The sequence below is a fragment of the Phodopus roborovskii genome, unplaced genomic scaffold (assembly GCF_943737965.1).
Source record: "Phodopus roborovskii unplaced genomic scaffold, PHOROB, whole genome shotgun sequence".
Lineage (NCBI taxonomy): Eukaryota > Metazoa > Chordata > Mammalia > Rodentia > Cricetidae > Phodopus > Phodopus roborovskii.
The window spans coordinates 8468205-8529152 of NW_026126407.1; the positions used below are offsets into that span (position 1 = coordinate 8468205).

The 60948-nt window shown below is 38.4% G+C and overlaps 4 protein-coding genes and 1 pseudogene across 4 annotated transcripts; all 5 read left to right on the forward strand.

The window, feature by feature from the left end:
* The first annotated feature begins 7601 nt into the window (after nt 1–7601).
* LOC127219726 (olfactory receptor 1468) lies at nt 7602–8546 on the forward strand. The gene has a single exon (XM_051181495.1). The coding sequence runs from the start codon at nt 7602–7604 to the stop codon at nt 8544–8546; it is 945 nt and encodes a 314-aa protein (XP_051037452.1).
* Nucleotides 8547–14860: 6314 nt separating this feature from the next.
* LOC127219727 (olfactory receptor 1468) lies at nt 14861–15799 on the forward strand. The gene has a single exon (XM_051181496.1). It carries the CDS (start codon nt 14861–14863, stop codon nt 15797–15799), a length of 939 nt encoding a protein of 312 aa, XP_051037453.1.
* Nucleotides 15800–33734: 17935 nt separating this feature from the next.
* LOC127219728 (olfactory receptor-like protein I9) lies at nt 33735–34679 on the forward strand. The gene has a single exon (XM_051181497.1). The coding sequence runs from the start codon at nt 33735–33737 to the stop codon at nt 34677–34679; it is 945 nt and encodes a 314-aa protein (XP_051037454.1).
* Nucleotides 34680–50237: 15558 nt separating this feature from the next.
* Nucleotides 50238–51267, forward strand: LOC127219826 (olfactory receptor 1496-like; annotated as a pseudogene).
* Nucleotides 51268–56289: 5022 nt separating this feature from the next.
* On the forward strand, nt 56290–57225 carry LOC127219729 (olfactory receptor 1468). The gene has a single exon (XM_051181498.1). The coding sequence runs from the start codon at nt 56290–56292 to the stop codon at nt 57223–57225; it is 936 nt and encodes a 311-aa protein (XP_051037455.1).
* The last annotated feature ends 3723 nt before the right edge of the window (nt 57226–60948 follow it).

Here is a 60948-nt window from a genome sequence, read left to right on the forward strand (position 1 = left end):
ATATGCTATCAGTTTCAAAATTCCATATCATTATAAAACAATTAAGACTAGTAATTCCTTTTATGGTTTACAAGTTAATTCAATAATCTATCTTTTTATCCTATCATATCTATAGCTCCCCTTTTTCTTTTCAGAACAAGATCCCTGAATCTAATCTCCTTTGTTCAGCATTTTTCCTGACCATTACCAATAAAATCTTTTAACCAAGCCCCCTAAATGACCACAAATATCTGTAACCCACTGAATGACCAAAAACCACCCACCACACCTCTTGGGAATAAGGATGTCATATTCTTAAAATTACTTTCTGCTCTGGGAGTGATGGCATCCTTAGGGGATCATTTCCATCTTTTCTTCTCTCTGAACAACTCCTCACACTTTCCCCACTTCCCTCCCAAATTCATGATCTCCTTTTTAATACATATACATATTTATATATGTATATATATGTAATACACATATTTATAGAGTCTGCTGAGTCCATTTAGAGTTGCTCATATTGTATTTGTGTAGGGCTGACCACTGTGGATTGGATAATCAACCTATCAGGGGATCGTTCCTGGTGAAGAACAATCCTCCCTCTCTCAGCAATCAATTAATTGCCCATAGCTTTCTGCCTAGAGGTGGTACCCCATTCTGTAGACTATCTCTTGATCTTGTGTGTTGAGAAATTGCTTTTGAATTTCCTATATCCCATTTCTCAATTCTAGGGATTATTTTCTGTATTATGGGAGTCCTTTTCAGAAAGTCCTAGCCTGTGCTTATTCACACTTTGAAGTTTTTTGCTTACTTTTCTATTGCTGTTTCAAAGTTTAGGGTCAGATAGATAGATAGATAGATAGATAGATAGATAGATAGATATACAGACAAACAGAAAGATGAACAGACAGATAATCTAAGATCAAGGTCAGAGAGATGACTCAGAAGCTGAAATTATGTAATCTCTTGGTGAGTGCCACAGTTTGGTCCCAGGCATCCACACAAAGTTGCTCAAAAACCGCAGCTCCAGGGACAATTGATGCCTCTGATCTTTGAAGGTGCGTGTGCACTCACACATAGTTAAAATAATATAATAAATTTTTAAAATATAAGATCCACAAATGAAAGAAAACATGCAATTTTTAAGTTACTGAGTCTTACTTCACTCTTGTAACTTTACTTTTTATTAAATATTTCTTTTTATTAGTTTAAAGTATTTAGTGACATTTTCACACACTGATATTGTATTTACATCATTTCTAGCCTTTCTTTTCTCTTCACAACTCCCCCACTTTCCCAATTTCCCTCCCAAATTAGTGGCTTTATTATTGTTGTATGTATAATTATGTAAGTATATATGCACATCAATGTCGTCTATCAAATCCACTTAGAGTTGCTCATACATATATGTGTGTAGGGATGTCCACTGAGGACTGGATAACCAACCTATCATAGGCTCATTCCTGGTGAAAAAATGATCCTCCCTCTCTCAGCCGTCATCTAGATATGGGACCTTATGATATTCCCCCATTCGTGCTAGCGTGTCAGCAAGTGCTATCATTTTGATGACTTTATTTGTTGAGATTTCCTAGGTGCAGCATCTCTGTCATGTGTGGAAAACACTATTTTATGGCAGACATCTTGGTCCTCTTCCACAATGACCCTGAATCTAAGATGTAGGAATTGTGTTATAGATGTATCTGTATTGTTTGGGTATGCCATAGTCAGTTGTTCTCTGCATTTTGACAAGTTATGGATTTCTGTAATAGTCTCCGTCTTCCTCATTTTTGAAGCTTCTTTGATAAGGTCCAAAGATACACTTACCTGTGGTATAAAGATATTCATATGAATGCATTTAGAAATCACACTAGTTTAGTAAATAGTAGTATTAGGTTCTCCTGTAAGATCCATGACCTCACCAGCCGTTTTAAAATACCAGACATGAATTCCTTCCTGTCAAGCAGGACTTACGTCCAATTGATGTTGGTTACCCAAGCTTTCTTTCTCCAGTGTTTCTAAACTTTTCATTTTTAAGAACTTTCCCCACCTAGTTAATTTTTGAGCTGCTGTAAAATGAGATTTTATTTCCTGATTTCCTGTTCTATATATTAATTACTAGTATGCAAGAAAGCTACTTGGTTTTGTGCCTTGATTTTTTTTTTTCCAATCTTCTTTGTGGGATGTATCCATGAAATCTTAGAGATCTGGGGTACAGTCTTAAGGTCTTGTAAATTTATGTTTATGTTTGGATGATTTAAGCTTTGTGGGATCCTTTATACAAAATTAGATTTGCATATCCAAAAATAAACATCACTAACATATCTAACAATCAGTAAATGTGCAAGACCAGTGAGAAAGAATTCAGACCCCCTCAGATGAACATCTGCAATGCACAAAAACCTAGTCTAGCTGATAATACCACATACATGGAGCTGGTCAAGAAGTAAGAAACTACAAGTTGCCTACGGCTTCAGGGCAATCGACATGGGTATAAGACATGGAATTAGGACATAAAGTGAATCCTACAGAGAATGGTTGGGAGGATGGTGATACGGTGTTGTCAACATTTTCTTAAACAAGTAAGGATAAAAGTGAGTAACCAAATGGGGGTGGGAATTTGGTTTTTCTTTTATATCTTAATTAGACATGGTCTGTCTTATTGCTGCCTTTAACATGTTGGCAAAGAGCAAAACTTGATCACAGAAGTCTGATCCACCCTAGCAACATGACTATTCCTCCTATAGCCTGATTCACAGGAGGCCAAAAAACACTGATGGACTGCTGGCTACCTGGGAACATTTCCAAACTGTGTGTCTTTAATAGCCAGTTTGACTTTTTTTTTTATAAATTATGATATCTAATGTACATTCTATTAATCAGTTTTTGTCTCTGATTACTTCTAGGTAGTTTTTACAAACTCTTTTCCTAATGCCCCTCCCTACTCCACAAAGAATAGTCCACACGAACAAGTAAACAAATAAGCATCCATTCATGAGTTTCTCTCCAAGTCCACCATCCCTTAAGTATAGTAAGTATCCCTTACTGGTGATAATCACTCACCACTGTAGGACTCTGGGGGAACTGGTCCTACAGAAGTCCTGGGTAATTATTGTCTTTAATGAGTTACTGGACTCCTCTGGGATGCAGAGCCTCTCAGGCCCAGGATGACTAGAAGGGGATATGAGAGATGCAGAGGTGCAGACTTTGGGGATGACTATGACTATGTTATAACCTTTGTCTAAAGTGAGGGAAGGAGACCGGTAACTTTTATTATAGCTTGTTCAACATCCTGTGCACTCTCGGTAGGAATGAGCTATTTCCTCCAGCCTTGGGATATTGATTTATGATGTTTTGCAGCACAAGTTTTCAGATATGCTAAAAGTATTTGTTATTTCTTGCCTGTATAGACTTAGCTATTGTTGAAGTATTTTGTTTCATGGACACTATTTATTTATTTTGGAGGTGGGGTTGATTAGGGGTTCTATGGGGGCACAATTGTGTGTTTAGGTTTTCTGAGACAGGGACTCACATTGTAGCCTTATAATTCAAAGTGATCTTATAGTCTTAGTCTTGCAAGTTTCGTGATTATTTTTGAATCACTATGACAAGCCTAATGGGTCTTATATCAGCTTAGGCATACCTTCTGTGGTTCTTAACTCTTCTTTAACATATGGAGCTTTAATAAACAATGAACAAGTTTAAATACCCAAAATCATAATAAAATTTATATGACAGAGCTCAAAATCTATGTTTAATAGTAATGGATATAGTTGTTCCTAAATACCAGCCACTGACATCACATGTGTGCTCATTTGTCATGTAGAATCAGAACTTCAGAGGCATAATCAGTATCCGAGATCAATTTCAAGCAGGAAATTTTGGATTTATGAAAAATATGCAAGTGGGTCTGGTGTACAGATTTCTGTATTGTTGATGAAAAAAATAATTTCCTCATGCTTCTGTTCAGTGAGTGTCATTGAAGTTGATATGGGAAAATAAATATGATTATTAATATTTTCTACATTATTATAAATATGAAAAGAAGCACATAGTTGTTTCAGAAGGTCTGGGCTATTCCTTCCATGCCTATACTATTAAGTGAACATTTACTTGCATATTTAATGTTATAAACACTTCCACTAAAACTTTCATATGCTGTACAGATCTAAAATTGTATGTCTCACAGCTGAAGAAGATACAGATCATCAGGGGCAACAACTCCAGGTGAGGTCTCTGGTTTCTGATTACTCCATATGCTCCTACACAAGACACAGGTCCCAATCATTCACAGAAAAAAAAAGAATTCAGAACAGGTGTGATTTTTTCCTATATGTTTCTTCCCTTTGTAAGACTCCCATATGCAAACAGTAAATTCCATAAACACCACCACCAAGATTAAGATCCCAACCTTTGATTTTGACTCATATAATCTCTGTTCTGTCTCTTTGTCTGTGTCCATGTATCTGTGTCTCTGTCTCTGTCTCTCTTTCTCTTTTTCTTTCTCTATCTGTGTGTGTCTCTCTCTTTCTCTAGCCTCACTTTCATTTTTGTTTGCTGGTTTGGGGATTTTTTTTTCTTTGATTCTTTACTACTAGACATCAAAAGCAGAACTGTAGACATATGCTAGCCAAGAGTTGTACCATTGAGTTACATTCCCAACCCTCCTACATCTCTTAAGACTCCTCTTATGTTTCCTTTTTCAGAATTGAGGCAGGCAAGTATTATTATAGAGTTGTCCAGAAGAAGTATAACAGGAAAGTATTTTTAATTTTATAAACCCATTATCTGTGGGACAGTCAGAAGAGTGGATCTATAGTGATGATATAAGTGCTGCCTCCTCCAGCACTCAGGTATCATCAGCTGATGTTTCATTTATAATGTAGAATCAGAGCTCCAGAACCACAATCCACATTTTCACTGAGTTCTAGGTAATTTGTATTTAATATGAATCATACTATCTTCTAGGGGATTCCTATGCATTGTCCTGGTTGAGAATTACTGATTTAATGGCTGAAGAAGATATGAAGCTCTCTGGATACCTAGAGACAGCATCCGCAGGTGAGGTCTCTGATATGTGACCTCCACATATATTCCTGTTCTACATGGGTCACCCTCATTTAAAAGGGTAGTGTTATTTTAAAGAACTACAATTACTTTACTTAGAGTCTGCTGTTCTAAATGACATTGAAAACCACATTCATAACACCATTAGAATTATTATTTCACCAAAACCAGTACCAGAGCCTGATCTGTACATACATAAGTTAATCACATGACATGAAAGCTTATGTAATGAAGCAAGATTTTTCTCTACATGTTTCTTCTCTTTTTGATGTCACCATGCAAAGTCCATGTGTACAATCAGTGGACACTGCTTCATTAAATACTGTCTGCAGGGTAAAGACCTCAGCAGTTGGCTCAGTGAAAGCACTTAAAGAAAAGCCTTCCAACATTCCCTAATGATTTCTCTGTTTTACAGCTGCAAAACATAATGGAGTTTGTTGGTGTTGAAAAGAAGAAAGTCTGTGTGTGTGTGTGTGGGGGGGTGTTTCTTGGTCTGGATATATTTTGTAAGCCCACTGGATACTGAGAAATCATTAATGTCTCTCTTTGAGACCAGTGAGCAGTGAATTCCTAGGCTAGAGGTTGCACACCTGAGCACAAGGCAGTCTGGAGGCAGAGTTCTTACTCAGGAGGCTACACTTATTCTCTGACTGAATGAAGTTCATCACATCGAAGAGGGTACTTTTCCTTTCCTGCAAGTCTGCAGATCTAAATGCTAATGACACCAAAAACTGCATTCTTAGCAACATTAGGGTTTGTGTTTCACCAAAATCAGTGCCAGAGACTAGTCCAACTCACAAATAAGTTAGTCATGACATGAATTTCTATAGATGGAACATACAAATTTATTTTGAGTAATCACAATTACTGAACAGAGCAGCATATCATATCTATCCCTATAATCTTTAAAAATACAAAAAGCATTAGTCTCATTGAAAAGTGATAAAAATTAGTGCTAAATGATCAAGTCTAGTGATTAAGAATGTGGAAAGTATGTTTCAAGACAAGGTTTCACTGTGTTGCCCTGGCTGACCTGGGACTCTATGTCAAGCAGACAGGCCTCAAACTCAGAAAGTTCTGCCTGCCTCTGCTTACAGAATACTGGGGCTAAAAGCATGTGCTGACATAAGATATTGTATGGATATTGACTCTAATTCAGTGGGGACCTGTAGCTTTTAACATCTAATGAGTCTGTCTCACTGAAACAAACAACAAAATTTTTAATACTGGTCACACATAAGTACCATGCCATGAGCTGGCCCTGCTGCAACATGAAGGAGGACATGGCCTCTCCTGCATGTAGTGCACTCTGGTGGGAAGTCTACATGAGTCAGTGAGAAGGATCATTTAGCCAAGTGATGGGAACAAGGATGCTGTGATCTCAATATGATATGGAAATTCTTGATTAGCAAGTGGCATATAATACTTATGAATGATAAATGGGGATAACAGGTGAAGGGGTTAAGAGGAGAGAAAATTATAGGCAATTGAAACAGCAAGTGTAAAATGCTGGAAGCAAGAAAACGTGACTTTTAAGACTAGCATTGGAGAAGAGCAGCACACAGGTGTGTCACAGCTCAGATAATAAATCATCATTTGTGAACACGATGAGTGACTTGAACATTATTGAAACTTGGCTTGCACAAAAGAAATGATAAGTATGTTGAGTCCTTTAACTGATTGCCTGAGGTTCATCACATATGTACTCAAGGTCTAATGACTTAAACATTGGTGATCCTGTAAACACATTCTTGCCAACATCTAGTTGTAATTCTGGTCTTGGAGTGTTGTGTTGAATCGATGAGTGGATGAAGAGGAGCTACAAGATTGCTAGATTGATAGTGCTAGGAAGAGGAATAAAACTGGCACAATTCTTATTTGATCCAGGGCTGTAGGCACTGGATTTATCAGTTCTCCAATTCCATCTTTACAGAAGTCAGTCAGCTGTGTCCCTTTTACAGAACTGAGAACAGAGCATGGACAAGCTGGGAAAGAGCCAAGTGGCACCATGGGCTTCATTTGGACCTGGTGCCCTTAGCATGCCTGTGACATATCCAAGAAACTGTAACTACTAAGCAATAAGGTAGCATTCTGAAGGTGACACAGACTTCACAGCCTAGTTTAAGATGTCAATTTAAGACACTGGTATAGACAAATACATACATGCATGCATCATACATACATACATACATGGAATTATTAAAAAATAAAGTTTCAAAATCCTGTGGGCCACCAATGTGTAAGAGATACAAAAAGAATAGTGACAATTACAGCTGCCTAAGATGAACATTCAGACAGGTAAGATAAAAAAAATAACATGTTTTGTGTCACAGAAGCTAATGGCTGAAAGTGTTTAGGAAATGGTAAAATATTGAAACACACAAGGAGGCTTTTAAAAACAAGATCATCAATGATTAAAGATATTATAAGTTTATAATTATGGTTATTACAGTAATTGTTTTAAAATAAATAGTCAAAAATATCCCAGAAATCTGTTTATGTTTATTTGTATTTTGAGGATATATGTCTTTTCTTCTTAAATATCTGTGAGAAAGAATATGACAGAAGGAAATCAAACTGTCATTTCTGAGTTCCTCCTGCTGGGCCTGCCCATCCCCCAACAGCACCAGCACCTGTTCTATGCCCTGTTCCTGGCCATGTACCTCACCACTGTCCTGGGGAACCTCATCATCTTCATCCTTATTCTACTGGACTCCCATCTCCACAAACCCATGTACTTCTTTCTCAGCAACTTGTCCTTCTCTGACCTCTGCTTCTCCTCTGTCACAATGCCCAAATTGCTGCAGAACATGAAACGCCAAATTCCATCCATCCCTTATGCAGGCTGCCTGGCACAACTGTACTTTTACCTGTATTTTGCAGACCTTGAGAGCTTCCTCCTCGTGGTCATGGCCTATGACCGCTATGTGGCCATCTGCTTCCCTCTTCATTACACCAGCATCATGAGTCCTAAGCTCTGTGTGAGTCTGGTGGTGCTGTCCTGGGTGCTGACCACATTCCATGCTATGTTGCACACCCTGCTTGTGACCAGATTATCTTTCTGTAAGGACAATGTGATCCCCCATTTTTTCTGTGACATATCTCCTCTGCTGAAGCTGTCTTGCTCTAACACACATGTTAATGAGTTGGTGATATTTATCATGGGAGGACTTGTTATTGTCATTCCATTCCTTCTCATTGTTGTGTCCTATGCACAAATTGTCTCCTCCATTCTTAAAGTATCTTCCGTTCAAGGCATCCATAAGGTCTTTTCCACATGTGGATCCCATCTGGCTGTAGTGTCGCTGTTTTATGGGACAATTATTGGTCTCTACTTATGTCCATCAGCTAATAATTCCACTGTGAAGGAGACTGTCATGGCTATGATGTACACAGTGGTAACTCCCATGCTGAATCCGTTCATCTACAGCCTGAGGAACAGGGATATAAAGGGAGCCCTGGCCAGATTACTTTGTAAGAAGAAAATCCCCATCTGTCTTTGATAGCTGCTCTTGATAATTTTTGAAAATTGTACCCAATGAGTAAACTGCATGAATGTGAGGATGTTTTTCCAGTTTTCTTCATTGCCACCCAAGATTATGTTAAAAGAACTGTTTCCAGTATAATAAATACATTTTCCATTAAAATCAACCAATCAATCTCTTTTCAGCCAACAAAGATAAAATTATCTCAAAATAAAGTGTTGAATATTTAAAGCTTCTCACCCACTAGTAATAGAATTGTCTTATCTCAAAGTAGAAAAACATAGCTTCCATTCATGAAAAATACAAAAAATGAAAGCACAGACCAGCAATTGCCCAGCATTTAAAGAAGAGACATCTAAGTGAGAAGTTGAGGACAGAAACTATTTTTGTAAACCTGACTGGTTTTCTATTTGGCTTTAGAGGGGTGATTCTGGAAAGGCATATATTAGAGCTACTATTTCAGTGACCTCCTTTCCTTACATCTTAAGTCACTCCAGAATTGTATAAATGTACCTGAGTTTCTCTTTAATTGTAGTCTCATTTTTAAATTGCATTCTGGAATCCTAATGTCATGATAGCTTCCCAGTATCTCAGCCCCCCCATCTCCAAATGTCTTCTAAGTGCTGCTGCTGAACAAATCTTGGCTTTTATTCATTCTTAATTTTTTAACCTTTAATATTATATCATGTATATCAGCATTTGTCTGAACACTGTGCATGAATTGCAGGTGGAGGACAGAAGAGGGCATCCAATCTCCTGAAACTGGAGTTACAGATGGGTATCCATTGCCCCTTTACTACTGGGATATTTTCCCATTTGAATTTGTGAAGGTATTGTGTGTGCTGGCACTGTCTCTGTGAGTTCATGTGTTTATCAGTACTGTTTTGTCTGGAAGATGCTGTTTCCTTGGAGTCCCCCACATCCTCTAGCTCTTACAATCCTTCCCCTTCCAAGTAGGTTCCTGAAACTTTCTGACATTTTTTAAAACAACAGTGTCATTTTTACAGTTCTGCCTTTGCCTAGAATTAACTAATAGCCAGAGGCCCTAGATTGATTGCATTGGGATGATGGAAATAAGTTAAAGGCTGAAAGAAGTTCTATTTTTAAAGATACTACTCACCTGTTTCACTTTTGCTCTTAAATTGAGGTTTTTGATACACTTGTAATATTTATGCAGATTGAGATAAGAGGCTAGTTTTATTCTTCTACATGTAGCTATCCAGTTTGATAGCACCATTTGCTGGAGATGCTGTCTTTTCTTAGGTGTGCATTATTGGCCTCTTCATAAAATAACCAGGTGTCTGTAGGAGTGAATGTCCTCAATTGTATTTTATTAATCTGTATATGTGATCTTTTGCAAGTAATGTACTGGCTTTTATTACTGTAGTTTTACAAAATAACTTTAAATCTGGGATAGTGAAAACTTCAGCACTCCTTTATTGTTTGGGATAATATTAACTTTTGAGTTTCTATATAAAATTTAATATTTTTTTAATTTCTGTGAAGAATTTTGTTAGTATTTTATGCATATTGCATTGAGTCAATATATTGTTTTGATAAGATAGCTATGCTTGTAATACTAATCCTACCACTCCATGAGCATTGACTGTCTTTCTGTCTTTTGGTATTGTCAGGTTTTTCTTTTTTTCATGCCTTAATATTTTCTTTATGTAAGTGTTTCTGAGATATTATTCCATTGATCTGTATTTCATACATCAAATGTTCCCATAACTCACTTTATTTTTCTAACTACATTAGCATATCAATATTGTCTGTTAATATGCCCTTACTCTAAAAGAATCAATTTTTAAATAGCCACAGACTAAATTCACAGTGTTGGGGCAGAGCATGAGATTTCAGTACAAGCATAAACTGGATAATAATCAAGTCAGCACAGCTGATGTATCCTTTATCTCAGGTGTTTAGTATCTTTGTATAGATAATCAAATACATCACTCCACACATCTCTGCAGAAATGAATTGCTACCAACTATGCTATACAGCATCTGAATGGCTTTCTCCTACCCCCGTATACATCTGTAACTATTTGACATCTCCTCCTATCCCCTCTTTCACATATCTTCCCTGACATCTGGCAACCACTATGCTAATCTACTTCTATGAGGCCACCTTTTAGCTCCTTTATTATAATTCATATTGGAAGTTTCCGTTACTCTCCTTAAATTCAACTTTGTTTTTAACGATATGGAATCCTCTTTGTATTTATAACTCATTTTCATTTATTAGCATAACATTTTTAGTATTTCTTGAAGCAAAAAAAATTGTTTTTACACCATTCCTTTAACATGACTTCCTAGTGTTTGAGGGTTTTTGTTGTTGTTGTTGTTGTTTTGTTTTGTTTTTTTCTTATTACTTCCTTGGTTAGTTATGTGAAATCCAGTTATCATTTTTTGCATGTCTTTTTTACTTAAACTAGAAACAATCTTATTTTACCTATCAATCCCAACTCCCTCTCCCTCTTATACCCCCACCAACCCCCCATTCCATGCCCCTTCTGCTCTCCATTGATGGTGAGGCCTTCCATTTGGGATCGTAAAAGTCTGTCACATCATTTGGAGCAGGGGCTAGACCCTCCCCAATGTGACTAGGCTGAGAGAGTAACCCTCTATGGGGAATGAGCTCCCAAAGTCCATTGGAACACTAGGGATAAATACTGTTCCACTATCAAAGGACCTATAGCCTGCCCAGGCCTCCTAACTGACACCCACGTTTAAGGGGTCTGGTTCGGTACAATGTTGGTTTCCTACCAGCATAGAACCAGCTCAGAGCCCCTGAACATGAGTGTCAGTTATGAGGACTGACAGTCTATGGGGCATCTGGTAGTATATCAGTATTTATTCCTAGTGCACAAATGAATTTTGGGAGCCCATTCCACATAGAAGGTACTCTCTTAGACTACACTCATGGGGAGGGCCTAGACCCTGCTCCAAATGATTTGACAGACTTTGAAGAACCTCATGGAAGGCTTCACCCTATCTGGGGAGCAGAAAAGGGATGAAGTAGGGGGTTAGTGTGGGGCAGGGCAAGAGAGGAGGGAAAGGGAGCTTGGATTGACATGTAAAACAAGATTGTAATATAAATAAAAAGAAAGAATGTAAAAGCTGATTGTAAAACTGTTCATGCAAACCAATGAAATGTATAAATAAATACTGCCCAAGCTATCTGGGCTCCACTTCTTTTAACAACAACAAAAGTAGAGTTTGAAGTCAGGGATGGTGATGCCTCTGCAAGTTCCTTTATTGTACAAGGTTGTTTTGGCTATCCTGGGATTTTGTTTTTCATGTAAAGTTGAGCATTGTCCTTTCAAGGTCTGCAAATAATCGTGCTGGTTTTTTAAATGGGGTTTGCATTGAATCTGTAGATTGCTTTTGGCAAGATTGCCATTATTACTATGTTGATCCTACCTATCTGAGAGCATGGGAGATCTTTCCATTTTCTACTATTTTCTTTAATTTCTTTCTTTAAAACTGAAAGTTCTTGTTATACAGGTTTTTCACTTGTTTAGTTAGAGATACCCCAAGATATTTTATGTTGTTTGTGGCTATTGTAAAGGGTAGGCTCAAAACCAAAAATACAAAAACTTCTGGTATAACGTTTTGTTGTATGAGACACATTAATCATTAACAATGAGAATAAGGCCTAATAATTTGGGTTGATTTTCAAGTCACCTATATTCCTTCTCCCCTTAAGAAAGTGGGATTCAGTGAAGAAGAAATACTGATCATTACCTAAACAGTCAATGAGTATGAATCTTTCCATTCTTTTTTGTCTTTGTCTTTCCAGTTACTGTTATTTATTTATTTGTTTTGGTTGTTGGTGTTTAAAATCTACCTTCCCTATATGTATGAAGGACTGATTAGTGACTGTATTTGGTCTCCACTAGAAATCCCTCAGGTCAATTGGTCCTAGAAAGGTCCTGGGTAATTACTATGTCTTTAATGAGGTATACAAGATCTGGGCTCCTCTGGGATGTGAAGCCTGTAAGGCCAAAGGATGTCATCAAGAGGATGTGACTAGGAATGGTGTAGATAGGTGAGGAGTACAGAGGCCACTAATTCCTGTGACTGCAAATGAATGAAGGTGAGCAGGATAGTGAGCCAGAAGCTTTGACTCAGCCTCAGCAAATCTGGGTAAATTCAGGAATAAAATGCAAGTGTCTTGCAGTCAATCCACTTGAATTTCCAGTGTGATGCAGTACATTTTTCCAGGTATGATTTTCTTTATTTCTCTGTCTCCCAAGACTCCACCACACTGGAAAGTATTTGTTTCATGACCATCATATAACTGCTTTCATATGAATGAGTTCATTACTTTTACTCATTATGTAATTTTCTCTCAAGATCACACCATTTCAACACAAGAGCAGCACTGTGAGCTGGAGTTCACTGCTGTAGTGCTGAAGAGTTGTTTACTATACTTTCCCTCTGTGGGGTCTTAATGAACTCTGAGAAATGTCCTATCCAAGATGATGATAGATTTTATCTGTACAAGTTCACAAATCTCTGTTTTAGTGTTAATGTCTGTGATTGCCCCTAAGCACACTCCATCAAGGATGACATTAATATCATCTGTGTGTTCATGTAAAACAATGAAAGCTACTCAACCAAAAATCAGTACTGATATGGAATCCTAAATGTCCAAAACATAAGAAACATATTCTTTGGGATTTTTACATGCCTTTTAATTTGAGAATGGCAGACTTAACAGCTATAGAAGGGAAGAAGCATATTGGCCCTTCAGTAGTAACAGTTGATATTAGTCTGGATACAATCTTTACACACATGCCTGCCTAACACAAAGGTACAGTTCATTTAATGGAGAAGGAGAAACTGAGCACAATGACACATTCCTATAACTCCAGTGTTTGAGAAGCAGAGACAGGAGTGCTTCATGTTTGAGGTCAGAATCAGATGCTCAGCAGTTTTAAATGTTCCATGATATTTTTCCTGCTTGTCTTCCTCCACTGCCATGCTAATCTACAATTTCTAAATGTGCAAACTCTTAATTCAGCTGTATTAAACCTAGTTGGTCTGTGAAGATACAATCAGTCAGACTTGGTTGTTCTGTATAAGAGAAAGTGTCTCATATCCCTTTATGTTTCTCCTCCTTCCTAAGCTTTGGAACTTGTGATAGATACATTAACCAGGGTTGTCAATAATAAGAGATTAACATGTATATGTTTGTGTTGGGCATATGTGTATGTATATGTGTATGTGTGTGTGTGTGTGCATGCATGTGACTTAGTACACAGACTGCCCAGTGTTAGAGGCTGATAAAGTTAACATGTGAAGAACTGTCTACACATTGGATTCCTTGAGAAGAAGGTTACAGATTTTTATCTCAGGCAGAATATGCAAACTCTTCTGCAATGGACAGTCCTTTTCCTAGTTCCTTCATCTGATTGCTTGAAGTTCATCATCATATGAAGTTCTAGTTACTTTGCTCAAAGTCTACAGATTAAATGATTGTTGGAATGCCCCAGTGTAAATGAAGCAGATTGAAGGAGAAGAGAAACGTCAGGAAACATGAGAACAAGGACATGAACTGAGTCTGCTTATGTATTCCTGTAATAAAAAGATGTGATCCAGATATATGGATATAATCTCACAAAGTAATGGATGAGATAGGTGCAGAATGAAGGGAGATTCTGTATAATGTGTGACAGTAGTTCAAGATAAGGAAAAATGAATGGATCAAAATTCACAGATTTATGACTCAAACATGAATTTCGTTTACTATACTATAGGATACTGGAGAAGAAAGAGAATGAGGAATGCTTTGGGAGACAACAAAATGAAGACATGAATTTCACTTGGGGACTTTGAGCTCCTGATGCCTGTCATACATGCAGTGGAGGGGAGATGATTGGTGAACAGTAGAGCAAAAATCTATATGTTACAGAGACATTCATGCCTGAGTTTGAAATGGTAATCTAAGGCATCGGAGTGTATGAGATTTTCTTGAAATTTATATAAAATTATGATGCTAAAACTCATGCTATTTTTTAAGAACATCATTATACGAAATTTCATAACGCAAAGTACAAATGCACATACAACAGTTACCAAGGATAAGCAGACAGAAAGAGAGAGAAGCACTTGGTATCTCAGTAGAAATGCATAGAAATATCTAGGAAGGATCAGAGATAGAATCCTACTAAAGAGATGTTGAAAAAAAAATCCTTAATGATTACAGACATTTGGAATTTAAGGTTATAATTATAATGATTGCTGTCCTAGATGTATGTCCACTTTTACTTTGAATTTTAAGGGACCCAGATATTTTCTCATTTGGATACTAGAGATGAAGAAATGATAATGAACAACCAAACTGTCATCTCCCAGTTCCTCCTCCTGGGCCTGCCCATCCCTCCAGAGCACCAGCACCTGTTCTATGCCCTGTTCCTGGCCATGTACCTCACCACTGTCCTGGGGAACCTCATCATCATCATTCTCATCCTACTGGACTCCCATCTCCACACACCCATGTACTTCTTTCTCAGCAACTTGTCCTTCTCTGACCTCTGCTTCTCCTCTGTCACAATGCCCAAATTGCTGCAGAACATGCAGAGCCAAGTACCCTCCATTCCCTATGCAGGCTGTCTGACACAAATGTACTTTTTAATAGTTTTTGCAGCCATGGAGAGCTTCCTTCTTGTAGTCATGGCCTATGACCGCTATGTAGCCATTTGCTTTCCCCTTCATTACACCACCATCATGAACCCCAAGCTCTGTATGTGTCTGATGGTACTATGCTGGGTACTTACCATGCTGTATTCCATGTTGCACACTTTACTTTTAGCTAGATTGTCATTCTGTAAGAACAGCATGATCCCACATTTTTTCTGTGACATATCTGCCCTACTCAAGTTGGCCTGTTCTGACATCCATATTAATGAATTGATGATATTTACCATTGGAGGGCTTGTTACTGTTGTCCCATTCTTACTCATCATTGTGTCCTATGTACATATTGTCTGCTCCATCCTAAAGGTTTCATCTACTCGGGTTATCCACAAGGTCTTCTCCACCTGTGGCTCCCACCTTTCTGTGGTCTCACTGTTCTATGGGACAATTATTGGTCTCTACATATTTCCATCAACTAATAATTCTACTGTGAAGGAAACTGCCATGGCCATGATGTACACAGTAGTGACTCCCATGCTGAATCCCTTCATCTACAGCCTGAGGAACAGAGATATAAAAGAGGCCCTAATTAGAGTCTTTTGCAAGAAGAAAATCTCTTTATAATGGCAACACAGATTTTATTTTAATTTATCTATTGAGGGCCATCTAGGTCCCTTCCAAGTTCTGGCTATTACAAATAATACTGCTATGTACACAGTTGAACAGATGTGATTGTTGTATGAATGTGCATCTTTTGGGTATATGCCTAAGAGTGGAATTGCTGGATCTTGTGGTAGACTGATTCCCATTTTCCTGAGGAACTTCCATACTGATTTCCAAAATGGCTGTGCAAGTTTGCATTCCCAGCAGTGGAGGAGTCTTCCCCTTTCCTCACTTCCTCTCCAGCATAATCTATCATTGGTGATTTTTCTCCATTCCCTAATTCACCCTATAATAACCACCACTCAACAGTCTGCTCTTCAGAGCTCACATTTTTAGATGTTCCATATAAATAAGAAAGAACATGAGTCATTTGTCTCTTTGGGCTGCCTTATTGTACTCTGTGTTCATCTATGCCATGAAAGGATTTCCTTTCCTTGGGTGGGGGTGGGGAGTAGGCTGAATAACATTTCATTATATATGCATAAGTGCAAATATGATTCTACCAGATTTTAAATTTATCCATCATATCTTCTCTTTATAAAAGAAAACAACACAAAAAGATTTTTTTTCTGTTTCTTATCCTCAGTATTAATCTGTTATTTAACATTCCATTATATTAAATACATTTCTGGTCACAGTTTATGCTTATATTATAAAATGAGTTGTGTAACTCGATGTTAGAATACATGATTAATATGAGTGAGGCCTTAGATATGATTCCTAGAATAAAAAGAAATGAGTAAAATATTCACTGATATAGAAAAAAAATTTAAAAACAAATTTAAAAACTGTCATTGGTGGTTTTTTTTTTTTTTTTTTTTTTTTTTTTTTTTTTGCCATTCAGCCAGGAGTAAGATGGTATCTCAGCGTTATTTTGATTTGCATAGATGCCCCTCAACTGAAGAATGAATAAAGAAAATGTGGTACATTTATACAGAGGAGAACTACCCTGTTGGGGGTGGGGGAGGAACAATGGAATATTGAAATTTGCAGGTAAATGGATGGAACTGGAAGAACCCATCCTGAGCGAGGTAACCCAGTCACAAAAAGATGAACATGGTATATACTCATTCATATGGATTTTAGACATAGAGCAAGGGATCACCATCCTCCAATCCACACCATGAGAGAAGCTAAGAAACAAGGAGGACCATAAGAGAGACATACATAGTCCCCCACAGAGGGAGAAAGGCACAAGATCTCCTGAGCAAATTGGGAGCAGTAGAGAGGGAGTTACGAGAAAGAGAGGAGGGGAGAGGAGAATAGGAGGGAGCAGGAAGAATAGAGAACAGTAGAAGAGATACTGTAATAGAGGGAGCCATTACACATTTTTTCTCTCAAGATCCTCCTGCCTCCCTCAGACTCTGGAGTGCTAGGATAATAGGTGTGCACCACTGTATCTGGCAAAGATGCCAGCTTTGTTTTGTTTTAGATGCAGAGTCTGACTACAGCTTTTTTTTTTTTTTATTTTACATATCAATCCCAGTTACTTCTCCCTCCCTTTCTCCCACCCTAGCAGTCCCCCGACCACCCTCCCATCCCATTTCCCTTCCCCAATTCATATGTAAAATGATGCCTTCCAGGAGGGGTCATCTAAATCTGTCAAGTCATTTGGAATTGGGACTAGCCCCCACTCCTGCCTCTAGGTTAAGAGAGTATCCCTCCACGGGGAATGTGCTCACAAAGTCCTTTTGTGCACCAGGAATACATCCTGGTTCCACTGCCAGAGGTCCCTTAGACTGCCCAGGCCTTCTGTCTGAGACCCATATTCAGGGGGTCTGAATCAGTCCCATGCTGGAAGCCCAGCTATCAGTCTGGGGCCCATTAGCTCCTCCTTGTTCAGTCAGCTGTCTCTGTGGGTTTCTGTAGCCTGATCTTGACCCCATTTTCTTATCCTCCCTCTCTGCATCTGGATTCTACTTAGGCTCAGTGTTTAGTTGTGGGTGTCTGCTTCTGTTTCCATCAGCTACTAGATGAGGGCTCTATGATGGTGTATAAGTTAGTCATCAATCTCATTATCAGGGAAGGGCATTCAGGGTAGCCTTCCCACTGTTGCTCAAATTGTTAGTTGGGGTCAGTCTTGTAGGTCTCTGGACATTTCTCTGGAGTCAGTTTTCTCTTCAAACCTATAATGGCTCCCTCTTTTATCTCTCTCTCTCTCTCTCTCTCTCTCTCTCTCTCTCTCTCTCTCTCTCTCTCTCTCTCTCTCTCACTCATCTATTCTTCCCCTGACTCAATCTTCCTAGTCCCACATGCTTTCCTCTTTTCCCCTTCTCTTTCTCCTAGCTCCCTCTCCACTCACTGCCCCCACCCACTCCCAATATGTTCAGGGGCTCTTGTTCCTTTCCCCTTCTGTGAGGGACCTTGTATGAATTTCTTAGGTTACTCCTTGTATCCTAGTTTCTCTGGCAGTGTGAATTATAGGTTGGTGATCCTTTGCTCTATGTCTAAAATCCATATATAAGTGAGTACATACCATGTTCCTCTTCTTGTGCCTGGGTTACCACATTCAGGATGGTTTCTTTAAGTTCCATCCATTTGCCTGCGAATTTCAAGATACCTTTGTTTTTTTTCTGCAGAGTAGTATTCCATTGTGTATATGTGCTACATCTTCTTTATCCATTCTTCAGTTGAGGGGTATCTAGGTTGCTTCCAGGTTCTTTTTATTAAAAGTAATGCTGCTAAAAACATAGTTGAACACAGGTCTTTGTTGCAGGGATGTGGATCATGCCTAAGTGTGGGATTGCTGGGCGCTGTAGTAGACTGATTCCCATTTTCCTGAGGAACCACCATACTGATCTCCAAAATGGCTGTACAAGTTTGCACTTCTACCAGCAGTGTAGGACTGTTACCCTTTCTCTACATCCTCCCCAGCATAAGTTGTCATTGGTGTTCCTAATTTTAGCCATTCTGGAAGGAGTAAGATGGTATCTCAGAGTTGTTTTGATTTGCATTTCCCTGATAGCTAAGGATGTTGAGCAGTTTCTTAAGTGTCTTTCAGCCTTTTGATTTCCTCTATTGAGAATTCTCTCTTCAGTTCTGTACCCCATTTTTACAAGATAAACTCAAAAAAAAAAATACAGTAGCCCTATTATATACGGATGACAAAGAAATCAGAGAAACATCACTCTTTACAATAGCCACAAACAACATAAAGTATCTTGGGGTAATGCTTACCAAACAAATGAGAGACCTATATAGCAAGAACTTTGTGTCTTTAAAGAAAGAAATTAAAGAAGATACCAGAAAATGGAAAGATCTCCCATGCTCTTGGATAGGTAAAACAAACATAGTAAAAATGACAATCTTGCCAAAAAGCAATCTACAGATTCAATGCAATCCCCATTAAAATCCCAGCACAATTCTTCACTAACTTGAAAGGATAATAATCAACTTTATATGGAAAAACAAAAGACCCAGGATAGCCAAAACAACCCTGTACAATAAAGGAACTTCAGGAGGCATCACCATCCCCGACTTCAAGCTCTACTATAGAGCTATAGTCCTGAAGACATCCTGGTATTGGCACAAAAATTAGACAGGTAGACCAATGGAATAGAATCAAAAATCCTGATATTAAACCACACACCTACGAACACCTTATTTTTGACAAAACAGCTAAAGGTATATGTTACAAGTAGGTTTTTTTTCCTGCTGACCTGGGCCCAGATCTGCACCAGCCCCAAATAACACACAGAGACTCTGTGTTTGATATAATGCTGTTGGCCAGATACTAATTTCTTATCGGCTAGCTCAGTCTTAATGATTAACCCATTTCTATTAATCTAAGTATTTTCCTGTGGTCTCATCTTACTGAAGAGAGGGCCTGGACCTCTGTTGTCTCCAGTCTCTACATGCTGACTCCTCCATACTCCTTCCTGGAATCCTCCTTGTATCCTAGTCCCGCCTATCTTGCTTTCCTATTGGCCAACATTGCTTTATTCATTAACCAATAAGAGAAGCATATTAACAGAATGACATCTCCCATCAAGTATACAATAGGAGGAGGAAAGCACCTTCAATAAATTATGCTAGCACAATTGGATGATAATGTGTAGAAGACTGCAGATAGACCCATGTCTGTCACCATGTACAAAACTCAAGTCCAAATGGATCAAAGACCTCAACATCAATCCAGCCACACTGAGCCTCTTAGAAGAGAAAGTGGTAGGTACCCTTGAACAAATTGGTACAGGAGACTACTTCCTGAACATAACTCCAGTATCACAGACAATTAATAAATGGGACCTCCTCAAACTGACACAGTGATAAGACCAAATGGCAGCACCAGATTGGGAAAAGATCTTCACAAGTCCTACATCTGACAGAGGGCTGATCTCCAAAATATACAAAGAACTCAAGAAACTAGTCACCAAAACACCAAATAACCCTATTAAAAATTGGGAGCCATTATAGATTTAAAGAGAAATCTGGCACTAGGGAAATGTCCAGAAACCTACAAGGATGACTCCACCTCACAATCTAAGTAATAGTGGAGAGGATACCTTAAATGTCCTTCCCTGATAATGAGATTGATGAATACCCTATATGCCATCCTAGAGCCTTCATTCAGTAGCTAACTGAAGCAGAAGCAGATATCTACTATCATATCAGCTAAATACTGAACCAAACTCCTGGAATCCAGTTGCAGAGAGGGAGAAGTGATGAGCAACGATTTCAAGAACATACTTGAGTAACCCACAGAAACAGCTGACCTGAACAAGGGGAGCTCATGGACCCCAGACTGATGGATGGAAAACCAGCATAGGACCGACCAAGACCTCCTGAACATGGGTCTCAGTTAGAAGGCCTGAGCAGTCTATGGTACTTCTGACTTTGTGGGCCATGTTTTCCTGATGTCTTCGACTCCAATCTTTCATACAATCCTTCCTTCCCTTCATCTGCAGGTTTCCACAAACTCTGCCAAATGTTTGGGTATGTGTCTCTGTATCTGTTCCCATAAGTGGCCAAAGGGAGCTTCTCTGATGATGATTGGGATAGGCACTTGTCTATTAGTATAGCAGAATATCATTAGAAGTAATTTCATTGCCTTTTTTCAGTAGGCCATGTTTGGTTCTATCCTAGGTGTCTGAGCCATCTAGCTTCTACTCCTGGCTGTACAGACAGGTCATGGGTTCCCTCTCTTGACTTGGACCTACAGTTAGACCAGTTATTGGTTAATCATTCCCATGAGTTGTGAGCCACCTTTGTCCCTGCACATAATACTGCCAGGACTGGCCTGGTTGAAGGTTTTGTGGATGGATTGCTGTCCTAGTTCCACCACTGGGAGCTTATGCTAATTAAAGTAGTTGCCAGTTCAATTACTGAGGAATATTTCATTTTGTGCATATACCATATTTTTTACCTATTCTTCATTTGTAGGACATCTAGGTTGTTTCCAGTCTCTGGCTATTATTGTTAATAAAGCCACTAAGAACACAGTTAAGAAAGTATCATTGTGGTAGGATGAAATGCCTTATATGCATATGCTTAATAGTGTTATAGCTGGGTCTTGAGGTAGATGGAGTCCCAGTTTTATGAAGAACTGCAATACTGATGCCCAGTGGCTGTATAAGTCTGCATTCCCTCCATCAGTAGAGGAGTGTTCCTCTTGCTCCACATTCTCACCAGCATGAGCTACCAATTGTGTTACTGATCTTAGCCCTTCTGAAAGATATAATATAGAATCTCATAATAGTTTAAATTTAGATTTAAATTTCCTTGATGGTTAAGGATGTTGAACAGTTCTTTAAGTGTTTCTCAGCCATTTTGGATTCCTTTATTAAGGATTCTCTGTTTAGATCTGAACTCCATTTTTTAATTGAATTTTTTTGGTTTGTTGGTATCTAGAGTTTAGAGTTCCTTGTATGTTTTAGACATTGGTCCACTATCAGGTGTGGAGTTTGTGAAAAATTTTCCCATTCTGTAGGCTGCTGTTTTGTCCTGTTCACAGTGTTCTTTCCCTTGCAGAAGAAGCTTTTTCAGTTTCATGAGTAGCATTTATTAATTGTCAGTCTTAGTGTCCATACTATTGGTGTTCTATTCAGGAAGTTGTCTCCTGTGACAATAAATTCAAGGCTATTCCCTATTTTTTCATCTATCAGTGGCAATGTGTAGTTTAATGTTAAGATCTATAATCCACTTCGTTTGAGTTTTATGCTGGGTGATAAATATGGATCTATTTGTATTCTTCTACATCCTGATGTCCAAGTAGACCAGCACCATGTGTTGAAGATGTTTTCTTTTTTCTGTTGTATGTTTCTGGCTTCTTTATCAAAAATCAGGTGTCTATATGTATGTGGATTTATGTCTGTGTCTTCGGTTCTAGTCTATTGATCAACATATTCCTTTTTATGCCAATAACATGTGAGTTTTGTTACTATAAGATTATATAGTTCAGGTTGAAATCAGTGATGGTAATGCCTCAAGAACTTCTTTTATTGTGCAGCATTATTCTAGCTATCCTGGGTTTTTATCCTTTTCCATACGAAACTGCGTATTGTCCTTTCAAGGTCTATAAAGAATTGTGTTAGAATTTGGATAGTGATTGCTTTTGGTAAGATGCATATTTTTACTATGATAATTATACCAATCCATGAGCATAATAGGTCTTTCCATTTTGTTATATCTTCTTTAGTTTCATTCTTCAAAGAAGAACAAGAAAAAAAATTAACAAGCCCAAGACTTGAAAATTGAACTAGATGCAATAAAGAACACACACCAAGGAAATTCTGAAAATAGAAAAGCTGGGTAAATGAAAAGGAACTACAGATGCAAGCATAACAAACAGAAGGCAGGAGATGAAAGAGAGAATCTCAGGCATTGAAGCTACAATAAAGGAAAGAGATTCACTAGTCAAAGAAAATGTTATCCAACAAAGTTTAACACAAAACACCCAGGAAATCTGGGACACCATGAGAAGACCAATCCTAAGACTCATAGGGATAAGAGAAAAAAAAGTCCAACTCAAATGCACAGAAAATATATTCAACAAAAAAAAAAAAAAAACTTTACCAACCAAAATAAGGATATGCCTATGAAGATACAAGCAGCTTACAGAGCACTAACTATACAGGACCAAAAAAAGTCCCCTTACCATATAATAATCAAAACACTAAATATATAAAATAAAGAAGAATACTAAGAGCTGCAAAGAAAAAGGTCAAATGACATAAATTTAAACATATTAGAATCACACCTGACTTATTAATGGAAACTCTGAAAGTCAGAAAGTCTTGGACAAATATTCTACAGACACTAGAAGACCAGGAATACCAGTTGACACTACGACACTACTTTGTGCAGCAAAGCTTTGAATCACCACAGATGGAGAAAACAAGATATTCCATGACAAAACCAGATTCAAATAATACCTATCCACAAATCCAACCCTACAGAAAGTATTAGAAGGAATACTCCAAACCAGGGAGTAGGTTGGAAGGAGGTTAGCTGAACTCACAAAAACACAGGCAACAGATAACCTCCCAACAGCAATCCCCAAAGAATGGAAACACACAAACTCTACAACCATCAACAACAAAACCAAATATAACAGGAATTACCAATCACTGGACATTAATATTTCTTATTATCAATGGTCTCAATTAGCCTATAAAAAACACAGGATAGCAGAATGGATAAGAAAACAAGGTCCATCCTTCTGCTGCATACAATAAACACACCTCAACCTCAAAGAGAGACATTACCTCAGAATAAAGGGTTGAGAAAAGACTTTCCAATCAAATGGACCTACGAAACAAAATACACTTCAAAATAAAATTAATCAAAGATATTGAGAATGACATTTCATATTCATCACAGGAAATATCCATCAAGATAAAGTCACAGGTCTCAACATTTATACTCCAATACATAGGCAACCACATTTTTGAAAAGAAACATTACTAAAGCTTAAATCACACATCAGACCCCACACATTAATACTGGGAGATTTCAACACCCCACTCTTACCAGTGTACAGATGTGCAAAGATATAAACTTAACAGAGAAATAAGGAAAATAACAGACTTTATGACAAAAATTGACTTAATAAACATCTAAGGAACATTCCACCCAAACACAAAGAATATATCTTCTTCTCAGCACCTCACAGAACCTTCTCTAAAAATGACAACATACTCAGTCATAAACTAAATCTCAACAAATAAAAAAATTGGAATAACCCACTGTATTTTATTGGATCACCATGGATTAAAGTTAGAATTCAACAGTAATACAAACTATAGAAATTCTAGAGACTCATGGAAACTGAACAATTCTCATCTGAATTAACACTGAGTCAAGGAGAAATTGGAAAAGTAAATTAAAGACTTCCTAGATTTCAATGAAATGAATGTACAACACAACCAAATTTTGGAGACCCTATGAAAGCAGTGCTAACATAAGTTCCTAACACAAAGTGCCTACATAAAGAATTTGGAGAGCTCACACTAGTGACTTAACAGCATACCTGAAAGCTCTAGAACAAAAATATCAGTAGACAACAGGAAATAATCAAGTTGAGGGCTGAAGTTAATAAATTACAAATAGATAAAACAAAAAAAACAAAAAATAAGTAAATAAAAGAAAACAATAGAAGAATCAAAGAAACAAAGAGTTGGGTTTTTGAGAAAACAAGATAAACAAACCCTTATCCAAATTAAAAAAAAAAAAAAAGGCAGAGAATGAATATCCAAATTAATAAAATCAGAACTGAACAGATAACAAACACTGAGGAATTCCAATCATTCGGTCATACTTTAACAAATGGTGCTGGCATAACTGGATGTTAACATGCAGAAGAATGCAAATAGGTCTATACCTATTGCCGTGAACAAAATTCAAGTTCAAGTGGATCAAAAACCTCAACATATATCCAGTTACACTGAAGCTGATAGAAGAGAAAGTGCAAAGTAGCCTTGAATGCAATGCCACAGGAGACCACTTCCAAAACATAACACCAGTGGTACAGACTCTGAGAGCAACAATCAATAAATGGGACCTCCTAAAACTAAGAAGCTTCTGTAAGGCACAGGACACAGTCAATAAGACAAAACAACAGTCCACAAATTCAGAAAAAGATATTCACCGACCTCCCACCTGACAGAGGACTGATTTCCAAAATATATAAAGAACTCAAGAAACTAAATGTCAAAATACCAAATAATCCAATTACACAATGGGATACAGATCCAAACAGAGAATTCTCAACAGAAGAATCTCAAATGGATGAAAGGCATTTAAGGAATTGCTCAAATTCCTTTGTCATCAGGGGAATGCAATTCAAAATACCTTTAAAGCCCTTCCCCAATAATGAGATTGATGACTACCTTATATGCCATCCTAGAGAATTCATCTAGTAGCTGATGGAAGCAAAAGCAGACACCCACAGCTAAACACTGAGCTGAACTCTTGGAATCCAGTTGCAGAAAGGGAGGAGTGATGAGCAAAGGGGTCAAGACCAGGCTGGAGAAACCCATAGATATGGCTGACCTGAACAAGGGGGAGCTCATGGACTCCAGTCTGATAACTGGGAAACCAGCATAGAACTGACCTAGATTCATTGAATGTGGTGGTAGTTGGGAGAACTGGGAAGTCTATGGGGCCTCTATTAGTGGATCAGTATTTATCCCTAGTATACAAATGGACTTTGGGAGCCTATTCCACATAGAAGGATACTTCCTCAGCCTAGACACATGGGGGAGGGCCTGGGCCCTGGTCCAAATGATATGACAGACTTTGGAGACACCCCATGGAAGGCCTCACCTTCCCTGAGGAGCAGAAAGGGATTGGGATGGGGTTGATGGGGGGGGGGGACAGGGAAGGACAGGAGGGTGCAGGAACTGGGATTGATATGTAAAACAAGATTGTTTCAAATTTAAATTTTAAAAAATTATTTTTAAAAATTGACTCTGAAATACCATCTTACACCTGTCAGAATGGCTAAGATCAAAAACATAATGATAACTTAGCAAACTTGTACAGCCACTTTAGAAATCAGTATGGCACTTTCTCAGAAACAGGGAATCAATCTACCTCATGACCCAGTGATACCATATGTGAACATATTCCCAAAGGATGTTCAAACATACTACAAGGACCCTTGGTCAACTATGTTCAAAGCAGCATTATTCATAATAGCAAGAACCTGGAAACAACCTAGATGTCCCTTAACTGAAAAATAAATAAAGAAAACGTGGTACATTTACACAATGGAGTATTACTTGGTGGCATCATAAAACTTGCAAGCAAATGGAGGGGACTAGAAAAAATCATCCTGTGTGAGGCATGCAGACCCAGAAGACAAGCACAGTATGTATTCAATAGTAAGTGGATATTAGATGTAAGCAAAGGATAACCAGGCTACAATCCACAGCCCCCCCCCCCGCAAAAAAAGCTAAGTAACAAGTAGGACCCTAATATAGAAGCATGAACTGCCCTGGGAAGTGGAAATAGATGAGATCTCCTTGGTAAACTGGGGGCAGGGGCGGGAGTGGAGGGTTTGTAGGTTGGCAACATGAGGGATTGGGATGGTAGAGTTGGGGAAAGGATAGAGAGGGAGATCAATGACAGAGTTCTTAATAAAGGGGTCCATTGTGAGGTTAAGGAGAAATCTGGTGCTAGGGAAATTCCCAGGAATCCACAAGAATTACCCCAGCTTAGACTCCTAGCAATAGTAGAGGGGGCACATGAAGTGGCCTTCTTCTGTAATCAGATTGGTGAATACCCTAATTGTCATCATAGAATCTTCACCTAGTAACTGATGGAAGCAGATACAGAGATCCACAACCAAGCACTGGGCGGAGCTCTGGGAGCCCAATCCAAGAGAGGGAAGAGGGATTTTATAAGCAAGGGGAGTCAAGATCATGATAGGGAAACCCACAGAGAAAACTGACCCAAGATTTTGAGATCTCACAGACTCTAGACTGACAGTCATGGATCCTTAATGGGACTGACCTTGGCCATCTGCATGAGGTGAACAGTTATGTATCTTGGTCCGTTTGTGGTGCCCCTAGCAATGAGACCAGGATTTGTCCCTGGCACATGAGCTAGCTTTTTGGAACCCATTCACTTATGGTGGGATGCCTTGTTCAACCTTGATTCAGGGGGAGGAGCTTGGTCCTGTCTCAACTTGATATGCCAGGCTGTGTTGATTCCTAATGGAGGCTTTAACCTTTCTGAGGAGTGGATGGGGATGGAAAGGAGGTAAGGAAGGAAACAGGAGGAAGGGGGTGAGGGAAACTGTGGTTGTCATGTAAAATGATTTTTCTTTGAAAAAGAAAGTCTGGAAAAACTCTGCATTAAAACCATCTGACTTAGGTCTTTTGGGGGGGGGAGACTTTTAATTACTGCTTCTATTTCTTTAGGGGTTAAAGGTTTATTTAAAGTTCTTACCTTTTCTTGATCTAGTTTTGATAAGTGATATTTATTTTGAAAATTGTCCATTACCTTTAAATTTTCCAATTTTGTGGAGTACAGGTTTTTAACAATGTCTTCCATTTGCTTTGCAAAAACCCTTATGCAGATATTTTATAGTACTTGAAAAATTTATGCTGTTAAAGATCAATCACTTTCTTATCACATGAATGATTACATGCTCTAGTGTGCCATGAATTAATTTGCTTTTCTTAATCCACTCATTCCCTTACTTGTCCCTGTGCATTATGGTGTAAAATCTGCTCCTGTATTCTAGACTCCATTGATTTCCTCATCATCAAGATTAGATCCTCTATATCTTGCCGGTGTTCTACAAGTGTGTCTACTACATGTCTTCATGTAAGGCTCTGTGAGCATTTCAATATCAACACACACAAACTTGAATGTTAAGTTCCATCACATTTTATTTTGTCCTTTCATGTTTTGATTTATGACATCAACTATTACCCAATTATATAAGCATCCACTTCTCAATGTGCATAACTATTCATAACAGTAGATCATGACTTTTACATTGTGCCCCTTTCCACTGAATATTCTTCCTCAAATACAATTCTCTATGTGATTATAAAGTTCGCATCAGTTCTTGTCATTGAAACTGAAATCTCGGTTGCACAGAACAGCATAATTATCAGTGATAATGGAGAATATTGGCATATCAATTGCTTTCCTCTAACAAGAAAAACCTAATTTTCAGACATTTAAGGAAGAACATAACAATGAAAACCAGAATAAGACCTAAACTTCACATTAGAGAAAAAGACAATCTCTTCAAAAAATGGTGCTAGAACATTGGCTATCTCCAGTAAAAAAAAAAAAAAGAGTGAGAACTGAACATTCTTTCTCAGAATGCATGAAGTCAATGTATTTCATAAAAATCCACTCATCAATAGAATCAAATAGAAGACCCACATAGAAGTCTATGATCATAGATACCCTATTTCTTACCAGGAAGCCCAAAATACACACTGGAGAAAAGACAGCATCTTCAACAACCCTCAAAACTCAGGCAGCATTTGGAAAAGGGGATACCAAGATTATAAAAGTCTTGGTGATGGGTGACTCAAAGAAATGATGTTCTCCAGACACAACAGGAGTGATACATGAATGAACTCACTATATATATATATATATATATATATATATATATATATATATATATCACCTTGACATTATCAAGTCATCATTTGATGGAGATCCTAGCTATTTCCTTTTCCTACCTATTGAGAATAATGCATCAATAAACATGGATAGGCATGTTCCTCTCTAGTAAGGCATCCCACCATAAGTGAATGGGTTCCAAAAAGCTAGCTCATGTGCCAGGGACAAATCCTGGTCTCATTGCTGGTTTAGATAGTAGATATGTTTTATAGCTTTTTGAGGCATGGTCACACTAATTTCCATAGTGTCTGCATCAGTTTTCATTCCCCCCTTTCTTGCATTTTCATCAGCATTTATTATCATTCACTTTCTTAATCTCAGCAATTCTACCTGGGGTAAGAGGAAATAGCAGAATCATTTTGATTTTAATTTTTCTGATTTCTGACACTTTATTTAAGAACTCTTAAACGCTGATGCAGATATCCACACCCATTAGGCAGAGCTTGGGGAATCTTGCAGATTATAGTGAGGAAGAATTGGAGGAGCCACAGGGGCCCAGAACACCAGGAGAACACGGCCCACAGAATCAACTAAGCAGGGCTCATAGGGACTCACAGAGACTTAAGAGGCAACCATTGTGCCTGAGGTAGTTGAAGCCTCTGATCAATGGAAAACATGGTTGCTATGCAAAAGTAAAACAAGAAATACTGTGTCTTTTCCTGGGGCATTCTCTGAGAAATAGTATGTTTGCATGACCTATGTTGTCCCAATTAACAATGGAGATGTAGATTCCCTCAAAATGAAAATTCAATTATAACACAACATCACAAATTTCATCCAACTGATGATTGCCATGTACAATAAAGGATTAAACCTGCTATTTCTTCAAAATTACAGGAACATAGACTTTGGCATTAGGCTATAATATAGCAATTGGAAAGAGAAGCTTGGAAGACGGTAATGATGGGTGACATTAAGATTTTTCTTAAAGCTAAGAAGTCAAAAGTCATCTAAAGAATGGGAATGTGTGCTTCATTGTTTTCTAAACAATTAAACATGATATGGGGACATGTACTTTTTCACACATTCCTATCCTTAACATATATCATCAGGTATAGAAAGTGGGGTCAGAGAAGCCTGTTCTATACTATCTATCCAGTAACATATCCATTCCTCAAAGGGCTTGTTTACAGGGAGTTACAATGTATCCATGGAGTGACAAGTGGCGATCTTGAAAATAGGGTCTTCTATGCATCTATGTGACAGTTGTATGGCTTAATCTTCCTGTGGGACTCCTAACAGTGGAAGCAGGGGATGTCTCTGACTCTTTTATTGGCTTTTGGGACCCTATTCCTCATACTGGGTGGCCTTGCCCAACTTTCATACAAGGGGAGACTTAAGTCTTACTGCAACTTGATATACCATGTTTTGTGGATATTAGTGGGAGGCCTGCCCTTTTCTGAATAGAAATGGAGAAGGGGTGCATGGGGGAAAGGGAGTTGGGCAGGGAGTGGGGAAGGGGGGGAGTGTAGCCAGGAGGTAAAATAAATTAATTGATTAGTTAAAAAAAAAGAAATAATGTGTCTTTAACAGCTATTTACAAGAAAATTATGGTTAAAGAATTATGTTATGTCATTTAACATATACATTCTAGCTACTTCTAGCAACTGTTCAAACTCTCCTAAACACCACACAAAGAGCAGGCAATACCAAACAAATGAGTTAATGTCCAACCATTAGTTTCTCTCCTACTCGCTGGTAAAGTGTAGTCACATGTGATCAATGGCTATTATCAGTCACCTCACTAGGACCCTGAGAGAACTGGTCTGTCAGAGGTCTTGGATAATTACTGCCTTTAATGAGTTACTGCAGACCTGGACTCCTCAGGGACACAAAGCTTCTTATGTAGGGATGTATGTCAGGAGAGATGTTTGCAATGTGGTGTAGACACTGGAGAGGACTGCAGACCTGGCAATTTCCTGTGCCCATAGTGAATAAGGAAGAACAGGATCTTTTATCAGGATTTAGGAGTCACCCCTGGCCACCCAGGTAGTTATCAGGAAAGGGAACTATTCCCTGCCATTCTTCCAACTTGAGGGTATTTTCTTTTTCTTCCCAAGCACATATGTCAGGTTAGTCTTTCAGATGATAACATTCATCTTTGCCATCTCTCTGCTCATGAGTTTGTCATATAGTGGAAGTATTTGTTTTGTGATCAACACTGATAAACATCTTTTTTATTTATTTATTTATTTATTTATTTATTTATTATAACCAAGTCCATTTAAATGAAAACAAACATTTATAGACAATATTTGGGAATTTGGACATCGTTCTTTCCAAACTACTTCCTGCTGGTAAGGGGCACTGTCATGGGGGATTCTAAGAAGATGCAGAAATCCTGGTTGTAGTCTGCAAGGCTGCTTTGTCCATCTGTTTTGAATGTAGGATCACTTTGTACTCTGTCTATGAGATGCTTTATAATTACTCATTCTTCAATTTTTTTTCTCCCAAATCATATCATTTCAAGCTAATAACAGGTCTGGGACATTGATTTCCATTCTATAGTTTACTTTGGATTTTGTGCAGAGAGACTCACTCTGTCCCATGTTGGCCTTGAACTCATGGTGATTTTTAGCCTCAGCCTCACAAGTGTTGGGACATAGGTCTGCACTACTACTAAGGGGTCAGTTTTGTAGTTATGTTTTTAATTATCTATCTCTCCCTCTCTGTCTCTCTCTATATATGTTTCTATGCATGTCTTTGTCTCTCTGTATTTCTGTCTCTGTCAATGTAAAGGTCAGAGGACATCAGGCATCTGTGAACTCACAATTTACAATACACAATGACTTATAGTTTGCCATGGCATATGCCAGGCTACCTGACCTACAATCTTTCAGCGACTCTCTTATATCCAAATCTCATATTCCATAGCAGCACGGGGATTAAAGACACACAATACTACACCTGGCCCTATCATTCACAGAGGAAGAAGAGTTTGGGTAACTGGGTTATGGTTTTCCTGACAAGTGCCATCCCTGCATAATACTGAAACATGATTCTGAAGTATACATCAATGAATGCGCCTGCATTAAATACCCATCAACAGGATGAAGGTCTCTTCTGAGTAATTCTGTAGCCAAGTATTGTACACTTGAGCTACATACATAGCCTCACCTGTCTCTTAATGCCACTCCCTGGCCTTCTTAACCAGCTTAAAGCATGCTGAGGTGTTTATTAGTCAAAGCTATCTAGAGGAAAATAGAACAGAAAGGGAAATTTATTTTAACGATGCAACTTAGACATTGCTGGTAACTAAGGGTCTAATATCTACAGAGTCAGGATCACAATCTTTAAGAAGAGTAGAGGCTATAGTCATGAATACAGAGCAGTATAGAGACAGAATTTTTCTTAAGAAGCCTGAACATTTGCTTGTGTATCCTTCTACTTGCTTCATGAGGCTTGTTATATTATGAAGATTGATTTGCTAGGTCTACTGACTTCAACATTAATAATACTGAGAACATTTTCCTATAACATTAAGAACTGGCACTTATCCAAACTTGTTATCAGGTATTTAAAAAGTATCTATCAATTGATGCTATGTGTATATGAGGGAGAACTCAAAAACACTTTTGTATGTAAGCCATGCCTTGTGCTTCTTTTTGTATTTTAAATAATTTATAAAATGATCATCATATTGACTTTTCTACATCAATATTAGTGACATCCTCTGTGGCATGTTTAGTCAACAGAAGTGCTGAAAACAGTCATACCCTCATATCCTCAGTGTTTAGGAAATACAAACTTACCTCTCTGAACTTGACCCCATACTGTCAAGTTTTTTGAGTGGTGAAGTCTAGTGAGTTTGTGTTCTGAAAAGTTTAAACAGTGTGTATATGCTAACTTTAATGGGAATTTTCTGTCTGTAAAAGTGAAGAATCTATACTTCAGCCTGCATTACAGCCAAGAAATATTTAGGAAACTGGTCACATCCAGGCACCATGACAAGTGTTGTCCCTGTTGTAAGGTAAAAGCACACATGATTTTTCTTGCATGGAATTTGAATTCCAGTGGAAAGTCAGCTGTGACCAGTGATCAGGAGCACCTGTGGCTGTGGGATGAGTACAGGATGCTTTGGGAATTTGGCAGTAGGTCTTACCAGATCTTAGCAGGTAGGCAAAGGTCTTCCAAGCAAGCAAGCTGTTTACAGTAAATGATGGTTAAGTAGGAATAAGTCAGATAAAGCATGAGCAACAGGAAGAAGGAAACAGTCATAAGGAACAAGTGTTGAAGAACGGAGACTGGAAATCATGGCTTCAGTCATTATCCACAGAGCAATGGAATGCAAGCCCATTCCATATGTGAGCCCATATGTGGCCTGAAAAGTGGACACAGGTCCAGCAATAAAGTATCTTTTGTGTTCTCAAAAAGAAAAGAATGTGCCTTTATCTTAAAAGCAATGATAACTCCTTAAAACATTTATTAGAAAAGAGATAAAAAGATTCCCATCTTAGATTGCACGTGTAAATGAAGAATGCTGAAAGAGGGCACTGAGGCAGAGAAATGGGGCATGAATTAAGAATCTAATGTGATATTGCTAGAGATACAAGACGCTGTCTTGTTCTAGGAATAAGGTCTTATGGTAAGGAATGCAATGGTTTGCAAGACAATGAAGAAGAGAAGTACAATGTCCTAAAGTGAAAGAACTGAATGAAATAAAACATATCCTTTTTATTCTGAATTACCTTTACTTATATAAGACAGACCAACAAGGAAGGCATTGCAGGAGAAGGATCATCAGTCTCTTTGGGAATCTGTTGCCACACTGGCATCCTTGATACACCCAATGGATTAATAAATGATGGCATATATTCTGTATCTTGGAAAGAAACTCACAGAAAAGTTTTAAGTGTCTATATAAAACTTTACACAATTTTTTTTCTTAAAGAAGACAGATATATGGACAGACAGATTATAAATAGTGATAATGAAAAACTTCTTTATATCCATCACATTGTGAGAGAATGATAAAGCAAGAGGCAATCAAATTTGTCTAGGATGACTAACCAAGTAACTGTAAGAAAACAAATCTATTTCATGCCAGAATCACATAGGAAAAACTGTTTAGGAAAGGGCTGGCTAATGAAATATGTTAGACAGAGTTTAATGAGTCCTTAATAAATATTGATGTAGATGTATTGATCTGGAAAGATTGCTTATTGTTATGATGTTTTGTATAGCATGTAAATTTGTATTATCTTCTGCTTATCCAATGAATGTTAATATTTTCATCTTCATTTGGAATTAAGTTACATGGCACTATTACTTTTTTCTGAAAAGGCATTGAAGTACACGAATGACTAGTAGGAACCAAACTGTCATCTCCAAATTCCTCCTCCTGGGCCTTCCCATCCCCCCAGAGGACCAGCACCTGTTCTATGCCTTGTTCCTGGCCATGTACCTCACCACTGTCCTGGGGAACCTCATCATCATCATCCTCATCCAACTGGACTCCCATCTCCACACACCCATGTACTTGTTTCTCAGCAACTTGTCCTTTGCTGACTTCTGCTTTTCCTCTGTCACAATGCCCAAGTTGCTGCAGAACATGCAGAGCCAAGACCCGTCCATCCCCTATGCAGGCTGCCTGACACAGATATACTTCTTTCTGTATTTTGGGGACCTTGGGAACTTCCTTCTTGTGGTCATGGCCTATGACCGCTATGTGGCCATCTGCTTCCCCCTTCATTATACCACCATCATGAACCCCAAGCTCTGTGTGAGGCTGGTGGTGCTGTCCTGGGTGCTGACCACATTCCATGCCATGATACACACCCTACTCATGGCCAGGTTGTCATTCTGTGAGAACTATGTGATCCCCCACTATTTCTGTGATATGTCTACTCTGCTGAAACTGGCTTGTTCTGATACTCATGATAATGAATTGGCAATATTTATCTTGGGAGGCCCTATAGTTGTACTTCCTTTCCTTCTCATCATAGTTTCCTATACAAAAATTATTTCCTCCATCTTCAAGGTCCCTTCTTCACAAGGTATCCGTAAAGCATTCTCTACCTGTGGCTCCCACCTGTCTGTAGTGTCACTATTTTATGGGACAGTCATTGGTCTCTACTTATGTCCTTCTGCTAATAACTCTCCTGTGAAGGAGACTGTCATGTCATTGATGTACACAATGGTAACACCCATGCTGAACCCATTCATCTATAGCCTCAGGAACAGAGACATGAAAGAAGCATTAGAAAGAGTAGTTTTCAAAAAGCAAATTTCCTTCTTCCTATGATGGTAACACTTCAGACTTTATGTAATTTCTTATAGGCAATATTAATATTAACATTGATATTGCTACAGAAGTTTTCCTCACTGTGTATGCTTCTGTTTAAAGGTCTTACAACATAGCTTTCATTACACAAAATACTGGGAGTTTATAGGAGTAGTTGAATTTGGGGAATACGTTAAGGGTACCCAATTATTCCAGGTAATTGTAGTGTAGACTTAAAGTCATTTCTGATCCCCATGGCTATTCCAAGATTTGTTCACTTTGTCCAAATATCTGCTGTGACTGTGTGCTTATAAATGTGTATTCCATGATCTCAGATCAGTACTTAATAACATCCAAGTATCTCCACTCACCAGTCCTTTTCCAATCTTTCATATGTTCTTTCATTACTCTGTCATTTGACACTTAATTCCCTAGACTCTGCTTTATTTCATTGTCTATATTGTTCATGTAATTTGTCTTGAATATCAACAGGTTTTTGGAAGACTTTAGTATATTGTTGTCATTGTTGTACTTTTTTCTATACTTGGTATTAATCAGTAGCCAGGGAAATCTTGATGTATTTTCTCAAAATCAGATAAAAATATTTCATTACAATTTGGTGTTTTGTTTTGTTTTCTTTTATCTTTTTTTCATGTTCTTTTGTTTCCTTGGTTTTGGGGGTGTTGTTGTATTTAATTGGTCTTTTTGAGAAAGAGCTTAAAATTGGGTGAGCAGAGTGAGGAAGAAGATATGGAGGGAGAGAAATATATATATATATATATATATATATATATATCTTTACATAATAAAAATAAAACAAATAATAAAGTTTTATTAAAACTGTGAAGTAGCTGGTTGAGGTGGTGCACACCAATAAGATTTGCTAAAGGAGGCAGAGGCAGAAGGATAACAAATTCAAGTCCAGCCTGGTCTACACATTACTAAAAAAAATACAACCCTAAAGCTCAAGAAATTGATGTCTTAAACATAAGACATAGAAGGAGGAGACTATTATTAAAATGAAACATTAGAGAGAAGCTTCAGGATTTGATGGTGAACACAGAAAACAAATAAAGAAAAGCACAAACCAGTACATAAAGAGGCAAATGAAATTATATCAAGTTAAAGCTTCAAGACAATTAGTGGATTTTATTGAGTTCTAAGAGTTCCTTATGTAATATATATTGCTAATATTATCATGTAATGTTTTCTCCTATTCTAAATGTTATCTATTCCCATTTATGCTAGAAGTTTATGAAATCATCAAAAATAAAATAAATGTTTTTTAAAAAGGAAAAATAAATGTTAGAGAAGATAGAGCAGCACATGAAGTCCCATTAAGTTTTTCCATAACTATTAACTGTTAACAGACTCTGGGAGTGGGTAGCCACTATCTTTAGTAGCACATTAATAGCTGATCCAACCGGGTAGCTCCAAACCCATGGTTGCATGGACTGTATCAATTAATCTCAATAGGTAGCAATACAAAATGAATAGTCATGAATGTGAAATGTGATATGCGAGGAGTAAGGATATGGCAGGGAGCTTAGGGAAGTAGGGATGAGAGTTGCATACATGTGTGAAATTAGCTAAAAATAATTTATGGAATCTACAATTGCATACAATGAATGTACTGTGGTGAGCCCTGCCTCAATGGATACATTGGCAACATAGTTACTGCATCCTATGTTCAAGGAACATCACAGAAAAAAGGAGAACATTGTGAAAGACAGAACACCAAGAAGTCTGTCATGTGACTGCCTTTCTTAGAAATGTCTGCTTGACCAATGCCTGAACAATGACAATATTAGTAGACATACTAATACAGAAGCAGGGAAGAATTTCACAGTGTCCCATCCCTAGCCTAAGAATTGCAGGCAGCTACTGACTGCTGAAAGAGAATTGGGTTCTCAAGGGATGAACCCTGTTAGGTTTTCTAATACAAAGTGGCAAACCCTGAAACTATATCCACGCAAACAACAAATATGGGCCCAGCAGGTTGTATTTATATAGTTTTAGATAGATAGGTAGGTAGGTAGATAGGTGATAGCTATGTGACAATAATAAAGGAAAAAGGCTACGGCTTTGAGAGGGGGATTATGGGATACATTAGAGGGAAGAAAGGGGGAAGTGATGTGATTGTATTTTAATCACAAATGTAAAAATAAATTACTTAGTAATAATAAAGCAATAAAAATATCCATTTGTATATTTCCTGAGATATTCCCAAAGACTCTATATCCTACTACAGAGATACCTGCTCATCCGTGTTAATTGTAGCTTTATTCATAATAGCCAGGAAATGGAATCATCTAAAATGAGTGTTTCTCAACCTTAATAATGCTGTGGCACCTTAATACAGTCCTTTATGTTATGGTAATCCAAACTATGAAATACTTTTCATTGGTACTTCGAAACTGTAATTTTGCTACTATTAGGAATCATAATTAAAAATATCTGAAATGCATGATATCTGATACGTCATTCCTGTGAAGTGTACTCAACACTCCAAAGAGGTCATGACCCACAGTTTGAGAACTACTGTGCTAGATAGCCATCAACTAATGAGTGAATAATGAAAATGTGATACATTTACATAACGAAATATTATTCAGCTGTTAAAAAGAATGAAATCATGTAACTTGTAGGTAAATGTGCAGAGTTTGGAACATGTATTCTGAGTAAAGTGACCCAGACTCAGAAAAACATCTTTTCAGCTGTTTGTTCTCAATTTTGTGTTTCTTCTGCTCAGAATTGTTGATTCGCTGGCCGATTATTAATTAGATTTATTTGACATTTATATTTATATATCCTAGATATTCACCACATCTTGATATGTAGTTGGAAAAGATTCCCCCATTCTATAGACTACCTCTCGACCCTTCAGGTTGGAAGACGCTTTTGAATTTACTATGTACTATTTCTCAATTCTTGGAATTTTTTCTTGTGTCATGGGAGTCCTTTTCAGAAAGTCTTACCCTGCACTTACTTATGCCTTGAAGTGTTTTAATTACTTTCCTATTGCAGCTTCAAAGTTTAGAGTCAGATAGAGGCCCGAAGAGATGGCTCAGCAGCAGAAATCATGTACTCTCTTGCAGAAGGCCTAAGTTTGGTTTTTGATCATCCTCACAAAATGGCAAAAAAAAAAAAAAAACCTGTAAACCCTGTAAACCCTGTAACTCAACTCCAGCTCCAGGGACATATGATGCTTCTGATTTTTGAGCACATCCACACACAGACACACATAGTAAAAAAAAAAATAAAAAAATAAAAAATAAAAAATTTAAATGTAAAATCCACAAATGAGAGAATACCCAATATTTATCTTATATCTTGCTTACTTTACTTTTTAAAGATTTTTCATTATTTTAATTAAACATTTTATTTAATTTTCATACATTAATATTGTAGTTACAGCTAGTCTAGCCTTCTTTCTTCCTGCAAAACTACTCCCACTTTTGAAATTCCCTCCAGAATTTATGAACTCTTTTTATTACTGTTATAAGTATACAGATATATGTGTATATATATCTAGCAAAAAATGACCCTATCTGTCTCAACAGTTATTAATTACCTGTAGCTTCCTATCTAGAGGTGGGACCTTATGATATTCCCATATTTCTGTTAAGATGTCAGCTGGTGTTGTCATTTTGATGACCTTATTTAGTCAGCCACACTGTCGAGAATTCAGTATCTCTGTCTTATGTGGAAAATATTATCTGGTAGTAGATGTCTTGGTCCTCTATTCCACAATCTTCCCTGAATCTGAGGTTTAGGAATTGTGTAGTACCAGAACCTTTTCTATGCTCTGTTCTTGGCCGTGTACCTCACCACCAACCTGGGGAACCTCATCATCTTCATCCTCATCCTACTGGACTCCCATCTCCACACACCCGTATACTTGTTTCTCAGCAACTTCTCCTTCTCTGGCCTCTGCTTTTCCTCTGTCATATGCCAAAAATTGTTGCAGAAAATGCAGAGCCAAATTCCATCCAACCTCTGAAACTGTATGCCATCCCATATTAAATGTTTTCCTTTGTAGAAGTTGCCATGGCCATAGTGTCTCTTCACAGCAATAGAAACTCTAAGACAGAAGTTGGTACCAGGGATTAGGGAATCGCTGTGATAGGCCCAACCATGTTTTGGTTTAGAGGAATATGGACTTTGAGGCTATGGATGAAAAAGCAGTTGAACAGTTAAAGTGGGTCTAAATAGGCCATCTAGTGAAAACAGTGGTTTTGAAGGTGATTTGAACTTTGGGGCCTGGCTCAAGAGATATAGAGGATAAGAATGTTAGTATGTGCCTAGAGACTGATTTTGTGATATTTTGGTGAAGACTGTGTCTGTTTTTTACCCTTGTCCTAAAAGTTTGCCTAAGGCTAAAATGAAGAATTTTGGAGTAATTGCATTGGCAGAAAAATCTCAAAACAGCCTAGTATTGACTCTGTAATGTGGCTATTAAAGTTAACTTTAATAAAAATTAAAAAAAAAAACAGACACAAGCTGAGCAAATAAAAATACAAAATGTACAATTAGAGGACTAGAGCTAAATCCTATGTTAAAGGAAATAAACCGATTAAAGAAAATCCTGATATAAAATGGAACAAAGGAGTGGTGAGATCCCACCCTGCTAAATTTCCAATTTGTGAAGGCAGAAGCTGGCATATCTCTGAGTTTTGAAGCAAGCCTGGTCTATAGAACAAGCTTAAGGACAATCAAGTTTAGGCAATGAAGGAAACCATGGAAACAAGTAATCTCGTGAACATGTAATTAAACAAGAGGACCATGTTATAGCCCCATAAAGTGGCGTAACTTGGCAAATTTGGCCATGTGGTACTGCCTGTAGTGTCAATGATAGAAGACTATGGTTATGGAATCATCCTCTGTGCCTAAGAAAAGCTGCTAAGGTAAGGCATGGATTGTCTTGGCGACCCCAAGATGTTGGAGATGCCAGAGCCATGGTATTAATGCTGAGGAAAGCTACTAGCATGGAATGGAACCAGTCTAAGAAAATGAAGTGTGTTGCAACCAATAGAACTAAAAGAAGCTGGAGATCAGAAGATTATTTTGACATCAGACATAGAGATGCAGAATTTTGAGTTTGCCCAGCTGGTTTTAGGTCTTGTTTTGGTTCAGTATCTTCTCCCTGTGTTCCCTTCCCTGTGTTTTGAACTAGTAATATATATCCTTTGCCAATGTATGTTAGAAGTATGTGATTTTCTTCTCTAAGTTGAATTTATATGGGAGTGAAGTAAAGAAATTGCATAAATCTCAGAAAAGACACAAAATTTTAGACTTTTAAGTCAGTTTGAGTCTGTTTCAAACTATGGGACCTTTTGAAGGTAGACTGAATGCACATGTGCATTATGATATCACTACAAGCATATGAGGACCAGGGAGTAGAATGTGGTAGTTTTGAAGAAAATGGCCCCAGTAAGGGGTGGCACTATGAGAAAGTGTGGCTTCATTGGAGGAGCTGTGTCCTTGTTTGAGGAAGTATGTCATTGTGGGGTTGGGCTTTAAGGTCTTCTTTGCTCAAGCTATAACCAGTATGACACAAATTACTTATGCTGCCTGCAGATCAAGATGAATGACTCTTGGTTCCTATTCCAGCACCATGTCTGCCTGCATGCCACCCTCCATGACAACATGGGACTAAACCTCTAAATCATAAGCTATCCCTAATTAAATGCTTTCTTTTTTAAGAGTTGCAGTGGTCATAGTGTCTCTTCACAGAAATAGAAATCCTAACTAGGACAGCCATTTGGATATTTTTTTTCTTAGAAATAAGGAGCCAAATGTAATCTAGAATGGAAATGGGTGCTTCATTTTCTTATCAATAAAACATGATGTGGGGGAGTATAATTTTCACACATTCCCATCCTTAACATATATCAACAAGTGTAGAAAGTAGGATCATAGAAGTTTGATCTATGCCAGTAACACATTCTTCAACAGGCTCCTTTTCAGGGAGTTACAATGTATCCACAGGCTTCCAAGTGGCAAATGTGTGTCTTTAAAGACCACAGAGACTAAGAAATATTATGTTGTTCCATATGTATGGTCTTGTTTCTTTGCAACTGTTCAAACTCTCCTCTTCACCCCATAAAGAACAGGCAAGGCCAAATAAACAATGTAATCCCACCCATGAGTTTCTTTCGCACTCTCCTCTTCACCCCATAAAGAACAGGCAAGGCCAAATAAACAATGTAATCCCACCCATGAGTTTCTCTCGCACTCCACTTACCCCTAAAGTTTAGTCAAGTGGATGATCCATGGCTATTATCACTCACCTCTCCTACAGTAGCCCTGAAAAATTATTGCCTTTAATGAGTTTCTGCAGCACCTGAATTCCTCTGGGACACAGGATTTCTTATGGGGGTGCATAGCAGAAGAAGTGTGTGAAAAGTGGTGTAGGCACTAGAAAGGACTACAGACCTGGAGGTGTCCTGCGTCCAAAGTGAATAAAAAGAGTAGAATCTTTCATTGGGATTTAGGACTCACTCTTGGCCATCCAAGGCAAATTATCAGAAGAATGAGCTATTCCCCTGTTGTCCTTTCATGCACAGAAGGTAACGAATGAAACTCCCACCTCCAGCCTATTCCTCATTTTTCCCACTCTCTTCTGGTCTCTTGTATCAGAAAAGGAATCAGTGATCAAAGCAGAAATCTGCTATTTTATTCATTCAGTTCTCACACTATATATATACCATGTAGTAAGCCCTATACATTCTAAACTTCTTTTTTTCTTTAATTAATCTTTGTTCTAAATATTAATAGTGTAGACAAGGGTAGCTCAGTTGTACTAGGTAGACTGTGGTTCTTTTTCTGCATGTGGAGAATTTTTACAGTATTTATTTTAAAATTATGCATTTGTACTATCAGTTTTTAGAGAGGAACCAATGGTCTGGAGTGCATGGCAATTTTCCATTGTGCACTTTTAGTCTATAACTCAATTAGATGTAACCCATTCCAGGCAATGAGGTTTATCTACAAACTGAGGGTAAGGTCCTGTTGCTAAAATCAACACCTATATATCTCATTAAACATGTCAAATTGAGCTTGTGTCTAATTAGAGTCTTTAAATCTATGCTACTAGAATGTACTAATAGAAGGGGAAAGTAAGCAACAACTCACCCCTAAACCCTTTGTCTACAGCCTGCATGATACTCTGGTGCTGTAGTAGTACAGAACTTATGGAAATAACAAATCATAATCTAATTGGGTTTAAGGTCTAGTTCATGACATAGATCCCAGGCCTGACACTGCTCAGAAATGTAAGAATATGATGACTCTTAACCCCATTCTGACAAATCCATAGATCAGTATATTGTTCAGCCATCATCAGAAAAGCTTCTTCCTGAAATACATAAAAACAAATACAGAGGCCCACAGTGGTCAATGTACAGAGGTTGAGAGATTTTTCAACACTCAGTCCAAAATGGGCTGCTTCCATCTAACCCCTGTCTTCGCATCTCAGGGATATTTGTGAGAGAGGAAGAGATAAGACTGTAACAGTCCGTGACACTGTAAGACACCAAGGAAGCAATGCCCTCTAGACATGACAGGACTGATGCACACATGGACTAGAGCCCGTGGCTGCATGCTCAGGGCATGCGCAAGTCCAAGGTGGGGTCCCAGCACTGAGAAGAGAAAGCGGAGTTGATCTCCCATCCATAACCCAGAAGCCACTTAACAATTGACCGCTCACAATGGTAACATTCATTTTGTCCAATAAAGTTTCACTGAGTAACAAGCAACACTTACGGGCAGGCCTCATGCCCATCAGTAGACAACTAACAGAAGCTCGAGATATTTTTGGAGTTGTTTTTGTTTCATAACATAATGCTTTTTCAGGACATGATTTACCTTACCCGTCTATTGCTTATATATTATGGTCATTAATTGGGTGTTTATGGGCTTTATATATGTGCATGTGTACATGTTTTTGAAATATTTTTGAGAGAAATAAAGAACCATAGCATGGCTTTAATTATGTTAAATTATTATAATTAACTGCTATTAGTTGCCACTAGTTGTTATTGTGACTAATTTGTAAGAGAAATTTATCCTCAGACAAACCTTTGTGGAAGAAAACACCACAATATAGAATTTCATCATTACATTTGTTTTCAAATATTTCTGAAGCATTGAAACATTCCCCCATGTGTGGGATAAGGTGATATATTTTGAAAAATTAATAACAAACTATTTAGTGACTGGGCATTAATTTTACTGTATACTTTTAGATTTGTATCATTGGATATTTCTAGCTTCATAGTCCTTGAACCCTTATTCAGATTCTCTGGAATGCTGCATGAACTACTATGTTGCCTATGAACAGATTAAACACATTCTCCCAAATATATAAATAATTTAGGTTTTTTTTTTCTTTTTCTTCTCTGCTACACCAGAGTTGAGTTTCCAAGACTTGAATATATTGAACTTGTTACAAAGAAAAAGACAACAATTGTTGAAGAAACAATAAACTCAAAAATTAGAGGAAAATTTATGCCACAGAATACAAACATTATAAAGGGGAAAAATCTAAGGTTAATTGTATTGGAAACCTAGAAAAAAGAAGAATGTCTTATACTCTAAAGGATGCATAGGAAAAGAAATTACATTCACACACACACACACACACACACAGAGAGAGAGAGAGAGAGAGAGAGAGAGAGAGAGAGAGAGAGAGAGATTGTAAAAGGTGGAACCATTATAGGTTTCAAGAGAAAACTGACTCCAGAGAAATGTCCAGAGATCTACAAGACTGACCCCAACTACCAATTTGAGCTACAGTGGAAAGGCTACCATAAATGTCCTTCCCTGATAATGAGATTGATGACTAACTTATCCACCTTCATAGAGCCCTTATCTAGTAGCTGATGGAAACAGAAGCAGACACCCACAGCTAAATACTGAGCCAAACTGGAATCCAGATGCAGAGAGGGAGGACAAGACCAGGTTAAAGAAACCCACAAAGACAGCTGACCTGAACAAGGAGGGACTAATGGGCCACCAGACTGATAGCTGGGCTTCCAGCATTGGACTGACTCAGACCCCTGAACATGGTTCTCTGTTAGAATGCCTGAGCAGTTTCCTCTGACAGTGGAAGCAGGATGTATCCCTGGAGCACAAAAGGACTTTGTGAGCACATTTCCCATGGAGGGATACTCCCTTAACCTAGAGGCAGGAGGGAGGGCCTAGTCCCTATTCCAAATGACTTGACAGATTTAGATAACCCATCCTGGAAAGCATCACCCGCCCTGTGGAGTGGGGCTGGGTGGGATGGGAGGGTGGTCAGGGGGATGGGAGGGTGAAAGAGAGGGAGGGAGGGAGGGACAGAGAAGGAACTAGGATCGATGTGTAAAATATGAAGAAGAAGAAAAAAGAAGAATCAATTTTCTTTAAACATAAAGCATTTACAATTCCTTCAGTGGTTGTCCAATAGTCCACTCTTAGCCTTTTCATGGATCTAAGATGGATTATACACAAATCCTTACTATTCCATAAACTAGCAAACAAAGTGTAAACATACACCTGACTTTCTCTTCATTTCCATCTTCCCTTAAGAATATTCAGCCCTCAGAGTCCTGAGAGTATTGGTTCTAAATAGATACTGGGTAATTACACAGGATCTGGACTCCTCTGGGTCCAGCACCCCTGAGTCCAGAGACAGTATCAACTGCAGAGGATGTCTTTCCAGTACTTATAACAAATAAAGATGGCCAGGGTCAGAAACATTGACCTTAACATACCTTCAGTCATCTAGATAAATTGTCAGGAGGTACCTTACTGTTTTCCAACATATGGATAATGCATTTCCAGTTTTTGACATTATGAGTGGCATTTTTCAGGTGTGATAACATTTATTGCCATTTCCGTACTTTGCAACATTTTGTCGTACTCTAGAAATGCCTTGATCCATAGTTGCATTGATAATCATTTTGATAATGATGGGGTAATTAAAAGTATTTAATAAGCAAATCTTTTTCCATTCCAACCTAATAACAGCTCTTTGGAGTGGGGCAATGCAGTACTTCTTTTATGATTTTTTAAATTTTTTAACTAGAAACAATCTAATTTCACTTGTCAATCCCAGGTCCCTCTTTCTCCCAACTTCCCCTCCTTTCCTGACCCTACCAAACTACTATCCCATCCCCTTTCTGCTCCCCAGGGTGGATGAGGCCTTCCATGGGGATCTTCAAAGTCTGTCATATCATTTGGAGCAGGGCCTAGGTCCATCCCCATGTGTCTAGTCTGAGAGAGTATCTCTCTATGTGAAAATAGCTCCCAAAGTCCATTTTTACACTAGGGATAAATCCTGATCTACTACCAGAGGCCCCATAGACTTCCCAGTCCTCCAAACTGACACCCACGTTCAGTGGATCTGGTTCCATCCTTTGCTGGTTTCCCAGCTATCAAACTGGGTCCAAGAGCTCCCTCTTGTTCAGGTCAACTGTTTCTTTGGGTTTCTTCAGACTGGTCTTGTCCCCTTTGCTCATCATTCTTCCCTCTTTGCAACTGTATTCCAGGAGTACAGTTCAGTAATGCAGGTGTTCTTAAGCCTTCTTTTAGTATCTCCTAAGCTTTGGGAACATTAGTAAATCTGCTATCAAAAAGACTTTGGTCTTGAACCCTTTGACCAGAGTATTGATATCACCCAAGTGTCCATTTATAAAGTTGATTATCAGCTTCATAATCATTATCAATGCTTCAAGAGAATCCCAGGTGAGTTGCATGCACATTAACTGGTATTTTATCAATACTGTATTTCAAATTGAAGTTTGTGCTTTTATCATTTCTGATTTGATGCTCTTTGTGCCCATTACCTGCTCTCCTCTAGGGCATGGCTTGTCCCACTTATGTTTCCAAACATGAAATGCCATGTGCTAAGTTAAACCTTGTTTATGTCTCTATACACAATGAGACCTGCTATCATGTTTGATCAGCATTTTGTAGTCATTGTACAACTATCAATGTCCCTGCCTACTAGTTCACAGCTATTGTAGCTATAGTCTACACTTCATGCCAGAAAGGCCACTGCAGCACTCATCTTGCAGCAAGGCCAGCTATTCATGAACATGACCCAGTGTCCATGAAAATTCCCTGGCTCTTCTGTAGCCTGAGATAAACACTCTTTCAAATTTATTAAGTCTGGGGATGAATAGACAACAGAGAGACAGAGAGACAGAGAGAGAGAGAGAGAGAGCATAATAGAGGGAGCTATTATAGTTTTGAAGAGAACACTGACTCTAGAGAAATTTTCAGAGACCTACAAGGATGACCCCAACTAAAAAGCTGAGCAATAATGGAAAGGCTACCTTAAATCCCTTCCCTGATAATGAGATTGGTAACTAACTTATATGCCATCATAGAGCCCTCATCTAGTAGCAGACACCCACAGCTAAACACTGAGCCAAACTCCTAGAATCCAGTTGCAGAGAGGGAGGAGTGATAACAAAATGGGGTCAAGACCAGGCTACAGAAATGCAGAGTCACTTGACCTGAACAAGGGGGAACTCATGGACCACAAGACTGATAGCTAGGAAACCAGCATTGTACTGACCCAGAGTCCCTGAACGTGGATCTTGGTTAGAAGTCCTGGGCAGTCAGAGGGACCTCTGATAGTGGAACCAGGATGTATTCCTGGAGCACAAAAGGACTTTGGGAGCACATTCCCCATGGAGGGATACTCCCTTAGCCTAGAGGCAGGAGGGAGGGACTAGACCCTACTCCAAATGACTTTACAGATTTTGATGATCCCTCCTGGAAGGCATCACCCTCCCTATTCAGTGGAGGGAGAATGGGATGGGGAGGTCAGGGGGTTATCGGACAGAGGGAAGGAGAGGGAACTGGGATCCATTTTTAAAATGAGAAAATATAATAAATATATATATATAAATATAAAGAAATACAAAAAATAACGCTGATACAAATAACAAATCCAAATAATTTCTCTTTCACTATTTCCAGATGATATGATAATTTATATAAGTGACAAAAAAAAAAAACCTCTACAGCTGATAAATACCTTCAGCAAAGTGATAGGATACAAGATAAACTCAAAAACATCACTAGCTCTACTATATACAAATGATAATAGGGCTGAGAAAGAAATCGGACAAATGTCACCCTTTACAATAGCCACAGACAACATAAAATATGTTGGGGTAACACTAACAAAACAAGTGAAAGACCTACATAATAAGAACTTAGCTTCTTTAAAGAAAGAAATTAAAGAAAATACTAGAAAATTGAAAAATCTCCCATGTTCTTGGATAGGTAAGATCAACATAGTAATAATGGAAATCTTGCCAAGAGCAATCTACAGATTCAATGCAATCCCCATCAAAATCCCAGCACAATTCTTTACAGACCTTGAAAAGACAATCCTCAACTTTATATGGAAAAACAAAATACCCAGGATAGCCCAAAAAAACCCTGTACAATTATGGAACTTCCAAGGCATCACTATCCCTGACTTCAAGCTCTACTATAGAGCTATAGTCCTGAAAACAGTCCAAGGGACCTATGACAGTGGAACCAGAGTGTATCCCTGGTGCACAAAAGGACTTTGGGAGTAAATAGAGAATTCTTAGCAGTTGAATCTAAAATGGCTGAAAGACACTTAAGAAAGTGCTCAACATCCTTGGCTATCAGGGAAATGCAAATCAAAACAACACTGAGATATCATCTTACTCCATTCAAAATGACTAAAATTTAAAAAAAAACATCAAAGACAGTTTATGCTGGAGAGGATGTAGAGAAAGGGGAACACTCTTCCATTGCTGTTTGGAGTGCAAACTTGTACAGCCATTTTGGAAGTCAGTATGGCAGTTCCTTGGGAAAATGGGAATCAGTCTACCACTAGATCCAGCAATTCCACTCTTAGGCATATAACCAAAACATGCACATTCATAAAACAAGGATGTCTGTTCAACTATGTTCTTAGCAGCATAATTTGTAATAGCCAGAAGCTGGAAGTAACCTAGATGCCCCTCAACTGAAGAATGGATGGAGAAAATGTGGTACATTTATACAACGGAGTACTACTTGGCAGAAAAAAAAAAAAAACATAATGGAATCTTGAAATTCGCAGACAAATAGATGGAACTAGAAGAAACCATCCTGAGTGAGGTAACCAAGTCACAAAAAGACAAACATCATGTACCCACTCACATATGAATTTTAGACACAGAGCAAAGGATCACCAGCCTACAATCAACATCGCCAGAAAATGGAGGACCCTAAGAGAGACATAAATGATACCCCTGAGAAGGGGAAAGGGACAAGATCTCCTGAGAAAATTGGGAGTATGGGGGAAGGGGAGAGGAAGTTAGGAGAAATAGAAGGAGAGGGGAAGATATGTGGGAGCAGAAAGACTGAGTCAGGGGAATAATAGATGAAAGCAAGAAAAGAGATACCACAATAGAGGGAGCGATTATAGGTTTGAAGAGAAATGTGGCACTAGGAAAATGTCCAGAGATCTACAAGGACCCCAACTAACAATATGTGTGGTAGGGGTGCATGGGAGGGTGGAAGAGAGGGGGGATGGAGAGGCAGGGAACTGGGATCGATATGTAAAATAAGGAAAAAAAGAACTAATTTAATAATTTTTAAAAACTATCTAATAGTGGAGACACTACCATAAATGCCTTTCCCTGATAATGAGATTGATGACTACTTTATATGCCATCCTACAGCCTTCAACTAGTAGCTGATGGAAACAGAAGCAGAAGCAGACAGCACAGCTGAACACTGAGCCAAAATCCTGGAATCCAGTTGCAGAGAGGGAGGAGAGATGAGTAAAGGGGTCAAGACCAGGCTGAGAAACCCACAGAAACAGCATACCTGAACAAGGTGGAGCTCATGGACCCCAGTCTGACAGCTGAGAAGCCACCATAGGACCAACCCAGACCCCCTGAATGTGGATGTTAGTCAGGAGGACTGGGCAGTCTATGGGGTCTCTGGTAATGGATCAGTATTTACCTCTAGTATATGAATGGACTTTGGGAGCTCATTCCACATAGAGGATGCTTTCTTAGCCTAGACTCATGGGAGAGGGCCTGGGCCCTGAATATTCCCCATCGAAGGCCTCACCCTCCCCGGGGAGCAGAAAAGGGATTGGATGGTGGTTGGGGGAAGGACAAGGAAGGAGGGGAGGGAAAACAAAGTAAGACTGTCTTATAAAACAAGCTTGCTTCAAATTTCAATTAATAAATACAGAATGGGATGGACTATAGTTGCCTAAAATAATCAGTAAGTCAGTAAAGAGATATGCTAACACATTTTGTGAATCAGATGTAATTACAAGTAAATAGACAATACTAGAATAGCAGAACATACTAAAGCAACATTAGGAAAAGTCGATCGTGGCTATAATGACAAAACATATTTGAATGAAGAGATTACAGTTATTTTGAGGAGAGTAAGATGAATTAATATTGAGTATGCAACAAACCATGTATGTCACAGAAAAATGTCTGTTTTCACTGGGACATGGAGATGTACCTGGGAGTGTCAACACAGTACAAAGAACAGTGAGGATGTCATCATCTAACAAGGACAACTGAAGAATTTAAAAGATTAAGTATACTCTAAGCCATAGTGAAGCAAAAAGTATACATATTAAGAATATGAAAAATAAAAAAATTTAGAAGTTGTTCTTCCTAAGTGAGATAAAAATAGTGGAATTTAAATATGATCTCATACAGGATCAATTATTAGAAGCTTAAGATATTGGTAGGTTTTTCTTTTTTTGGAGGAAAAAGTATGTTTTGGCAAATTTCTATAATTATTCAAAGGCCAAATTAAGAGTAAGGATGAATAACAGAGTAGTTGAGAGGATCCTTGACACAGGGTGCTGATGTGACTATTATAACTAATAAATCTTGGCCTCCAAGATGGCCCCTGCAAGAGGTAAATGTTCAATTTTTAAGAATTGAAACCCTATTTCAGGTAAAACAGAGCACAAAATGGGTTGAATGTGTAGGACCAGAAGGACAGAGAGGAAGGTTGAGACCATATGTGGCTGATGCACTAATAAATTTTTGGGGTCATGATTTATTGCAGCAGTGGAATGCCCAGATTAACATTCTTCCAGTATTAGATATGAATCATAAACAAAATCGTGGTTATGGATAAAATACTGTAAGGCACTATATAAGACAGACACCAACTGTCCAGGCCATACACAAACAGGATACAAGTGCCAAACTAACAGAGAAACCAAAAGCCCTACTCTTAAAGTGATGAACAGAAGAACCTGTCTGGGTAGGACAATGGCCTATGACCTCTGAGAAGCTAGAGGCTTTAGAAAAGCTGCTTCTGGAACAACTAAATGCTGTACATATGAAGAATCTACCAGTTCCTGGATTTCTCCTGTATTTTTTATCACTAAGAAATCTGGTAAATGGAGATTGATAACACACCTCAAAGCCACCAATAAAGTAACCCAGCCAGTGGGCTCTCTACAGCATGGAATGCCCTTGCCTTTTCTGATACCAAAAGAATGGCCTATCATAGTTATTTACTTAAAAGATTGCTTCTTCACTATACCTTTATTGGAAACAGGTCATGACTGGAAACAACCAAACTGTCATCTCTCAGTTCCTCTTCCTGAGAGTGCCCGTCCCCCACCCCCACCCCAGCACCTGTTCTATGCCCTGTTCCTGGCCATGTACCTCACCACTGTCCTGGGGAACCTCATCATCATCATCCTCATCCTACTGGACTCCCATCTCCACACACCTATGTACTTGTTTCTCAGCAACTTGTCCTTCTCTGACCTCTGCTTCTCCTCTGTCACAATGCCCAAATTGCTACAGAACATGCAGAGCCAAGACCCATCCATCCCCTATGCAGGCTGCCTGGCACAAATGTACTTTTTAACAGTTTTTGAAGCCATGGAGAGCTTCCTTCTTGTGGTCATGGCCTATGACCGCAATGTGGCCATCTGCTTCCCTCTTCATTACACCAGAATCATAATCTCCAATCTCTGTGCTTGTCTATTGCTGCCACTGTGGATGTTGACCACATTCCTAGAACATGATACACACCCCACTATTGCTTAGATTGTCTTTTTGTGAGAACAACGTGATTCTTCACTTTTTCTGGGATCTATCTGCTCTGCTCAGATACTTATGTTAATGAGTTGATGATATTAATCATGAGTGGACTCACCTTTATTATACCTTTCCTATTCATTGTTATGTCCTGTGCAGGGATTATCTCCTCCATTTTCAAGGCCTCTTCTACCCAGAGCATCCACAAGATCTTTTCTACTTGTGGTTCTCACATGTCTGTGGTGTCTCTGTTCTATAGCACCATTATTGGTCTGTACTTTTATCCACCAGCTAATAACTCTATGGTAAAGGAGACTATCATGGCCATGATGTACACAGTGGTGATGCCCATACTGAACCCCTTCATCTACAGCCTGAGGAACAAAGACATGAAGGGGACACTTAGAAGAATAATCTACAGTAAAAAAAATCTCTTTGTAATGGTAGCACTTGGGATTTTTTTCCTGTACTTATATAATAAATGTAATGGTGTTAATATTTTATGTCAGATGTCATTTCTTGTGAAATGGCATGTTACATGACTGTTCAGTACACAAAGGTAGGATTGTCTTTGATATTCTTACCTTGCATGAACAATATTGAAAATGCATAGTGGAAGAGGTACTGTCTAATGTGATCTCCGTTCCTTACCTTCTTAAGATGCTGCAACATTTATTATTTTACCCTGATTTCGATGTTGATTGATGTATCAATTAAAATAGTTTAAGTAATCCATTTATGACATTTGATAATGATGAACTCTCTCTACCTCCCAGCTTCCTTCTAGTATTCCTAAAGGTCCTCCCACACTGATTTTGACATCATTTTTTCTCTTAGCTTCCACTATTACTTTGATATCTTTGTTATCTTTTGTGATTAGTCTTGACCCTAAACACATTCAGAGGAATTGTTTTGGATAATTGCCCATTTGCATAAAGGTATCTTTATTTAAAATTGATTAATAATCAGGTATCACTCAATTTACTTCTCTAATGTGAAGGAAAGAAATAAGAAAACTAGAAGCTGGTATTTTCTCATGTATGTTTTTAAAAAAACATAAAAATGGAGGGAACTTGAAAAAAATCATCCTGAGTGAGGTGGCCCAGACCCACAAAGACAAACATGGCATATACTCACTTATAATTGGATATGAGCTGGAAAAAAAGATACTCATGTTAGGGTTCACAGACCCAGAAAAGCTATTTTAACAAGAAGGGCTTAGGGGAGATGCAAGAATCTCCCTGGGAAGGGGAAATAGAATAGGTTTTGCTGGTGGACTTGGGGCAGTGTAGTTGGTGACAGGAGGAGCCAAATGGCATTGGAAGGAAATACTGGTAGAAATGATGATAATTGGAGGCATTTCAGAGGAGAGATGGAAATTTAGAGCAATGGAACCTACAAAAGTAACCCTAGCAAGGACTCCTAGTGATTGAGGACACTGAGCCTGAACTGGCCATCTTCTGTAACCAAGAAAGGCCTCAAGATAAGGTATTGGGGCCCCAACCCAACCATAAAGCCTTCTACCTACACTTTGTTCTGCCTACAGAGAGTTCTAGGACCAGAGTCTAACAAAATCTTCATCAAAAGAACTAGAAAGAGTTTCAGCAACTGATGGGAGCAGATGCAGAGTCCCACAGCAAAACATGAAGCAGAGCTCAGGTAGTCCTGCAGTGGAGAGGACCAAGTGGAGAGACCCATCAACTAATGATTAAATAAATAAGCATATATACATATATATTAAAATCAAATTTTGGCAATAAAACTACTTACAAATACCTTGAAAACATGTTAATAAAAATAAGCCAGCTATAAACAACTTATATTCAGTTGAAATATCAACAATGGGAAAATCTGAAAGAACATAAAGTAGAGTGTAATTGCCTGTGGATAGTTGGAGGTAGAGAAATGGAGAGTATTTTTGAAGAGCACAGGACTTCTTTGGGAAATAATGTGTCCTAAAGTGTGCTGTAGATTGCTTGAATGACACTGAAAATACCTCTGCTTATGTGAGTGGAAATCACTAGGGATAGTTGAACTGGAACTCAAGCCTACCATACAATCATTTTTGCTTCTAATGTCAAACACACAAAGAGTATATGCATCATTCATCTTCAAATAATTAAAAACCATTTGAATAGCAAGCAAAATATGATGTACTATACAACCAGAGCTAGCAGCAATCTGTCTAAAATACTGGCTATATCTTTAAATCCCACATACTACTTCCACATCCAAAAACGAAAGTTAATCATCTCTATAAGCCCAATAAAGGTTAGATCAATAAGAATCAAGATTCCCTGGTGTAGAAAGTATGTGTTTCATTTCATGCACAAAATTCCATCCAACTTATGGCTGTGAAGTTCAGGACTATCCTGAAAAAAAATTATAAATGCCACCTGTAGCCTAGAAATCAATTGTGAACTCATAGATCATGGTGTTAGGAAGTGATCTCACATATATGAAGAGGGGGTTTGGGTAATGGTGGCAGTAGTAGGTACCATTAAGGTTTTCTTAGAAAGGTAAGAAGACAAAATGAGTGAACAGGCATAGGAGCATGAACTGCTTCACTATTGGCTTAAAGAAACATTGAACATGCCATCTACTTTCCATATTCCTGAGTTCACATACAGGCACACACAGAAGGTTGGTTGATGAAGTTTAAGTTTTCCAGAAGGTTGAATATCTACACTAAGTCTTTTGGACTAACTCATAACTCAGTCATGTTGAATTAAGATGCTGTCCTTAGAAGTCAACCCAGTGTGTGTGCATTTCTAAGATCTCACTCTACTTAAAAACTGTTGGATGGGCTGGAAAGATTTATCAGCCAATCCAGGATAGGCTCAAAACCAAAAATATAAAAACTTCTGGTGGCTTCTGTATAACTTTTTCTTGTATGGGACACTTTAAATCATTAACAATTAGAATAAGGCCTAATAATTTAGGGTGATTTTCCAGTCACCTATATTCCTTCTCCCCTAAGAAAGTGGGATTTACTGAAACAGAAAACCTGATCATTACCTAGACAGTCAATGAGTATGAATCCTTAACATACTTTTTCGGCTTTATGATTGATGTTATTTGTTTTGGTTGTTGGTGTTTAAAAATCTACCTCCTTTATATGTCAGAAGGAGTGATTAGTGACTATATTTGGTCTCCACTATAAATCCCTGAGGTCAATTGGTCCTAGAAAGGTCCTTGGTAATTACTATGCCTTTAATGAGTTAAACAAGATCTGGACTCCTTTGGGATGTGGAGCCTATAAGGCTAAAAGATGTCATCAGGGGGATGTGACTGGGAATGGTGCAGATAGGTGATGAGTACAGAGGCCACTAATTCCTGTGACTACAAATGAGTGAAGGTGAGCAGGACAGTGATCCAGAAACTTTGACTCTGTCTCAGAAGATCTGGGTAAATTCAGGAATAAAATGCAAGTGTCTTACTGTCAATGCACATTAATTTCCAGTGGGATGCAAGACATTTTTTCCAGGTATGATTTCCTTTATTTCTCTGTCTCCCAAGACTCCACCACACTGGAAAGTATTTGTTTCATGACCATCATATAACTGCTTTCATATGAATGAGTTCATTACTTTTACTCATCGTGTAATTTTCTCTCAAGATCACACCATTTCAACACAAGAGCAGCACTGTGAGCTGGAGTTCACTGCTGTAGTGCTGAAGAGTTGTTTACTATACTTTCCCTCTGTGGAGTCTTAATGAACTCTGAGAAATGTCCTATCCAAGATGATGATAGATTTTACCTGTACAAGTTCACAAATCTCTGTTTTAGTGTTACTATCACCTAGGTGTTCAGGTAAAACAATGACAGCTACTCAACCAAAAAAAATCAGTACTGATACAGAATCCTAAATGTCCAAAACATAAGAAACATAATTCTTGGGATCTTTATGTGCTGTTTAATTTGCGAACAGTGGACTTAACATCTAAAGAAGGGATGAAGTCCATTGGCCCTTCAGTGGTAACAGTTGATGGTATTACTCTGGATGTAATCTTTGCACACATGCATACCTAATACAAACTTACTGTTTATTTACAGGAGGAGAAACTGAGCACAATGACACATTCCTATAACTCCAGTGTTTGGGAAGCAGAGGCAGAAGTGCTGTGTGTTTAAGGTCAGTCTTGGATACATGAGCAGTTCATCATTTTAAATGTTCCATGATATTTTTCCTGCATGTTTTCCTCCCCTGCCATGCTAATCTACAATATCTAAGTGTACAAGCTCTTAATTCAGCTGTATTAAACACAGTTGGTCTGTGAAGTTACAGTCAGTCAGACTTGGTTGTTCTGTATAAGAGAAAATGGCTTTTGTTGTTTCTCTTCCTTCCTAAGCTTGGAACATGTGATATATTCGTTTCCTAGGGTTGTCAGTAGTAAGAGATTAATATGTATGTGTTTGTGTGTGGCATGTGTGTATGTATATGTGTATGTGTGTGTGCCCATGCATGTTACTTAGTACAAAGACTGCTCAGTGTTAGAGGCAGTTAAGGTCAACATGTGAAGAACTGTCTACACATTGGATTCCTTGAGAAGACTGGAGGTTACAGATTTGTATCTCAGGCAGAATATGCAAACTCTTCTGCAGTGTACAGTCCTTTTCCTAGTTCCTTCATCTGATTGCTTGAAGATCATCATCTTATGAAGTGCTAGTTACTTTGCTCAAAGTCTACAGATTAAATGATTGTTGGAATGCCCCAGTGTAAATGAAGCAGATTGAAGGAAAAGAGAAACGTCAGGAAACATGAGAACAAGGACATGAACTGAGTCTGCTTCTGTATTCCTGTAACAAAAAGATGTGATCCTGTTAAATGGATATAATCTCACAAAGTGATGGATGAGATAGATGAAGAATTAAGGGAGACTCTTTATAATGTATGACAGTAGTTCAAAGTAAGGAAAAATGAATGGATCAAAATTCTCAGATTTATGACTCATACATGAATTTCTTTTACTATACTATGGGATACGGGAGAAGTAAGAGAATGAGGAATTCTTTGGAAGACAACAAAATGAAGACATGAATTTCACTTAGGGACTTTGAGTTCCTGATGCCTGTCATACATGCAATGGGGGGAAATGACTGATGAACAGTGGAGCAGAAATCTATAAGTTACAGAGACATTCATGCCTGAGTTTGAAATGGTAATATAAGGCATTAGAGAGTGAGACTTTCTTGAAATTCATATAAAATTATGATGCTAAAGCTCATCCTATTTCTTCAAGACCATCAATATATAAAATTACATAGAGAAAAGTACAAATTAACATACAACATTTGCCCAGAATATGAAGACAGAATGAGAGTAGAAATTCATATAAATGTCCAGGAAAGGTTGGGAGGTAGAATCCAATTAAAGAGAAGTTAAAAAACCGTTAATGATTACAGTAATTACAGACATTTGGAATTTAAGGTTACACTTATGATGATTAGTTTCAGATCTATTCTTGTAGAATTATAATACTTATCCTAGATATATGTTCACTTTTACGTTGAATTTTAAGGGACCCTGATAATTTTCTCATTGGGATTCTGGAAATCAAAAATGTTGAGCAACCAAACTATCATCTCCCAGTTCCTCCTCCTGGGCCTACCCATCCTCCCAGAGCACCAGCACCTGTTCTACGCCCTGTTCCTGGCCATGTACCTCACCACTGTCCTGGGGAACCTCATCATCATCATCCTCATCCTACTGGACTCCCATCTTCACACACCCATGTACTTGTTTCTCAGCAACTTGTCCTTCTCTGACCTCTGCTTCTCCTCTGTCACAATGCCCAAATTGCTACAGAATATGAAGAGCCAGGATCCATCCATCCCCTATGCAGGCTGCCTGACACAAATGTACTTTTTAATGGTTTTTGGAGCCATGGAGAGCTTCCTTCTCATGGTCATGGCCTATGACCGCTATGTGGCCATCTGCTTCCCTCTTCATTACACCACCATCATGAGCCCCAAACTCTGTATATGTCTGATGGGGCTGTGCTGGGTACTTACCATGCTGTATTCCATGTTGCACACTTTACTCTTGGCTAGATTGTCATTCTGTGAGAACAACGTGATCCCTCAGTTTTTCTGTGACATATCTGCCCTGCTCAAGTTGGCCTGTTCTGACATTCATATTAATGAATTGATGATATTTATCTTTGGAGGGCTTGCTAGTGTCGTCCCATTCTTACTCATCATTGTGTCCTATGTAAAAATTATCTGCTCCATCCTAAAGGTTTCATCTACTCGGGTTATCCACAAGGTCTTCTCCACCTGTGGCTCCCACTTGTCTGTGGTCTCACTGTTCTATGGGACAATTATCGGTCTCTACATATTTCCATCAACTAATAATTCTACTGTGAAGGAGACTGTCATGGCCTTGATGTACACAGTGGTAACTCCCATGCTGAATCCCTTTATCTACAGCCTGAGGAACAGAGATATAAAAGAGGCCCTAATTAGAGTCTTTTGCAAAAAGAATATCTCTTTATAATGGAACACTTGGATTTTTTAATGTTTTAAATTTATCTAGTAAATATATTAATATTAAATATATCTGTGATTCTTACTTGGGGTCATCCTTGTATATCTCTGGACATTTCCCTATTGCTTAAGCAACAGTGGAAAAGCTATCTAAATGTCCTTCCCCTATAATGGAATTGATGGCTACCTTATATCCCACCTGAGAGACTTCATCCAGTAGCTGATGGAAGCAGAAGCAGACACCCACAGCTAAGTACTGAGGTGAATTCCTGGAATCCAATTGTAGAAAGCAAGGAGTGATGAGCCAAGGAGTCAAGACCAGGCTGGAGAAACCCACATAAACAACTGACCTGAAAAAGGGGGAGTTCACAGACCCCTGGAAAACCACAATAGGACCAGCCCAGACCCACTGAACATGGGTGTCAGTTAGGAAGCCAGGGCAGTCTATGGGCCCCTGGTAGCATTTATCCGTAGTGTATGAATGGACTTTGGGAGCTCATTACCCATAGAGGAATACTGTCTCAGCCTAGACACATGAGGGAGGGCCTGAGCCCTGCTCCAAATGATATGACAGACTTTGAAGACTCCCAATGGAAGTTCTCATCCTCCCTTGGGAGCAGAAAAGGAATGGGATGGCGGTTGGTTGGAGGAACAGGGAAGGACAGGACAGTGCACGAAATGAAATTGACATGTAAAACAAGTTTGTTTCAAATTTAAATAAAAAATTATAAAATAAAAAACATTAAAAGGGGTTAAACAATATTACGTTTGGTCATTTAACATACATTCTAGCTACTTTTAGCAACTGTTCAAACTCTCCTTATCGCCACACAAAGAACAGGCAACACCAAACAAACAAATTAATGTCCAATTATTAGTTTCTCTCCTACTCAACTTGCTGCTAAAGTGTAGTCACATGTGATCAATGGCTATTATCAGTCACCTCACTAGGACCCTGAGAGAACTGGTCTGTCAGAGGTCTTGGATAATTACTGCCTTTAATGAGTTACTGCAGACCTGGACTCCTCAGGGACACAAAGCTTCTTATGTAGGGATGTATGTCAGGAGAGATGTTTGCAATGTGGTGTAGACACTGGAGAGGACTGCAGACCTGGCAACTTCCTGTGCCCATAGTGAATAAGGAAGAACAGGATCTTTTATCAGGATTTAGGAGTCACCCCTGGCCACCCAGGTAGTTATCAGGAAAGGGAACTATTCCCTGCCATTCTTCCAACTTGAGGGTATTTTCTTTTTCTTCCCAAGCACATATGTCAGGTTAGTCTTTCAGATGATAACATTCATCTTTGCCATCTCTCTGCTCATGTGTTTGTCATATAGTGGAAGTATTTGTTTTGTGATCAACACTGATAAACATCTTAATATCTATGAGGTATTTTGCAATTACTCATTCTTCAATTTTTTTCCCAAATCATATCATTTCAAGCTAAAAATAGGTCTGATGAATTGGATTTTGTGAGGAGAGACTCACTCTGTCCCATGTTGGCTTTGAACTCATGGTGATTTCTAGCCTCAGCCTCCTGAGTGCTGGGACATAGGTCTGCACTACAACACAGGGATCAGTTTAGTTATGTTTTTAAATATCTATCTATCTATCTCTATCTCTCTCCTCTCTCTCCCTCTATGTTTCTCTTTCCCTCTGTCTCTCTATGTCTCTATGTATGTCTTTGTCTTTATCTCTCTGTGTTTCTCTGTATTTCTCTCTGTGTGTATCTATCTATGTAGAGATCAGAGGACATCAGGCATCTGTGAGCCCACACTTCATAGTACACATCTCCTGTTACTTGCCATGGCATAAGTCAGGCTACCTGACCTGCAATCTTTCAGCAACTTTCTTACCTCCAACTCTCATATTCCATACTAGCACTGAGGTTACAGAGACATGCTACTGCACCTGGCTTATCATTCACAGGGGAAGCAGAGTATAGGAAGCTGGGTTATGGTTTTCCCTACATGTGTCATCATTCCATAATACTGAAAAATGATTCTGAAGTGTACATCAATGAATGCACCTGCATTAAATACCCATCAACAGACTGAAGGTCTCTTCTGAGTGGTTCTGTTGAATGGTAGACATGCAAGCTAAGTATTATACATTTGAGCTACATACATAGCCTCACATATCTCTTAATGTCAATCCCTTGCCTTCTTTACCAGGTTTAAGCATGCTGGGGTGGTCAGTAGACAATACTATCTAGAGGAAAACAGAACAGAAGGGCAATTAACTTTAAGGATGCATCCTAGACATTGTTTGTAACTGAGGGTCTAATACCTACAGAGCCAGCCTCCAGAGCCTTAAAGAGTAGAGACTGCAGTCTTGAGTCCAGAGCAGTATAGAAACCTATGATCTCTGTGTGGCCTTCTGCTTCCCCCTTCATTACATCACTATCATGAGCCCCAAGCTCTGTGTGAGTCTGGGGTGCTGTCCTTGGTGCTAACCACATTCCATGCCATGCTGCACACCCTACTCATGGCTAGGTTATCATGATGTGAGAACTATGTGATCCCCCACTATCTCTGTGATATGTCTACTCTGATGAAACTGGCTTGTTCTGACACTCATAATAACTAATTGGTGATATTTATTGTGGGAGGCCCTAAAGTTGTACTCCCTTTTCTTCTTATCATTGTTTCCTATGCAAGAATTGTTTCCTCCATCTTCAAGGTCCCTTCTTCACAATGTATCAGTAGAGTCTTCTCTACCTGTGGCTCCCACCTGTCTTTTACTACACACATTACAGGGAGTTTATGTGAGTTTTTGAATTTGGGAATTAATTTTGGGGTACCCAAATATGCACTTGATGTCTTGTCCAGGTGGTCCTGGAAATTGTGGTATAGACTTGAAGTCATTTCTGTTCATCATGGTTATTCCAAGATATTCCTTCTTTGCCAAAATGCCTGCTGTGACTGTTCTTATAAATGTGTATTCCATGATCTCAGGTCAGTACTGAACAGCCAAGTATCTCAACTCACCAGCCCTTTTCCAATCTTTCATGTGTTCTTTCTATAGTCTGCCATTTGATAATTATGTCACTTAGTTACCTAGACTCTATCTTTATTTCATTATCTATATTGTTTGTTTTTATAGCATGGCTTGCCTCTTAACAGGTTTTTGGAAGACTTTAATATATTGTTGTCATTATTGTACTTTTTCTATAGTTGGTATGAATCAGTAGCCAGAGACATTTTGGTGTATTTTCTCTAAGTCAAGTAAAAATATATTGTTACAATTTGGTTGTAACGTGTATGGGTTTTTCCGCCTGCCGCCGCCCGGTCTTGTCCCGCCGCCGCGCCAGCCCCAAATAACACACAGAGACTCTGTATTAGATATTATACTGTTGGCCAGTTACTACTTTCTTATCGGCTAGCTCTATCTTAATTATTAACCCATTTCTGCTTATCTATGTATTTCTCTTACCAGGGAGCCGGCGGCATACTGCTTTCTTCAGATTCTCCATCTTGACTACTCCCTCCTACTTCCTATTTCCTCCTTGTCTCCTAGTCCCTCCTATCTTCCTTTCCTATTGGCCAACAGTGCTTTATTATTAACCAGTATGAGAAACATACAGAATGACCTCTCCCATCATCTCCTCTTTTCTGCCTAAATAAAAAGAAGGGTTTTAACCTTAGCATAGCAAAATATATAACACAACAGTTATCAAATAAGAATCACAGTTAACAATATTTAGTCCATTAACATTTATCAAGATTTAAG

What these genes read in the sequence shown, in the direction of transcription:
- LOC127219726 (XM_051181495.1), top strand. Translation starts at nt 7,602, where the DNA reads ATGACAGAAGGAAATCAAACTGTCATTTCTGAGTTCCTCCTGCTGGGC.
- LOC127219727 (XM_051181496.1), top strand. Translation starts at nt 14,861, where the DNA reads ATGATAATGAACAACCAAACTGTCATCTCCCAGTTCCTCCTCCTGGGC.
- LOC127219728 (XM_051181497.1), top strand. Translation starts at nt 33,735, where the DNA reads ATGACTAGTAGGAACCAAACTGTCATCTCCAAATTCCTCCTCCTGGGC.
- LOC127219729 (XM_051181498.1), top strand. Translation starts at nt 56,290, where the DNA reads ATGTTGAGCAACCAAACTATCATCTCCCAGTTCCTCCTCCTGGGCCTA.